The sequence below is a fragment of the Polypterus senegalus genome, chromosome 16, assembly GCF_016835505.1.
Source record: "Polypterus senegalus isolate Bchr_013 chromosome 16, ASM1683550v1, whole genome shotgun sequence".
NCBI classification, from domain to species: domain Eukaryota; kingdom Metazoa; phylum Chordata; class Cladistia; order Polypteriformes; family Polypteridae; genus Polypterus; species Polypterus senegalus.
In genome coordinates, this window is record NC_053169.1 from 4,125,772 (window position 1) to 4,197,610 (window position 71,839).

At 45.6% G+C, this 71,839-nt stretch overlaps 2 protein-coding genes and 1 long non-coding RNA gene across 3 annotated transcripts; 2 read left to right on the forward strand and 1 right to left on the reverse strand.

The window, feature by feature from the left end:
- Positions 1 to 16,093: 16,093 nt before the first annotated feature.
- Positions 16,094 to 25,057, reverse strand: LOC120516845 (myelin and lymphocyte protein-like). Its single transcript, XM_039738804.1, has 5 exons — positions 24,955 to 25,057; positions 20,973 to 21,085; positions 17,284 to 17,448; positions 16,690 to 16,842; positions 16,094 to 16,405 (listed from the first exon to the last, which is right to left on the reverse strand). The coding sequence occupies exons 2-5, from the start codon at positions 21,060 to 21,062 to the stop codon at positions 16,331 to 16,333; spliced, it is 483 nt and encodes a 160-aa protein (XP_039594738.1). The 5' UTR covers positions 21,063 to 21,085; positions 24,955 to 25,057; the 3' UTR covers positions 16,094 to 16,330.
- Positions 25,058 to 25,745: 688 nt separating this feature from the next.
- On the forward strand, positions 25,746 to 32,426 carry LOC120516314. The gene is made up of 3 exons (XR_005630827.1): positions 25,746 to 26,077; positions 30,496 to 30,582; positions 32,387 to 32,426. It is a non-coding gene; the product is annotated as an uncharacterized LOC120516314 (long non-coding RNA).
- Positions 32,427 to 35,135: 2,709 nt separating this feature from the next.
- Positions 35,136 to 36,610, forward strand: LOC120516340 (myelin and lymphocyte protein-like). The gene is made up of 3 exons (XM_039737944.1): positions 35,136 to 35,280; positions 35,621 to 35,773; positions 36,385 to 36,610. Exons 1-3 carry the CDS (start codon positions 35,170 to 35,172, stop codon positions 36,448 to 36,450), a joined length of 330 nt encoding a protein of 109 aa, XP_039593878.1. The 5' UTR covers positions 35,136 to 35,169; the 3' UTR covers positions 36,451 to 36,610.
- The last annotated feature ends 35,229 nt before the right edge of the window (positions 36,611 to 71,839 follow it).

Genomic DNA, 71,839 nt, shown 5'->3' on the forward strand with positions numbered 1-71,839 from the left:
TTTGATGCCCACCCCTCTCTCTGAATGTCCACATAAGTTCGTCGGCTCCCCTCGGCCGTTGTGTCCCTTTTATTATTCCTCATAGCCTGTCAGTAAAACGCGACCCCCGTTCCTCCATGCTCCATGCTGGCTGTTCTCGCCATGTGCTGCTCCATCTTCTCTTTAAAAATTCCTTCCATTCATTTACTAATCATCGGTGGATTTGTTTTCGGTCCTTTTAGTTCCTCAGTATGGAGAAGCCAACATTTTCTTTGAATGGGCGAGGAGCCGAAATCTGCATTTACTAGATCCCTAGCTAATTGTTTTTAAATATAACGACCCATCTAAAGTGTCCAGGGACCCACAGAAGTTGAGAGAGGCTGGTCTGCTCTTCAGTCTGTCTGTTTGTCTGTCTGTCCATCCTTCTTGTCTGCCACGCAGTGCCACGGCGTCGGGGTGGGCGGCCCTGAATGACCCCCGCTGGACATTACAGCTTTGTCTGCCGTGTAGTGACAGGAGCAGACATCTCAAACTTGGCACATAACCCGGTTGGTACACATTAAAGTTACTTTACACATTCCTAGAGTGCTAGGCATGAAAGGCACTATATAGCACAGGGCATATATGTATATATATGTATACAGCACGAATCTCAAGACTCAAAGCAGATGCGCTGTCCTCACACTGAGCGCTGTTTTCTATGACATGGTGACTAAAAGGTTGTTTTTACATTTTATTTAAAGAGGTTTCTGGGTTTCCTGTGCCTTCAGTGCCACCTACTGTCAGCTTTGTTATCCTGGCGAGAATCGAAGTCAGGCACTTGTGGCCCAACCGCTAAGCGGGCTGCTCTCGAGTCCCAAAGCGCAAAGTGACGCGCGTCTGCTCGCGACATTCAGAAAAGGACCGCAAACATCAGAGGGTGTCACCTGTGCGGGCAGAGCGTCCGGGGGTCCGTAAGCTTCGTTTCTGTGCCACCAGAGGCTCTCTGGGCCGGCGGTTTGCATTCTCTGCGCTGGCGCCCACCACTGGCTGCAGGCTACAGGTTCTAATTGGCCTCGTTCGGCAGGCTGGCGTTTCTCCGTTAGAAATGGCACAAGTAAGAAAGCGAAGGCCGCACAAGGAGATTACTTTGTGATTTTTGTTTTGCTCATTTGCTTTGTAAGATTTTCATCCTCATCATCTTCACTTCATTCTGCTTTTCCAGCCGTTGTCATTTACTTCGTTATTCCCCACTGAGCGATTTAACGGTCCGCACATCAACCTTCGACTAATCAGGTGCCGGGACTCGTCGGGACTCTAAAAACAGGTGCAGCTACGGAGAAACGAACGAAAAGTGTGGGACGGGGAACGGGGACTGTCGAAGAGGTGCGAGAAGTACCGAAACTAAGCACTGACCGGGGAAAAAAGGCAAATTCACAAGATGTCACACGTGTGCGCATTGGGGCCGCGTAAAGGCTCAAGTCATGGGAATTTCCGGCTGGAACACAAGAGGGCGCTGTTGGCCAACACTTTATCTCTTCCTCCCTTTGCAGGCTGTTAGACTGGCGGCTTTACAACTCACTTCTGGTGTCCACCTGCCTGGCACAGGAATAATAAATCCATCCATCCATTATCCAACCCGCTATATCCTAACTACAGGGTCACGGGGGTCTGCTGGAGCCAATCCCAGCCAACACAGGGCACAAGGCAGGAAACAAACCCCGGGCAGGGTGCCAGTCCACCACAGGGCACACACACACACTAAGGACAATTTAGAATCGCCAATCCACCTGACCTGCATGTCTTTACACTGTGGGAGGAAACCCACGCAGACACGGGGAGAACATGCAAACTCCACACAGGGGTAACCCGGGAAGGGAACCCGGGTCTCCTAACTGCGAGGCAGCAGCGCTAACCACTGCACCACCGTGCCACCCATAATAAATATTAATAATAATAATAAAATCTTGACCTTTATATAGCGCTCTTCTCACTGCGCTTTACACAGACAGTGGGGAGCCACTTCAAGAAGCACTCATGTGCAGCCATTTCTGCACCCTTGAGCCTTTAGGTGGTGAAGAGGAGAGCGACGGTTAGCCAGCTAGAGACAGGGGATGATTAGGGGCCAGGATGAGCCAACCACGCAGAGCATAGAGACACGCCACACGCTTTACAACAGAGATTATTTACGACCTCGATTGAAGTCCTAGTGTCCCCGTCACTGCACTGGAGCGTTACGATTCACACACAGAGCCCTGGGTAAGCGCCCCCTGCTGGCCTTGCCAAGACCTCCTCCAGCAGAAACCCCAGCCTCTCCAAGATGGTCTCCCGTCCAAGTACTTGCTGGGCCCAAAGCTGCTTAGCTTCAGCTGGACGACCCGTTTTGAAGGGCAGGAGGTTACAGAAAAGTTTAAATGTAAATGTTAAACTGCGCCGATTTTCTGAATGCAGAATAAGAGAAGACAAAGAACAAGAGCAGCTGATTTGATGAGAGCAATGAGTCAAAAGAGAAAGTGGGTGACAAAAGCCTGCAGCCACAGGTGGGCGCCAGCGCTGACTTAGGGAACTGCTTGCTCTGCTGCCCTCTTCAGGTGAGGTTAGGGACACAGCAGAAGGGGGCCTAAAGTAACCATTTCCAGGGGACTCCTGTAATTTTACTTTCCTGTCCAGTGAGTTTAGAGACATTTACTGCCAGAAGACCCCCAGCATCAGGTGGTCTGCCTTGGATCTTGAGCAGTTCCTTGTCACCTCCACACTTTGCTGTTGACGTCGCTCTGTTGCAGGCTCATCTTTGTCTCGTCTGCCCACAAGACCTTTAAAAGAATTCTGCTGGCTCTTTGAAGTCCTTTGTCACAAACTGTCATCTGGCCGTCCTGTTTTTGTGGCCTCTCTATTTGTGTTCATGACGTCTTCTGCCGATAGTCGCCTTTGACACACACACACGTCAGCCCCCTGCCGACTGCTTCTGATCGGTCACACAGGCGTTTAGGTCTTCTGCTATCCCATAGTGAGGATTCGTCTGTCATCAGCAGTGGAGCTCCTCGGCCCAAACATCATGGAGGGCACCGTCTGTTTAGGGGTTTAAGTGCATTTGTTCTTGAACTTTATACATTTGTATATAAAACTTCTATTTAGCATTTTAGACCTGAGTGGTGGTCTGGGCTCTCCCTGTCTAGTGTCTCGGGGTATTCAGTGGGGCTGTGCCTTGCCTGCCATGTCATTGTCACTATCTGTGAAGCCTCATTGGCTGAGGTGCCACCTTAGGGGTCCGGTCAGTTTGCAGCACACGGTTACTGAGTCCCCCTCGTTGAACCGTCACCTTATCGTGGTGGAGGGGTTTGCGTGTCCCAATGATCCTAGGAGCTATGTTGTCCAGGGCTTTATGTCCCTGGTAGGGCCACCCAAGGCAAACTGGTCCTAGGTGAGGGATGAGACAAAGAGGTTCAACAAACCTCCAATGAAGAATAAAACTTGGACGACGCTTTCCCTTGCCCGACGCTGGTCACCGGGGCCCCCCTCTGGAGCCAGGCCTGGAGGTGGGGCTCGATGGCGAGCGCCTGGTGGCCGGGCCTGCACCCATGGGCTCGGCCGGGCACAGCCCGAAGAGGTAACGTGGGTCCTCCTCCCCATGGGCTCACCACCTATGGAGGGGCCAAGGAGGCTGGGTGCAGTGTGAGTTGGGTGGTGGCCGAAGGCGGGGACCTTGGCGGTCTGATCCTCGGCTACAGAAACTGGCTCTTGGGACGTGGAATGTCACCTCTCTGAAGGGAAGGAGCCTGAGCTGGTGCGCGAGGTCGAGAGGTTCCGGCTAGATATAGTCGGACTCACCTCGACGCACAGCTTGGACTCTGGAACCAATCTCCTTGAGAGGAGCTGGACTCTCTACCACTCTGGAGTTGCCCCCGGTGAGAGGCGCCGAGCAGGTGTGGGCATACTTATTGCCCCCACTGGAGCCTGTGCATTGGGGTTTACCCCGTGGACAGAGGGTGGCCTCCTCCGTGGGGAAGGGTCCTGACTGTTGTTTGTGCGTATGCGCCAACAGCAGTTTGGAGTATCCACCCTTTTGGAGTCTCTGAGGGTTGCTAGAGGGCATACCTTCTGGGATTCCCTCGCTTTGCTGGGAGACTTCAATGCTCACGGGCAATGACAGTGAGACCTGGAAGGGCGTGATTGGGAGGAATGGCCCCGATCTGAACCCGAGCGGTGTTTTGTTATTGGACTTCTGTGCTCGCCACGGATTGTCCATAACGAACACCATGTTCAAGCATAAGGGTGTTCATATGTGCACTTGGCACCAGGACACCCTAGGCCTCAGGTCGATGATCGACTTTGTGGTCGTGTCGCCGGACTTGAGCCATATGTCTTGGACACTCGGGTGAAGAGAGGGGCGGAGCTGTCAACTGATCACCACCTGGTGGTGAGTTGGCTTCGATGGTGGGGGAAGATGCCGGTCAGACCTGGTAGGCCCAAACGTGTTGTGAGGGTCTGCTGGGAACGGCTGGCAGAGTCCCCTGTCAGAAGTAGCTTCAACTCCCACCTCCGCAGAACTTCAACCACGCCCCGAGGGAGGTGGGGACATTGAGTCCAATGGGCCATGTTCCGTGCTCTATTGTTGAGGCGGCTGACCGGAGCTGTGGCCGCAAGGTGGTCGGTGCCTGTCGTGGCGGCAATCCCCAACCCGCTGGTGGACACCGCGTGAGGGATGCCAAGCTGAAGAAGGAGTCCTATAGGACTTTTTGTCCTGTGGGTCTCTGGAGGCAGCTGATAGGTACCGCAGGCCAAGCGAACGCTGCTTCGGTTGTTGCTGAGGCAAAACTCGGGCATGGGAGGAGTTTGAGAGGCCATGGAGAACGACTTTCGACGGCTTCGAGGAGATTCTGGTCCACCGTCCGCGCCTCAGGAGGGGAAGCAGTGCAGTGTCAACACCGTGATATGGTGGGGATGGTGCGCTGCTGACCTCACTGACGCTAGGGTCGGTGGGAGGAGTACTTCAAGACCTCCTCAATCCCACTAACATGCCTTCCACGAGGAAGCAGAGCCTGGGGACTCTGAGGTGGGCTCTCCCATCTCTGGGACTGAAGTCACCGAGGTGGTCAAAAAACTCCTTGGTGGCAGGGCCCCGGGTGGATGAGATACCGAGTTCCTTAAGGCTCTGGATGTTGTAGGACTGTCTTGGTTGACACGCCTCTGCAACATCGCATGGACATCGGGACAGTGCCTCTGGATTGGCAGACGGGGTGGTGGTCCCCTCTTTAAAAGGGGACCGGAGGGTGTGTTCCAACTATAGAGGGATCACACCTCAGCCTCCCTGGAAAAGTCTATTCGGGGTTCTGGAGAGGAGGGTCCGCCGGATAGTCAACCTCGGATTCAGGAGGAACAGTGTGGTTTTCGCCCTGGTCGCGAACAGTGGACCAGCTCTTCACCCTTAGCAGAGTCCTGAGGGTGCATGGGAGTTTGCCCGACCGGTCTACATGTGTTTTGTGGACTTGGAAAAGGCATTCGACCGTGTCCCTCGGGAATCCTGTGGGGTGCTCCGGGAGTATGGGGTACCGGACCCCTGATAAGAGCTGTTCGGTCTCTGTACAACCGTGTCAGAGCTTGGTCCGCATTGCCGCAGTAAGTCGAGCCCGCTTCCAGTGAGAGTTGGACTCCGCCAGGGCTGCCCTTTGTCACCATTCTGTTCATAACTTTTATGGACAGAATTTCTAGGCGCAGCCAGGGTGTTGAAGGGGTCCGTTTGGTGGACTCAGGATTGGGTCACTGCTTTTGCAGATGATGTTGTCCTGTTTGCTTCATCAGGCCGTGATCTTCAGCTCTCTGGATCGGTTCGCAGCTGAGTGTGAAGCGGCTGGGATGAGAATCAGCACCTCCAAATCCGAGAGCATGGTCCTCAGCCGAAAAGGGTGGAGTGCCCACTCAGGGTTGGGGGGGAGATCCTGCCCCAAGTGGAGGAGTTCAAGTATCTCGGGGTCTTGTTCACGAGTGAGGGAAGAATGGAGCGTGAGATCGACAGGCGGATCGGTGCGGCATCCGCAGTGATGGGCTCTGCATCGGTCTGTCGTGGTGAAAAGGAGCTGAGCCGTAAGGCAAAGCTCTCAATTTACCAGTCGATCTACGTCCTACCCTCACCTATGGTCATGAGCTATGGGTAGTGACCGAAAGAACGAGATCGCGAATACAAGCGCTGAAATGAGTTTCCTCCGCAGGGTGTCTGGGCTTTCCATTAAAGATAGGGTGAGAAGCTCAGAGTAGAGCCGCTGCTGCTCCGCATCGAGAGGAGTCAGATGAGGTGGCTCGGGCATCTGATCAGGATGCCTCCTGGACGCCTCCCTGGTGAGGTGTTCCGGCACGCCCAACCGGGAGGAGGCCCCGGGGAAGACCCAGGACACGCTGGAGGGACTATGTCTCCCGGCTGGCCTGGGAACGCCTTTGGGATTCTCCCGAAGAGCTGGAAGAAGTGGCCGGGAGAGGGAAGTCTGGGCCTCTCTGCTTAAGCTGCTGCCCCCGCGACCCGACCTCGGATAAGCGAAAGAGGATGGATGGATGGATGGATGGATGGTTACTGAGTCTGCAGAACTGGCTCAGAAGACCACCAGGGAGAGAAGCGACGAGTTTCCTCAGCTTTCTTAAAAGAATGTTCTCTGCTCAGATCTTTAGACAATGGAGGCTGAATTTGACTCCCATTTGAGGTCTTTTGAGCTAACGGGGCCAAAATGTTTGGAAGACCCCACTGTGCTCACCACGATCACCTCTGCCTTGTTGATATCTAAGGGGAAATGGAAAGGTGGACTCTGACACGAGTCTCTTATCATCTCAACAGTTCCTTGTGCATCAATTCTGGTCGCCACCTCACCAGGTGGACTACTGCTGTCCTGCAGGCAAACTCATCATCACGACTGAATACTACATAAAAAAAGGGGAACGGACAGCAGCAGTTATATATATATATATGTGTGTGTATCCCCCATGACACAAGTGCTGAGATCCTTTACTCGGCACCTAATTGAAGCCCCTTTGGTAGACATTACAGCCCGGAAACTTCCTGGGATTGACAAGACAAGCTTCACTCACCTGGATTTGAGTTGTGCAGATCCTCTCGGGGTCCGTTGGGTAACATGGGGACCATCGGTGGACGTCTATTTTCAGGTCTCCCCAGAATTGTTCAATCAGACCTTCTGCCACTGAGGGGCTTTGCTGCTGTGACACCTGCTAATCCAATGTCAGCTCATGACCCTCGCCTGCCAGCCCCTTTTGTCTCAAACGGCCTGTTCCTCCAAGTCCGTTAGTCGAACAAATGCAACTGTGGGGAGTCCAAGGGGCCGCAGTGGATCATTGAAGATCTGAAGGCTCCAGTGGACCATCTGTGGCCAGCATTTTCAATGAGAGGTCCAGCGATACAGAGAGCCACGTGGCGTCTATATAGTGAGGAGCAAAGTCCACATCTTTGAGCCTTTCTTATTGGTCAAAGGAGCTCTAAGCCACACCCCCACTCTCATTTCATTGGTTGGAATTCACTTAGCATTTCATGAAGCTGTTAGCCGAGGGGTGCACAAGCTATATAGCGCCACACCTGTGACAGGTGAATTTGTCACGCTGTTGAGGACTTGTCAACCCCGAGTGCCAGTGTGTCGATATGCCAGGATCAATGAGAGCAGCAGGGATGACAAAGGCTTGCAGCTTAAAAGCTTCATTTATTAAAACTCCTAAATGTCATAAAACATCAGCACTAATTTGACACTTTGAAGAATTAGAGAATTCAAACCTGGGGTCAGACTGGCTTACCTCACCTGCCATAACATAACAGCAGAACAAAAAAATGAAAATCAACCAAAGCATTTCTCCATTGTTCAGTAACGTCTGCGTCTGTGAAAGGTCAGCTAGGATTACACGTGTCAATAATGCGATGAAGCAGAGGATCTAAAAGAGACAAAGACATTACTGTAGTTGTGTACTGCAAGATGCAGACTAAAGAGAAACCACTAGGGGGCTCTGTCTCCTGCTCGCTTCACTCGCCCACCCCTGGGTTTGGCTTTCAACAGTGGGGTGGGACCCCCTAGGGGGGCACGGAGTAACAAAAAGGGGGCACGAAGATGTGAAAAAAAGACACTAGAACAATAAATATAGAGTTAGATAAATGTCAAGAAAAGTTAAGTAGGTATAATCAAATATGCATCTACATTTCAAAAAACTGTTAGGGGGGGCGCGATTAAAACTGTTATGAAAACTCGGGGAGCAAAAACGTAAAGGTTGAGAAACGCTGGTTTACAATACAATACAATACAATTTATTGTTGTACAGCCCAAAATTACACAATGAGTGCCGCAATGGGCTTCAACAGGCCCGGCCTCTTGACAGCCCCCCAGCCTTGACTCTCTGAGAAGACAAGGAACAACTCCTAAAAAAAAAAACAGTGGGGAAAAAATGGAAGAAACCTCGGGAAAGGCAGTTCAAAGAGAGACCCCTTACCAGGTAGGGTGGGCGTGCAGTGGGTGTAAAAAGAAGGGGTCAATACAATACAATAGACAGAACAGAACAAATCCTCAATACAGTATAGAAATAAAAATGTTAGAAGTACAGAGCAGAATTTAACAGTAGATGATATCACATAATATGATTTGGATTTTTTTAGAGTCCTGGAGACCTCATCCATCAAGCTGCCTCCCCATTTGGCCATTGCACAGCTGAAACAGTGCTGGGCCAGCCAATCCGATGAAAGGACCCTCTTTCCCATGATTCCTGTGATCCTCCATCAGGGATGACTTTACCATAGGCAGGCAAACAACTTGGCAGGTGGGCGTGGCACCAATGGCACATTTGAGTACCGAAAGAGAAACAGAATAGGTGAGGGTTAGTATTCAAATTATAACTATCATGTTACTTATGTTTTAGTGCTAATGACAGTCTGTACAGTAAATCAGCAGCTCTAGTCAGGGTGTGCTAAACTGAAGTCGTGAGATTTAAAAGCTGAGACCGAAGGGGCATCTCTTACAGTAGCAGGCAGACCATTCCACAGTTTAGGGGCCCTGTAACTAAAAGCTCGACCTCCCACTGTTATTTTATTAATCCTTGGAATCCTAAGGACCGCATCTTGAGATCTTAATGTGCGCTCAGGTTTGTAAGTCATGATAAGTTCAGACAAGTAAGCCGGACCTTGGCCATTTAATGCTTTATATGTTAAAAGGAGGATTTTGAAATCTGCCCTAAACTTAACTGGGAGCCAGTGTAAGATTTAAGAACTGGGGTTATGTGTTCATATTTTCTTGTTCTTGTAATAATTCTTGCAGCGCATTTTGGATTAACTGGAGGCTGTATAAAGAACAGTTTGAACAGCCAGTGAACACCGCATTGCAGTAGTCAATCCTACTAGAGATAAATGCATGAATTAATTTCTCACAATCCTGTTTATTTAGAAAGCGCCTTAATTTCCTAACATTTTAAGATGGAAAAACATGTTTTGGACAACTTTGTAATATGCTTTAAATGACATGCTAGAGTCAAAGATAACTCCTAGATTGCGGGCTGATTCAGTAAAATTAATTGGGATTCCAACTGAGTTAAATGATGACAAAATATTGCTGTGATCAGCGTCATTCCCTCCAACAATTAACATCTCTGTTTTATCTGTATTTAAAGACAAGTAGTTCTCATTCATCCATTCCTTTAATTCACTAACACAACTAATTAAAGACAACATCGGAGAAACTTCATTTGATTTAAATGAAAGGTATAACTGGGTGTCATCTGCATACGAGTGAAAATTAACATTATGTTTCCTAATGAGAGATCCCAGTGGAAGCATGTAAAGTGAAAACAGTAAAGGTCCAGTACTGAGCCCTGCGGGACACCATATTGAACTTCTGTGTATAATGATGGAGTACTGTCAGCACATTTCTGTACATATTGGAATCGATTTGATAAATAAGAACTGAACCAAGCGAGCACGGGCCTGTAAGCCCAACATCGCTTTCTAGCCTGTGCAGTAAAATAGAATGGTCAATGGTGTCAAATGCTGCACTTAAGTCCAACAACATAATTACAGTGGAGTTTCCTTCATCAGAGGATATCAGAATGTCATTTACAACCCGTGTTAGTGCCGTTTCTGTACTATGACCAGTGCGGAAACCAGACTGGAATTTCTCAAATAAATTGTAATGCGTAAGGTGTGACTGAAGCTGACTGGCGACTACTTTTCTAGTATTTTAGAGAGAAATGGTAAATTTGAAATAGGCCTATAATTATTTAGTATGTGTGGGTCTAGGTCTGACTTTTTAAGTAAAGGTTTAATGACTGACACTTTTAGTGCATCAGGTACTGTGCCATGCAGTAATGAACTATTGATAACGGTTAGAATAGGCGCTGCAAGAACATCCATTGCACTTTTTACTAGTTTTGTTGGCACTGGATCTAGGGAACAAGTAGTGGGCTTCATTTTCGAAATTAAAGTTCAGACTTCCTGCTCAGTTACAGGATTAAAATGACTAAAGTGCTGAATGCAATGCGAGGCAGGGCCTGCTAAGCTAGTATTTGGTTTGTACTGTGATGCTGAGATCTGGGATCTTATATTTTTAATTTTCTCATTGAAGAAGTTCATAAAGTCTGTACTGCTAATATCTGTTGGTATTTTGCACTGTTGATCTGAATTCCCATTTGTTAATTTAGCCACTGTTCTAAACAGTACCCGAGGATTTTTATTATTGCTATCTATTAATGTAGAATAGTATTCTGAGCGAGCTTTAAAGAGGGCTTTTTTATATTTATTTACACTCTCTGTCCATGCAATTTGAAAGACATGTAGCTTTGTTGTTCTCCATCTGCGCTCCAGTTTTCGACACTCTAATTTAAGAGCTCGAGTGTTTTCATTAAACCAGGGAGAGTTTCTATGTGCTTTGATCACTTTTGTTTTAGGGGAGCCACTGTGTCCAGAGCATCTCTCAAGGTCACATTATAATGTGATGTTAGCTGATCTAAATGGTTTTCCACAATTACACTCGACTTACTCAAGGTATCTATAAATTTTGAAGCAGAATTACAATCTAGATGTCACACTGTCTTTGTTTTAATCTGTGAGTGCGTTGGCAGGGTCAGGACTAAATCAAATGTAATTAAGTAGTGATCGGAAATAACTTCATTTAATGGAGTAATATTTAAATTTTGAATTTCAACTTTGTAAGTTAGAATTAAATCTAATGTGTGGTTATGATTATGAGTATGAATTTAACTATACTAAATAAATAAAACATTTGCTAAAAGTGTCAGTTTCCACATCAATGTGTACGTTAAAATCCCCATCAGAACTACGTGATCATAATTTATAGCCAAATCAGACAGAAGGTTGCTAAATTCAGTCATGAACAATGAATATGGCCCTGGTGGTCTGTAGACTAGCACTATAATTGTGTTGGAATCTGTTTTAATATTTAAAATTAATGCCTCAAAGGATGTAAAGTTGCCTAAATTTTTGGATGTGATTTACATTTTGTTACAATGAATTATTCCAAGGCCTCCTCCTCGACCAGAATCTCTAGACTTATGAAGGAACGAGTATCCATCTGGTGACGCCTCAGCTAGGTGAACAGTGTCATATTTACTAAGCCAGGTTTCAGTGAGAAGACACAGATCAGATTTTGTACTTAATATGATATCATTTACCAAAACAGCTTTAGTGCCAAGAGAGCGAATGTTCAATAAACAGCATTTAAAACTGCATGGTTCTTTCTGAACTGCTGATATATTTTTTGTTTTAATTTGAAGTAAATTTCTATTACAGATGCCCCTGGTGGAGGGTCTGGTTTTATCCCTTGGTCTAATTATACACCTTATTTTTGGTTATCAATTAATTTAAGGTTTGTATCAAGACTAAATTTACTGGATGCCCCACAACAGGGATTATGGGTAACAGCTTCAGGATAGTAACAGGTGGGATAAACAACAAGATGACATGACTGCGGCCTGGATGGAGCTCTAATCAGTCAACCAGGCAGTTTTGCTGCCATATTTTGGGATAATACATAAGATCCCCTCCAGTTAGGATGAAGACCATCTCTTCTGAAAAATCCAGGCCTTTCCCAAAAATCATCCCAATTGTTCACAAACGCTATGCTTTTATTTGCACACCAGGTTTCTAGCCAGCAGTGAAGGAATGCAATCTGCTATAAATCACATCCCCTCTATACAATCTTGGTAAGGGACCAGATACAATTAAATTCCGACATTTTCTTTTAGCTTTGGTGCATAGAGAGATGAAGTTCCTCTTTAATACCTCAGATTGCTGTAAATAAATATCATTAGTGCCGACATGCAGCAATAAGGTAGATACTTCATCGTCGGCGACACGGTCCAATGCGGCCTCTATGTCAGAAATCTTGGCCCCTGCGAGGCACTTAACATTAACTGCTGGTTTAACATGGTTTGGAATTCTAACATTCCGCACTATGGAATTGACAATTATGAGCACTTTCTTATTCTCAGTTTACCGGATAAACAATTTAAAGAGATTGTTATTTTCATGGGAATTGTTACATATGCATTATTTTCACTTTTACTTTAACAAAAAAAAACAATACTTGTCGTTTATTTCGGACCCCAGGCGTGGTTACATCTCTTTCTCGCGGGACGTATAACGCTGCTGGCGTTGTGAAGGCTGAACGCAGGCTAAGGAGATGCGCTGGGATCGTAGTTTGTCGTTGTTTTAAGAGCTGGGAGCACATAAAGCGTCTCTGCCAAAAGCATTCCAACAACTGCTAAATTGGAGCCCAAATCACATCTAATGCCTTCATCCAAAGGCACTTTGCCAGATTACTTCAGTGAACTACGCCAATTTGGTTTTGGAGAAGATAAAAAAAGCCGGGAGAATGTTGATTGGCTCTTAGTGGCGCGCATGCTTGGAAGCGTCCTGTGTGGTACTGCGCGTCTTTGAAACCACAACACGTGCATTTCCAACACAGAGCTTTCAAAAACGGTAAGCACGAAGATTTTCTTGTTTTGTATAGCATGGAAACGTGATGTATGAGAAGTTAATTTATTTTGGAATTACTAAATGAATTCAATCGTTTAGTGTTTGTTTGGCGAAATTTGTGCGACGTAACACCGGCCTCTTTACCGCCGTGTGAACGGAGAGACCAGGCGCTTTAGTTATGATTGCTTTCCAATACGGGAGGAGTCCATACCCGTTTAAGAGCCCGTGTTGTTGTTCCGCTGTTAAAAAAAACAACCCATAGCGTTAATGTAATGACGAGTGACACAAAATGCGAAACGAGCTTTTTTTCGCCACGTGCTGAAATCACTCGCTCCACTTTTTTCTCTTCTCGCCTGTTTCAAGCTACTCTACTTAATTTTTTTTTAACATTTTCACAACCCTGGAATCATGTCGCGAGTACAGTGGCGTCGTATAATCGATCTGAAAACACTGAATCATTTTTAATTTGTAAATTCCTAACTTGCGCGAGGCCAATGCTGCCTGTGGCACACCAACAGAGTCACGCTGCAGACTGCAATACCGCACGGAACGAACGCCCTTCAGAGCACAACATCCAGTAGTACACACCCATGTAATGACGCAATTATCATACCGCCCTTTCACGTCACTCGTGTCACGCCCCCTGCGAGACGGTGTTGACGCGCTCGCTGCACAGTACGCTGTAGATGGTGGAGTTGTACAAATTATAACAGTTTTCTGTCTGGTCAAACATAAATGACTTCCAGTCTCATACTTATGCTATCAAATCATTCTAAGCTCTTTCATGATTCTAACACTTCGCCGATATAAAGTACAGTTTCTTTTTTTACTATTTTAAATGGTTGTTCATTACGTTTTCCCCTGAAGTGTTACATTATAGTAAAAGTAACAAATCTTATTACTATCCAGTGTTTCAAACGGAATGTGCCTCATGAAACTCTTTTCAATCTATAAATGTATTTCATATTCCCACTAGCAAATTATACACATGTGAAACAATAATAAGCTTCATTATTTTTAGAAGGTTTTCAAAAACAGCGCTACATATAAAGTTAGTTTTAAAACTGACAAGGAAACATTTTAGGAAACAGTCAGTTATTTATTGATTTGATCCATCAGCGTTTTCATTACTAAAAGCTGCATGTGTCACATACTGGATGTCACGTCCATATCGATTGAAAGGCATGTGACAGCCAGTAGATTTTACATTATTTTACATTTTTTAACAACTTTTCAGTTGAGACAATCGTGATTGTTCTTAAACCTTTTTTGTGCAACATTTTAGTTGATTGCAAAGACCCAACTTATACCAACATAGACTCAAACTGTCTTTGAGTCGTCGTCTTTGTAAAATTTTGTACAACTACTACTAATAATAAATAATAAATAGTGGATCAGTTAGTGTGCGTTCAGCAGGGACTTATCCCGAGGTGATCTCATCATTAAACATCCCGTATTTATTGTCTTGTGCATACTGTACAATGATATTGTTATTTACTGTACATGCCTCTCCAGAACAGCGAGAATGTCATAAAACACAACAAAGATATAGAATACAATTTACAGTAGAGCTACATGTTCAGGTATATTTCAGATATTTATACCTTGTCTTTTTCTTACAATGTTTCTTATTACGATTGGCTGTTCAGTAACTCTAACTAAACACTTTCTCTGAAGCCATACTTGGCGCCATTGGTTCTTTACTATTTGCCAGAAGGGAGGATTACAATTCAGTTGGATTCCTAGCAGACTATATGGGCACAGGATGATAATATTCTCAGGGATATGAAATCCATAGTACTCTCTACTATTCTCTGCTGTCTGTCTTTACGGGTTCTTCTGTGGTGCCAATCTGTGCCACCACCACCACCACCTCAACAGGGCACCATGCAGCCCCCTGCATTGATAGATTGAAGAAGGTGGCTCAGCTGCCCACAAGACCAACATCACCAAATACTATCATGATGAGGTCCGATTTATGAAGTAGAAGGTCCGAAGGGGGCTGGGTGGTCTGTTGGCCCCCTTTGAACCCCTGCAGATTTTGGTTTTCACTCTAACCTAACTGGAGTTTTTGTTTCTTCTGTCCTCAAGCCATCTCATCTTACCCTTTACTTTGTTCCTTACTCTGTAATATTATTGCCTAATCTTATTTGTTCTTGTCGTCTTGTGAAGCACTCTGAGCTCCACGACATGTGTGATAATCTGCTATAGAAACACATATTACTGATGTTAAAGCGGTCACTTGACTTGGCCTGCCCCTACAGGTTAAAGATTACAGTCCAAGTTAATAGGAGGGCATCAAGTCCACTCTCGTGTCACACACGTGCAAATAGGGGGATGTTGTGTGGACCAAGTAAAGGTAATTCCACGCCAGGCCAGGGTGCATTAAACCTTCTCCTGCTATCTCTACAGACCAGCCGCGGGAAAACCAGTCTGAATCAAGAACGTCACTTCCAGTTCCGGCGCCTTGAAGATTGTCACTTGCGGTCCCGGCTCCCAGGCTGATGTCAGAGAAGCATCACTTCCAGTTAACATACATCACTTCCTGTGTAACCATTTAAAGCCGCCATCTTTTTCAACCTTCAGCAGTTCTGTCTTGGACTCTCCACAATCAACTACTTTGTTGAATGAAACACCAAACCTTTGCAGCTAAGAATATTATATGGGTGGCTGCCCCAAACCTTTTACGTGTGTCGAGTCTCTTCCTTTTTACAGTAGTAATATTCATAAAGCGTACTATATAGCGCCTTTCTGCAGGCAGCAACACTTTATAAACACGACCCTCAAACTGCAGCCCAGGCAGACGAGGTACTGCAGCAGACGAAGGGAGCAACTTTTAGAACCCAAACTTTCAGCCACTAGGGGGCTGCTGCTAATCCAATGGCAGCTCTGCCTCACCAGGACCCTCGCCCGCCAGCCCCTTTAGTCTCAAACAGACGGCTCTTACAAAGATAAATGTGGAGATCCCAAAGGACAGCAGTGGACCACTGAAGATCTGAAGGCTCCAGTGGATCATCTGTGGCCAGCGTTTTCAATGGGAGGTCCAGCGTTACTGAGAGCCAAGTGGTGTCTATATAGCGCCACACCTGTGACAGGTGAATTTGTCACTCTGGTAAGGGCTTGTCAACCCCGAGTGCCAGGATGAATGAGAGGGGCACAGATGACAAAGGCCATGCGGCACTAAAGCTTCCTTTATTCAAACTCTTAAATGTAATAAAACATCAGAACTAATTTGACACTTTGAAGAATTAAAGAGAACTCAAAGCAGCGGTCAAACCGTCTCAACTAACACACCTCACTGGACAGCGTGCCAGTGCCTCTCAGGAGAGCCCAGCAGGGCAGGATCAGGTGAATGAAGATGGAAATTTAGAGGAAAGACAAACAAGAAAGCCCCACACAAGCTTCACTGAGTGGTCTTCATGCCTTCTTCAGTCGGAGGAATGACTTCACGGCGTGGATCAAATACAGGAGAGTTGCCATCACATAGCAGATCTAAAGGAGACACAGGAGTGAGAGTTGAAATGAATTCTGACTAAGCAGACGCCACTAGGGGGCTCTACTGCAGTCATGTCTGTCTGTTATATAGCGCCTTTCAAGTCAACTCACTGTGGAACTGATCTCAAGGGATATGGATACTGATATGGATCTCAACATCACAGAATGGTGTGCGCTCTAGCAAGGCGCTATAAACTGGACATTCACAAACAGAATCCTGACGCAGTCCCCACATTTCTATTAAGTAATTCACTCAACATGGACGCCAAGACTTCACTCACCCTTGCAGCAAAATACAAGTATTTATTGAGGTCAGGCTCAATGGAGGAATTGGAGGTGGAATTCCTTTTCGGATATCCCGCCATAGTCGCTGACAGGTGAAGCACAGTCACCACAAAGTACAGCAGAGTCGCCAACCAGTGGTACTGGAAATCCTGGAAGAAAGAACGAGACGCCTGAGTGTAGTAAAGTTCAGTGCAGGGGGTGTTAAGCCACACAGACATGGCCGGCCCCCCATCAAATTCAAAGTGGGACATCAGGATCGTCCAGTTCAAGAATGAAGAGCTTCACCAGTAAGACAGCCTGGCCCATTGACACACTTTATATCCATCCGTCCATCATCCAACCCGCTATATCCTAACTATGGGGTCACGGGGGTCCGCTGGAGCCAATCCCAGCCAACTCAGAGCGCAAGGCAGGAAACAAACCCCGAGCAGCCCACTGCAGCACACTTTATATGTCATAGAAAAGACAAGCAGAGCCCACCAAACCCGTGGACCCCCATACTTACAGCTGTAACAGCTCCTGGGTTTGCTACACTGACCAACGTCCACTCATTTTAATGGCGGTTGCAGCCACACCCCAGTCAGACTTACCAGGTTCAGGCAGAAGGACCCCTGATTTAAACCACAGAAGAAGACGAAGAGCCAAATGAGAGAGGAGATGAAGCAGAAAATGGACACCATCAAGAGCCATCCTTCTGGATTGAGATTAATCTCCTTTGTAGAGAGTAACAAGACCCAGACAAGACCACCGAATATCTGCAAATAAAGAAACAAACAATGAGAAATCAAGGACAAATCCCTGGAGTGACTCTACCTCACTGAGCCACGTCCATCATGGCCACACCAACTTCTTTGAAGACTACAAGTAGGCTGACAATGCCCACTCACTAGCTGGATATCCATGTGGGTGAGATGTGGAATGAAGACCCCTAAATGGACCAACAGAACCTGAGCAATCCAAAGCTGACAGAACACTAAGCCCCATGGACTGGAGTTCAGTTCTATTAGAGGAAATCACAATGTCTACAGAACTTTAAACCTCTGGTTGATCTTTGGACAACTTTAGGACAGAGTGGTCTGCTCGGCCAAACTTGCACACATTTTGTAAACTGAGCAGCCACCATTAGGGCATCAGATCTCCTGCAGGTCAACTGGCCATAAAACTCATTCATCGAGGCCTAAAGGTGAAGGTGTTGCAAAGGCAGGACCAGAGTTTGTGACCCACATGGGCTCTGGGCACACAGGTGGCTCTCTGACAGTCCAGACAGACAAGTTAGGACTTGGCACTGACTCTGCTGGCAAGGGTGTCCATTACAGTGCAAGGCCTAAACGACTGGGCCACAACACGTCATTACAATACAGTTTGAGACTAACGGCCATAACTGCGTTCTGCTACACTCCAGAAGTGAACTACAGTCAGTCACATTTAGTTTTAGTGCCAATCACCTGAGAGCCCACATGTCACTCACCTACGGGTCACATTCAGTCCACCCCAAACAGTGACATCACTCAGTACACCCAAAGGTTTCAAAGTCCAGCAGACGTTTGTAGACCCTGCACCTCCCACCGTGAAGGACAGCAGTATCTATCTATCTATCTATTTATTATATAGCGCCTTTCACTCTATTATATAGTGCCTTTCACATCTATCTATCTATCTATTATATAGCGCCTTTCACATCTATCTATCTATCTGTCTATCTATCTATCTATTCAGGCCATTTTAAACCCATGCCATGTTTTACCAGGCTAAGGCAGCTTTAAATTTAGTACCAGTGACCCTTTAATAAGGTGAAACCTCAGGTCTGTTGTGTCTCACAACAGGGCAATGAACTCCAGTGCCAGTCTTGAGACCACATTAATGTCATCCCGCCATATTTAAAATATGGAAGAAGCTCATTAGGCGCCTGGAGTCCTTGAGGGTGTCCTATAAAAAGGGGCCAGTTGGCAGGAGGAGGAAGGACAAAGCTTGAGAGGAAGACTGGCTGAGAGAAGGGACTGTGGCGGTGCTTTGTGTAATGTGTTGTGTTGTGAGGAGCCCAGATAAGTGACTGTGAAGAAAAGTGTGGGGTTAGGGTTAGGGTTAGGGTGGCTGTACACACCCGGGCATCACAGTAGGTATGCATGTGTGTATGTATGTGGGCACTACATATATCTGTACCTCCATTTTGGTATAAATATATACATATGGGCATTAGAAAAGGTGAGTGAACCCTTTGGAAATGGCCGCGTTTACACATCATAAATGTTGGTCTGATTCTCATCTAACTAATAACACAGCTTCTTGTTCTCGTCCACACTGAAGACATCATTCAGACATTCAGTGTAGGCGGGAAAAAGTCTGTGCACCCCTCGGCTAATGACATCAACAAAAGCTAATTGGAGTCCAACCAATGGAAGGAGACTGGAGGTGTGGCTTAGAGCTCCTTTGACCAATAAGTAAGACTGAGACATGTGGAGTTTGCTCCTCACACAAGGCCTCTGCTGAATAAGGCGTAGCTGGGAGGGAAAGAGACGTCAGATGGAGAATTCTTGATTTGCGCGAAGCCAGAAAGGGGCCCGAAAGTCAGGCTGGATGAAGCTCTGATCTGGCCAATTGTGACATATGAACGTGAACAATGGACCCTCAAACAGGCAGACACAAAGAACACAGAGGCTTTCAATTGTGGAGCTACAGACGGATGCTCTGAGATTCATAGAAAGAACACGACGCTAACAGATGGGTTCTCAAGCAGGAACGACTTCATAAAGTGAGAAAGTTCAAAGTTGGCTACTTTGGGCACATTACAAGGAAAGCTGGCTGTATGGAGAAAGACATCATTAAGGAAGAGCAGAAGAGGGCAACAGAGGAGAAGATGGGCCGAGGATATTTCTGACTGTACCAGGATGAGAATGAACGACGTAGTCCAGGCAACAAAATACCAAGAGGCACGGAGACAGAGCCCACTCGCTGCCAACCCTTACGCAGAAGGACAGCATTGAACAACAACAACAGCAGAAAAGGGACACAAAAGTCACTGTGAAGACTGCAGATGTTCATCAGATGTTCATCAGTCCACAGCTGGACAAATGGTGTATAAATGAAGACAATTTAGAAAAGCAGCTGCACTCCATAGAGGTGGGTGTCCAGTTTGATGACTCGATACGCATGAATGAGGAAAAGAAGAACCCTGGGCTTAATATGAAGGAATCAGTGGAGCAGGTGAACATCTCTGCTCAGGAGTCCACCACACACCAATCATTCAACAGGCACAGAGTCCATGGCAGGACACTACAGAGGAAGCCATCATGGCCACCCTGGATGTCACAAGCTTGAAGCACATCTAGGGACACCTCACTGATGCAACACAACCACTTTCACATGTCAGTCACGTCAGAAGTTCTGACAGTCCAGTTGTGCTTTGAGCTGTAGACCTCATGATTTTATATGGCACCTGTTCGTGCGGACATCCATTCACATTTACTTTACGGGTATGGCGATTTTCTCAGGGTTCAGTCAGTGCTTATATAGCGTCTTTCACAGCGCCAATAGGATGTTAGGTTACATAGCATGAGGTGTGGAGGTGAAGTCCTGGAGGTCTTACTTCAGTTATATGGCACACTAGTGAGGCCTCACCTGCAGTGCTGACTTCAGGTTTGGTCTCCAGACTTCTAAAAAGACACATCAGCACTCGAGAAAGTCCAGAGAAGATCAACCAGGCTGATTCAGGACTGAGGGCTGAGCGATGAGGAGAGGCTGAAGGAGTTGCGCCTTTTCAACTTCAGCAAATGGAGGTTAAGAGGTGACATGACTCAAGTGTTAAAACAAGGAAAGGAATTAGTAGAGTCCATCACGGCTGTCACTTTAAAATGAATTTGACCACAAAAACACGAGGACACAGTCGGAAACTTGCTAAGGGCGGATGTCACACTCGTTAGAAAGTTTATCTTCAACCAAAGAGACGCATGGAATTCATGGCCAGGTAGTGAGGTGAAGAGCAGCACTTGAGGGGCCTTCGAATCGTGACTTGATGTCACTGAAGACAATCGACTGGTGAACACGATGGCAGCTCTGCTTGGGCTGATCGCCCCGTTCTCGTCACAGTTGTGCTAACGTTCTTTAAAATCACAACACAACTTCTGCCAGTGCAGCTCGAGCGGGCAGAGTGACTTCCACAGGGTTACGTACTGTTGGGACTTGAACAGATGGACTTGGGCTTTACAGTTCAAAGGCTGATCCACTAGGGGGCCACACCACCCACTGCTCTAAGGTTCCCACCGCTGGCACTGGCAATACTTACAAGTTCTGGAATCATCAGGATATCCGGCATGGACTCCAGTACCTGACACCCTGTGGGCAAACCACTGGCAGACTTGGACGTCTTCACCATTGTGTCTCTTTGAAAGTGATGGCCTGGAAATAAAGAGATAAGAGCAACTTAAAGAAATAGCAAATGGAAGTCACGTGATCAGACAAACCGGTGAATGAAACAATTCAACAAGAAAGGGACGGACGTGTCAATAAAAGGGGCGACGCCTGTGTGACACTCAGTGACACGCAGAGCACACAAGTCGCTCACTTTGAATAAAAATAACATTCCATACAAATAAGTCAAGTTTTATAGGACTGGGATCAAAACAAATCAACCGCACCCATGAGAAGGAGAGCTGGGCCAGCATTGCAAACCTTTAAAAATAAGTAAATAGAGAAATGAATAAATAATTCAAGATAAATAGAGTAAGAAAAGAACAAAAGAGGGGAGACAATTCAAATGCTTATTCTACAAAGTTATCGATGACTTTGTGACAAAGTTCTGCACAGATCGTCTAAGTGAGAATTTGATTTCTTCCAGTTTCAAATAGTGTTCAGTATGACGTCAGCTACTCACTAAATTCAAAGAGCAGAGTTAGGGCTCCTCCACTTGAGCAAGACAAGTCTACGTGCCAATCGTGAAGTCCCGGCCATGCCAGTTTGTGTGTCCCCCTCTGTGAGCTGTTAGTGCATTAGGAGGGTTTGGGACCCCAAGGCTGTCTGAGAGACATTTCAAGATTTTGGTCCAGAATGATGTTAATGTGGCGCAGGCCCAGTGAGGCTGGAGCTCGATTGCAGCGTTCGCAGGTTGGCTCTTGGCCTGGAAACAAGTTGGACAATTTCAAACGAGAGAGATGCGCTCGATATCTAATGTAAAGTCGAGTGATTGTATGCTTTGTGTGTGTGGAGCTCGAGTGAATTCTGTGCATCACTGCCTTCCACTCCGTCTCTGAGATGTTGATCCTGTTCCCACTGTACTCTGGGATCTTTGAAAAGGAGGAACTTTAAAAAGTTTTATATATTAGAGAAATGCTGTCTGAGTCCTCAGGGCTGATTCATATTATAGAGGTGGGTGGGACGAGAGGGAAATCAGGCAGGTTCTGTTTAGCAAAGCTTCGAATTTGAAGGAAGTGAAAGAAAGGTGTGGCTGGAAAGTTCCGTTTGGAGTGTCATTGTTGGCAGGATGTGAAGACGTCGTCTATGAGCAGATCTCCGAGTGATTTAATCTCAAAACTGAGTACGTCTGAGAAGGTGGCAACAGGTGGTTCTCATATCGAGGTGCCACACATAGAAGCTTCTCTGTCTTTAAATACTTCCTACATTGGAGTGAAGCACCATTGGGTTGTTGGTATATCGGCGATAACTTGAACTTATTGGGGTACAAAGCGAGGAATATAAAGAAGTGCTGCAGGATTTGATTTGTACTGCAGACCAGGCCTGTGTGTGGTCATCTCTTTGAGTCCATGTCCAGGTTTTTATAGTTTGTATGTTCGCCACCCAGTCATCAAACTCAAAGTTAGGCAGAGCCATGCCACCTTCAGCCGTAGGTCTTTGTAGGGTCGCCCTTTGGATACGTGGATGTTTTGAATTCCAAGTAAATGAGGTCAAGGTTCAATCGAATTTCTTAACAAATGATCTATTGGTGTATATTGGAATGTTTGGAAATAGAAAAAGAAGTTTAGGGAGGACATCCATCTTAACGACGGTAATTCTTCCAGCTAAAGTGAGGTGAAGAGATGACATCTGTGCCAGTCTCGCTTGACGTTAACTTGTGATGTTGACCCCTCGGTATTTCAACTGATCTGCGATGATAAAAGGGAAGGAGTCCAATCTAATATTGAGTGCTGGAGCGTTCACTGGAAGAGCAGACTTTTAGTCAAATGAATTCTGAGACCCGAAATCTTTTGAAATTCTGTTAGTGCTGTTAGGACCGCAGGCTCAGTATTTTGTGCTCTGATATCTACAGGACCAACACTCAGTACTTTAATGGCTGCTCTGTGATGGGCTGGGCTTCTTGATGAACCTCCGCTTGACCAACGACCTGTGTATTCTCAGGAGAGTTTTTTGCATATCAAACTGGGTCCATAGGCTTTGGGAAGGCCTCATGCAGCCAAAAGAGAACGTTGAATGTTTGGAAGGCCACCGTGTCTGATGGAGTTCAACTCAGTAAGGGCGCACACAAAAAGGCGACCTCAATTGAGCGAGGCGAATAAAGGCGTTCGGAGATAATGGAGTTCAAATGGCTCTGGAATATGTGAAGGTGCAGATCTACTCGTAGTCGAAGGCGACACATTCAGAAAGGAGAAAACTATCAACGGGAAACACACCTGGAAAAGCACTGAATATAGGATTGGAAAACGGATGTTTTAATATTCTTGCTTTCGCCTTTCTAGACGTTCAATCTTTGCCTTTATCTAATACATTTTCTGTAATAATTTTGCTGCGTGCGCCTTTTATTCGCTGCGCCCAATTGAGGTCGCCCTTTTGAAGCTCGCCTTTATTTACGCGCCCTTATTGAAGGATACCCCGTGTCGGAAACAGCAGACTGAGAAACCCACAGCAAAAGTCTCATTGGGGTTTCACAAATATCTTATCACTTGAACTTCCACCCATCGGCTTCCTCTGGGCCAGTCCCAGCAAGCATTGGGCTCAAGTGTCTTCATCTAGTCATGTTTTTTATGGAATCTGTGGCAGGTCAAAAATAAAACGTTTCGTCTGGAAGCTTCATGTCGAAGGTTCCCCCAAGGAATCGCTCTGAAGAACACCTTTATTTCCAAGAGTTGTAAAAGAATGAGAAGAAAAGTGAACGAGAATCATGAATGAGACACGCGAAACTCGCACATGCGCTGTTACCGCCGAGAGGCTGACGGCACCACGCATGCGCCTGGGCCCTCCCGCTGCTGCTCCACTCGATCGATTCCATGACATTCACTTGCTCGGCTGACTCTGATATCCAAAGCGACTTGAGATACAATCGGCCGCATATGAAGCCCTGGCAGGTGAAGTGACTTGCTCGGGGTCTGAAAGCCACAGCCTTAGGGTTTCAACTGCAAAGTCTTCACCAGTACGTCCTGACTGAAAAGAGTCGTTCGAAATGACAGAATCGTTGGCTAATCGGCCATCGCCACTCGAGTCGGGGAGGGAGCGAGAAACGAACGGGAGTGAAATGGCGACAAGGGTGAAAGTGACGACAATTACTCGGCGGGTTTTGGGACCGAAAGAAAACGCACAGCCGGGTATTCGGGCGATCAACAAGGCCACGACAATGGAGAAGTAGAAAGAAGAAAACATTTGATTGATATAGTGCCTTTCCCAAGCGCCCAGTAGTCAGAAATGTCACTCGTTATTGCGAAGTTATTTTTCTTACCTTCATACAAGTCGAAACACTGTTCGATTTTAATTTTCTTTTTAATTTAAGAATGCTTAGAAGAATATACTTTTTTAATATCTCTACAACCCACAGCGTCCTCCTTGTTACACGGCACCGTGAGAACTTTTCCAGTCCGACGAGCAGTTTGTGCTTCACCGATCGGTTTGAAGAGAAGTGCGAATGAAACGCCGCGTTTAGGAAACACGGAATAAAGAGCGCGAGTGAAATCCATAAAGTAGGAGAACTCGAACACAAAACGACAATTTGTATCCGTATATTACTTACCTCTTAGGGCGGCACGGTGGCTCAGTGGGTAGCGCTGTTGTCTCACAGTAAGGAGACCCGTCTGGGTTCACTTCCCGGGTCCTCCCTGCGCGGAGTTTGCATGTTCACCCCGTGTCTGCGTGGGTTTCCTCCCACAGTCCAAAGTCATGCAGGTTAGATGCCTTAGCGGTCCTAAAATTATCCCTAGTCTGTGGGTGTGTGTGCCCTGCGGTGGGCTGCCGCCATGCCCGGGGTTTGTTCCTGCCTTGCCGCCTGGCTGGGACTGGCTCCAGCAGGCCCCTGTGACCCTGTGTTAGGGTAACGACCGACTACTTACCTCTTGACTGTCGGGAAAAGATGTCGAGATGAGGTGTTAAATCAGAATGGAGAGAAAAGAGCGGAAGATCGCAGGCAATACAACACTGACCAGTCCTGTGAAACGGCAAACGAAACGAAAAAGGAAAAAGAAAATCTCACGTTAGTCGTGTCGCATAAACCACATCATAACTCGAGGGGGACCCAAGCCTGGACTACATTGAGCCTATTATGAGGGGTCGGCAAGTCAAGCAAAACCGAATTTGTAGTCGAACTGAGAGTTTCACTGAATTCGCCTGTTGTGTTTCGTGGGCAGCCATCGATCCGCTGACTCGGGTGGACTTCAGTTTATATAAAGGCGCTTTTGCCCCTGTATGCTTTACTTTCATCTCATCCGCCGTCTTTTAGCTGTGCGGACGCGCAAACTACAATTCCCGTCATGCAGCAGTGCGCTGGGACAAATGAGCAGGCGCCTCGGGGTAAAGACGACAGCAGCAGAAGCGGGGCGTCGTGTAAAATCGCAAACTTTGGGTTTTCTTCTCCACTAATTTGGTTTGCAATTTCACTTCCTCGCTGGTTCACATCTCAGTTGTGCGTTTTTTGGAGTGCATGACGCAGTGGGTTCACATTTTGGGTCCTCCTGGCGTGGAGTTTGCATGTTCTCCCGGTCGCGAAGTGGGGTCGCTCAGGTTTCCTCCCACTGTTCAAATGCATGCAGGTTTGGTGACAAGGCGACACTAAACTGGCCCGTGTGTGTGTAGCTAAGAGGCAGCAGATGAGACGAAAACTCGGCATACGAGGACAGAAGCGTTTTTATCAAAGCTAAAGTCCACCTGAGTCAGCGGCACGATGACTGCTCATGAAACACAACAGGATTTTTCAGGATTTGGTTTATTGTAAAGAGGAACTCCTTGTTTGACTACAAATTCACTGTTGCCTGACTTGCTGACCCCTCATAATAGACTCAAAGTGGTCCGGGCTCGAGTCCCCCTTAGGCCACCATGTGGATTATGCGACATCGACTAACGTGAGATTTTCTTTTTCCTTTTTCATTTCGTTCGCCATTACACAGGACTGCTCACCGTTGGTTTCTCTCCGATCTGAATTCAAACATGACCCTAACATCTTGTCCCGACAGTCACGGGGTAAGTTACGCATATAGAAAACGCCGTTTTTTGTTGGGAATTTTCCTGTTTTAAGGATTTTGTCCACGACCTTCATTCCGTGTTTCTTAAAAGCGTCGCTTCATCCGCAGGCTTCTCTTCAAACCGATCAACGAAGCACAAACTGCTCACCGGACCGGAGAACTTCTCATGATGTCGTGGAACAAGCAGGATGCCGTGGATTTAGAGCAGGGGTCTCCAACACACACAAAGGGGTAATGAATCCTACATAAATGTGAAAACTTGATTGGTCACATTAGGGGTGGGCGATCTTTCTAAAACTCCTATCACGTTCCTTTTAACACAAAATCCGATCCACAATATGAATTGTAATCTGTCTTTTCAATGTGACATACACTTAAGAGAATATCTGGACTCAAACTCCTCAAGACCTGAGTGACACTTTATTTTAAATATCAGACAAAGTTGAATTCAATTGTTCTCTCGTTCGCTAGCTAAGCGGAGTTAAAGACCACGCCCCGAAGCTGGCGAGTGAGTGACAGTGACATGTGACAAAGTGACTACGTCATATCTGTGTATTGGGAATTGCATTGTTTGGTTTTGATGGCATTCACATTTTAATTTAATAGTGTGAGATCTACTAGAAAATGCAGACAGACAGACAGACAGACATACAAAATGTACTTGAAGGTGAACTCAATATTTTTTGTGATGTTTTAATGCAAAATGTGAGTTGTGGACACCGACATTCTGTAAAAGTTCAGGCAAAACGAGCGTATTCAGTGTGTTTGGCTTGAAATAAACGATGAGAATAAACGTTAGAAAACACGAGGAGCTCTCGGCCAGTTTCACTTTGTAAAAGTAGCTCTCGGGAAAAAAGGTTGGAGACCCCTGAGACATATTAAAAATAGAACAATTTAATCTTCTTAATCTTAAATTAAAAATGTAAAAAAATGAGCAGTTCTCGATGTATATGAGAGTATGAAAAAGATATCCGCGATACCCAGTGACATTTCTGACTACTGAATGTTTGGGAAAGGCGCTATATAAATGAAATGTCCTCTTATTACTACCTCTGCATTGGTGTGGCCATGTATTTCTCACGGCTCTGCTGTTTCTTTCGCCCAATAATGGCTGTGACTTTGCACCCTTGTCACTCGAGTGATGGGAGATTCGCCAACGATTCTATCATTTTGAACGACTCTTTTATGTCACTCCAGACCTGCCTGGGCTCCAGTTGAAAAAAGCCTAAAGAAATCTGATCAATTTATTTTAAATTTCAAACGTTGACCTGATAAGAAAGGATTCAGCCGAACACGTACATGTGAATGAATCGATTCGGAGAGAGTGCTCAGGCGCATGCGTCATGGTGGCCGCCGCGCGTATTTCGATGTTTAATGCGCATGTGCGCGTTTGGTCGTTCACTTCTCTTCATTCCTTTTACTTGGAGGACTAAATTGTAACCGGCGAACGGGAACGCAGTCATTGATCATATTCTCATTGTGCATATAATACAGTAACAACTCATTTATAGCTGAATGACTTAATGAATTGTTTTGTACAAATCGTCTTTGGACTTATTTTAACCAGAATATCGATCAATCCATCCAGGAAGCTGGAGCCTATCCCATCAAGCAACAGGCGCAAGGCAGGAACAGCACCTAATGTTGAACTGTAATGTCCCGTTGCACAACTAAGCACATTCGGATCACAAACCTGAACTTTATAAGACTCGTCTTGTCATTAATTTTAGTGCCCACTTTGTGGCTCATTGAATCCTCAGCACACATCATTCAGAGAATCTTCCGTTACCTGAGAACGAGTCTGTTTGTTCTCTTGTGATCCTCAGTATTACCGTCTTTATTTTAATTGTGCGTTTTCACCAAATCTTCAAGATTTCGAGTTTGACGAGGCTGAAACACAAAATGAATTGCTAGTATTTTTAAAATGTAACTTAATAAATATGAAGCATGCATTATAATTAAATACATCATAATTATTTCAGAATTCAGGTGGTTGGGGGATCCCAACACAACTTGTTTTTTATTTCTGATGAATAACATGACTCAAGAATCAAATGAGTAAAACAAATCAAAATGCCCACCAGTGCATACGCCTTTGTTGCCCTTTCATCTCTTTGCTCTGAGCCACATGGTGCCACCTCTGCTAAACCTCATTGGCTGCATGGAGCCCAGTGAGTGCCACCCACAGTTTCTCTCCGCATCTTTAACTTGCCAGTTTGCCAATGTCTGCCTTCTTGAAATCAAAGGTGCCAGGGTGGCTCTTCAGAGTGACGCCATCTGGACCCACTTTTGCTTCCAAACAGAGCCATTTGCTTGAAGGTCCCAGAAAGAAGCTTTAGTTTAGATGTGTATATAAGAAGTGCCATAAGTAACTATGAGTAGATGATGTGCCATGGGTGCCAGCATATACTCAGATGGGTGAAGATCAGGGTTATTGGGTCGGTTGTTACCTGCTGGCTCGTCTACGACACATTGAAGATTTCATTCTGTTCACATATTGGGGGCCATTGAAGAACCCATCACAGAATGAAATGGCTCTGTGTCAAGCAGAGGTGCCACACGCAACCCAAGTGCCATTACAGAACCATTACGCTGCCTAGTGCCAAGAGCCAATGCGGCCTCGGTCACTTCCAGTAAAGACGTGTCACCACCACACAGCCAGGACAGTGCAATGCACTCCAATGATACTGGGAGAAGCAAACTGTGGTTACTGGAGCTGTCATGGAGAAGACAGTGAAGGGGAATGCTGGACCAGTTATGCTGAAATGTGGCACACATATTGGACTAATCAGGATAGAAGTGAGGATGTAGAGGTGATTGGATCACTAGGGTCAGGTGACCATAATATAATACAATTCTCATTGTCTTGTAAGAGTGTGGACGCAAAGACTAAAACTGATAAGCTTAACTGTGGATCAGAAGTAGCGAAGTCAAAGGAGGATGGACTGGGATGAGTGTGGAGACAGTGGAGGAGCACTGGGACAGGTGTAGAAATGTTTGACATGATGTAATGCAGGACAGGCACAGACCTACATTTGGAATTAATAGGAAACTTAAAAAACGACACAGGGGGTTAATAAAGAGTTAAAAAAGAAGGAAAAAACAGACGAATAAGGAGAATAAAAGTAATAAGTCCGCTGTGAATTGTAAGGTGTATGAGGGCCGCCATTGACAAAGACAGTTGGAGAGGAACAGAGCAGAGAAGGCGACCGACGGCCGACCCTAAGAGATTCTTTCAGTATTTGAGTAGTTAATGAAGAGTCAAGGAGGACGTCAAGTGCATCAGAATCACTGAAGAGCTTTCTAAAATACAGACAGTGAAATAGCAGCTGCTCTAAACTGACATTGAACTGAGGACTTCACAAGTAAGGAAGAGGATAAACACGACAACTAAAGAGGTGCTGAGGGATTTAGAAATTGTGAGAGAGAAGAGCTGCTGAGATGAAAATGGCTGAAATGCAACAAATCACCAGGCCAGATACGATTTACCACAGAGAGCTACTGAGGCGAGCGAGTGCAGATATAAAGCACCTTGACACATATTAGGAGGTCACTGCACACCGGGGACATTCTGAAGAACTGGGAAATGGCCGACATGATCACATTATATATAAAGGGTGAGTGAGCGGGCACATCCAAGTAACTATGGGCTTCCTCCTGCCGTCCATAGCCATGGCGCTGAGGTGAACTTGTGACACTAAACTGGCCCTGGTGTGTGTGTGTGTGTGTGTGTCTGTCCTCTTCAGGGGTTGTTCCTGCCTAGCGCCCTGTTCTCGGTGGGATAGCCTTCAGCCCCCTCTGTGACCCTGGTCTGGATTAGGCAGGTTTGAAAATGACATGAGGTGACAAATCCACTCCCCCTGTGATGTACTCTCAGAGTGACACATCCACCCGCCGTCCATAACGGTCACTCGCTCTCATGAAGTGTGCCTGTGGCTCGTGTCATTCTCTAAACATTGGTCAGACCTGAATTGCTCTGCAAGTCCCATTTCATGACCTCCTTGAGCACACAAGGAACTCGTCACAGTTTTTGAAATGTCTTTAGAGTGAAGGTAATGTCACCTGGCATTTGCAAATTGTCACGGTATGTGAGTGTGTGTCGGTGACGGCGGTCCGGTCCAGGCCTGTGTCCACCCTTTGCCCAGTCCTGGTGGTTTGACCTTTGACACCCCTGCCATCCTGAAATGGGTTGAGAAGATTCTAGAAGCGACCTACTGACCTCACTCCACGGGGGGCTGCAGTTCCTGCATAGCCCCTTGAACACACCTGAAGTTATGCCATGAGGACACTTTCAGACTTGTTTTCTGCCCACCATTTTGCACATTCCTCTCTCGTATTTCCGTTCTCGTATTCTTTTGCACATTTTGTTTCATGACATTTCAAACTTCTCTTCTTCATTCCTTGTTTTTATCCAAGGAAACTCCTGAAAACCTCGTTCTGGAAGGTCCGGCGGTGGCTGATGGCGACAGGGACTCGGAAGACGGGACATCATCTGCTGTGAAAGTGAGTCTGGTCCTAAACGGTAGCATTGACGTTGCAGATCAAGTGGAATAAAATGACTTCTGGTTTGGGTTTGTTTTCAGCTCAGCCCCTGGGCTCCTTCTTTTCAGTTATTCTTGAGACCCCAACTAGCGCTGTTAAGTTATGGTTGACGTGAGTGAAATGTGTGACCACAAGCGCCTTTACTGTCACTCTGTGTGTCCCCCGACTTGTAAAATCCCAGCTGGCCTCTGCACCAGGGGTCTTCTTGAAGTCCTCAGCTCATGACCAGCTTATTGGTGTCCTGACTCGTGACATGAATGGGCAGTGAGACACACTTTGCCTCTTGCTTCGTCCCTGTGCCCGCTCACACATGCCACCCAGCTCTGTCTTACTCTGCACCCCCATATGCCACACTATCGCAGGCTCCGTGAGGGTCCGCATGTGAAGCCCACACGTCAGGGTTAATGAGCTGCAGCCGCTGGGAAGCGTAATCCAAGTGCTCTCTGAGTGCTGCTCCCGAATACATCCATACAGAAATAAGGAAATGAATGTTGTGCAGAAAGAGCACATGAGCATCTAGTCTGGGATGTCAGAAGGAAGCAATGAAAGACCCCCAGAGGTGTTTCTGAGCACACCGTGGTGGAATGAGGCTGCTGGTCAAAGTAGTAAGAGGCAGCGCCTCCTGGAGGGGATGGAGGGAACTTGTCAGGTTGGCCCTATCGTGGAGCAGGCTTTCCCGATAGGTTTGTCACGCCATTTTGAACTCCAGTTGCTTCCCTGGAGACCACACCATGCAACAACACACTGGCTACTCTGGACTGGTAGAACATCTGCAGCTTGCTGGACTCAACAGAAGAGTGGAGTGAAGCCCACTCTGCTCCGGCCACTCTTATGTGTTGTCAGACCAGTGCAGTTTGCTGCTACTTGAAGCTCTGCCACCACCTGCATGTCCTTCACTAGATGGTGACGGGTCTCAGAGGTTCCTTGACATGTCATCAACAACTCTTCAGTCTTGCTGATGTTGATCTGCAGGTGACTTTCCCTGCACCACAAGATGAAGTCCTCCACCAGTCTCTGGTATTCTGACTTGTCTCCTTTACTAATGCAGGCTGTGATGGAGGAGACATTTGAGAATTTCCGTAGATGGCATGTGCTGGTCTTCTACTGCACGTCCATAAGTCCATTGTGCAGAAGGTGATCAGAAAGAGTGACATTACATTCTGAGGACGGCATCTAACACACCTCCATGTGCCTGGTAGGCAAACTGTAGAGAAGCCAGATGTCCTGAAACCAGGGTTCCAAGGTTTTTGAGGACCAGCCTCACTAAGGTCTTCAAGATGGATGAATTAAAAGTGACAGGCCTGAAGTCCATGAGACCACTGGAATGCCCCTTTCTTTGTCACTGGATCACACATGATGTTGTCCGCAGCTGGTGGACCTTCTACAAGATGGACAAGCAGATGTCCACGTCCTCCTGAGTGGCCGTTGGGCCCTTTCAGAAATCGTAAATGCAGCTCAAGTGAGGATGAAGCTTTGTGGTCAAATAAGAAAGTGTTAAGAGAGGGGGCCTCGAACATGACGGGTTACAGTGGACCATATTTGTTTATTTGGTTGGACTTTCATTGGACTCCCAAGTGTCTCTTACAAGCGTGGTGACAGTGTGAGTGACTTGTCTACTCCGTGTGCCACTGTGTATTGCGCATGACACGTCTCTCCCTTCCATGTTGAATTATTTCATTCGCCAGCTTGTCTGATCACATGACTTCCATTTTCTGTTTCTTTATTTTTAGTTAATAGCAAGTTGCTCCTGTCTCTTTATTTTCAGGTCCATAACTTTCAGAGTGACACCACGGTGAAGATTCCCATGCCTGTCAGTGGTTCGTCCTCAGGGTGTCAGGTACTGAAGTCCTTCCCGGATATCCTGCTGATTCCAGTTCTTGTAAGTATTGCCATGGCATGCGGTGGGAACTTTATAGCAGTGGGCAGTGTGGCCCCCTAGTGGATGAAACTTTGAACTGTAAAGCCCAAGTCTGTTTGTTCCAGCAGAGTGAAACTGCAGCCTGCAACACCAAGGACATGAGTCACGTGACAGCCATCGCGTGTCCATAGAGTCTACATGCAGACACCGCGGGGGGCTTCCAGAGCTTTAGCCCCTGATCTGTGTGAGCATCACCTCCACCCCATCTCATGACCTCTAGTTTCCAGACCTGATCTTGAAGATGGCAGACCCCCTACTTGCTGTTCCATTCTCTGATATGCATGGGTGTCCGATGTTGAGGTCAAAGGGTTAAAGGGGGCATTCATGTGAGGGCTAAAGCTAGCGATGTCCCTGGCTGCAGACCTCCAGAGGTCTGCTGCACTGAGAAGGTTGTCACCCTCAGGCCCAATTACACTGTGGTTAAGATTAGGGTTGTGTGAGGGTAACGTGACTCAAATAACGACGACTGATGTCAGATGGTGTTTTGTGACTGACATGCTGGGCGCCCCATGACTCACATCACAGGCATTGTGGGCTGCAGTTAGAGTGAGTGGGACAGAATAACTGGTAATGGAGTAGAGTGACCGGCAGACATAATATTAGCCAGGATGATGCAAATGGCGGGAGAGTACTTGCTATCTGCTTTGAACACGACCTTGTCATGACCAGCACCATCTTCCAGCAGAAAACTAAATACAAGATGTCATGGATGCACTGGCACCTGATCGATTACGTTATAGTGAGAAACGCAATGACATCAAAGAAGTTCTTATCACCTGTGCTGTGAGAGGTGCAGAATGCTGGACAGATCACCATATGATCGTGACCAAGACACACATGAAAGTGTGCCCACCCTTGGGCCCAATGGGAGGTGAGCAGATTGCATTCATCTGGAAAACATTGTTGTGAGAAACAAGTTGTGAAACACTCTGGTTGAGAAACTAGGGAACGTGGAGTCTTCCTTGAACACCATGGACCAGAAGTGGACTTCCATCAGCTGAGATCTCAATGAGTCAGCAACCCCAACCATCAGCTATAAGAGTAAGAGCCACCAAGACTGGTTTGATGACAACTCCAGAGACTGACAAGAAAAGCAGGGACGACACCTCTGTACAAGAACTCAAGGTCTGGGCTGATGAAAACACCCCACAACAATGGAGGGCTGACAGTATTGTCACTCTTTATAAGAACAAGGGTGACAGGGCCATCAGGAGCAAGAGGAGGATATGTCACTCACTGTCCTGCTTCAGAGGCTCATCAGTGTGGGTTTAGGAAGACCAGGAGGATGGCTGGTGTGACTTTCACAGCCCAACAGCTTCAGGAAAAGTGCCAGGAACAGCAGGAGGACCTACAGATGACCTGTGCAGACCACTCCAAAGACGTCAGCACTGTCCAGAGAGAACTTCTGTGGGGCGTCCTCCTCTGGGCTGTTAACATCCTCTGCCATTTTGATGACAGAATGACTGCTTGGGTCACCCTAAGAGGACAATATCCCTGCCCTTTCCCTATACAGATGGTGGTCCAACAGGGCTGTGTGGTCGCTCCTCTGCTCTTTAATATCTTCTTATGTGTCACCCAGCCTCTTCACAAACAGAATGAGGACAACAGCGATGTGGCAGAGGACTTGTGGCTAGGTGGTCTCCTCTTCAGTTTAGGAGGTTTCCAAGATTGAGGGTCTTTGAGCTGCTGTATGCTGATGATGGCTCTCTCGTTTCTCAGACCCCACAAGACCCCCAGTCTGTCCATTTTGCAGCAGGGAGAGCCCACAGCAGGCTGGGATTGACCGTCACCTTGTTGGCCCTTCATGTTTTCTTATTAAACAACACTGAAGTCTTTATCTTTGTTTTCTTTCTTCTTTTTCACACTCGGCCTTCAGTTTACAAACCTCGCGTTTGGACGTCTTTTTATCGTTTTTTTACTTGTGACTTCCTTTAAATCCGTTATACTTACGTTATTTGTTGTTGTTCGATGTGATTTTCAGGCCAGGTTGTGTTTTCAACTTTGTGAACGGCCTCAGTGAGCAAATCTAAAGATTGAGAATGAGTTGGTGACATTTGACCTCACTTATCAAACATCTGATGTGACACACGAACACCGCGACACTCACAGCTCACCGAAAAAGACACAATCAGCATAGCCATGGTGGCGCTCTTGTCACGTGGGCTCTGCTGCTGTCCCTCACTACGTACAGCTGTGGTGCTGTGGTGACATCTTACACATTACGTACATAAAGCAACCAAATGAATCCTAGCAACCAGAACTCATGTGGCCTGCCATGCTATAAAAAAATGGATTGTCCATTGACATCACTGCTTGGCCCTCCTGAGCCTCGGTGGCTCTCGGCCAGTGCCCCTTGTGCCCTTCCTGCCCCTGCTATTCACCATCTCCACCCTCGGCCCACCTACTATACCAGTTAATGAGTGGGGGTCATCACTTGTGTCTGCTCTTGTAGTCCTCAAACTGGTTGATGTGGCCATGATGGATTTGGCTCGGTTGTCTTAGAGGTTGAGCCACTTTGTGGATGGAGAACTTCTGGATTTGTCCCACAATTCCCATTGTTGGTCTCTTTTTTGCAGATTTTTGATGGACTCATCTGTCTTCTCTTAGTGTCTGCAAAGGGATTTTATCTCATGCTTCAAGGATGGGTCTTGTTTGTCTCCATCTGTTGCTTTATCGTCAGTTCAGTTCTGCTCCTCGTCTTCTGCCTGGGTCGAAAAATGAAGTCCTTCTGGCGTAAACTGGTAAGTCTGACTGGGGTGTGACTGCTCCTGCCAGTATGGCTGGGTAGGATGGGACTGGTAGATGTGTAACAAACCCAGGAGCAGCTACAGCTGTAAATATGGGGGTCCACAGGTTTGATGGGTTCTGATGGTCTCATCGATGACCTGAAAATATGTGTGTGAGTGAGCCAGGCTGGCCTAAAATGTGATTTGGCTTACGGGTGATGCTGTTAATGCTTGAACTGGACAGTCCTGATATCCCACTTTGGATCTGTTTGGGGGTTCATTGGCCATGTCGGTGTGCTGGGATGGAGGAGGAGGTCACTGAACTACAGTTGATCATCTCACTCTTTTCTTTCAGGGTTTGTTGTACCACTGCTTGGCGTCTCCATTGTATGCAGTGGCACTAATACTACAAATAATTGCAACTTGTGGTGAAAATGAGAGAATAAATTCTTCCTCCAATCCCAACATGGAGTCCAACTTCAAGTTATACTTGGATACTGCTGCACTGGTGAGTGAGGGTCTTGGCCTGCATGTTGAGTGAATGTTTCAATGGAAATTTTGTGGACAACTTCTGGATGTGGGTTCTGAGTGTCCATTTTATAGTGCCATGCCACCCTGCACACCATCCTCCATTGTTGAGATCCATAACTGGTGGTTCAGTTGAGTCCCACTGGGAATCAGACTTGGTTGGGAGTTAGATGGAGATCTTTGTTAGCAGTCCTGTTCTTCATCACTAGGCCACACTTGGTCTTCATCACTCGACCACACTACACAAGTAGAACTCTGATCCTGGACTTTTACTGAAGTGAGTGAGCGGCCAACCTGCCGCTAGCAAGTGTGCTTGTGCTGCTGACTGGTGGAAATGATACCAGTCTGGGTGATTATACCCCCTATGTCAGAGTTGTGCTGGCACTGCCAGTCTTGGCTTAGTGATGAGGGTGCTGGACTGCAATTAGCTAAGATGTGAATTCAATCCCATGCTGACTGAGGCTCGTATGACCTTAAAGGCGCTATATACTGGGTTGACACCACTGCAGCAGAGCCCCCTTGTGGTTTCTGCTTAGTCATCTTCTTGCAGTACACAACTAACGTCAACTCTCACTGCTTTGTCTCTTTCAGATCTTTTGCTTAATCAAAGTTTTTCTACATTTCATCTACTGTGTCACTTTAGTGGCTGGCATTTGACTGAAGAATCAAGAAATTCCTTGTTTGATGTTTTTTGACTTTTGATTTCTCTGAAATCTTCTGCTGGAGTATTTATGGCACGTGGGGTGAGATAGTTTGGCCCCGTGTTTGAGTTCTCTTTAAAGTGTCAAATTGGTGCTGATGTTTTATTACATGTAAGAGTTTTAATAAAAGGAGCGTTTGTGCTGCAAGGCCTCAGTCATCCCTGCTGCTCTCATTGATCCTGGCTTATCGACACACTGGCACTCGGGGTTGACAAGTTCTCAGTAAAGTGACAAATTCACCCGTCACAGGTGTGCCACTATATAGACACCACTTGGCTCTCAGTGACGCCGAACCTCTCATTGAACGCTGGCCACAGATGATCCACGGGGGCCTTCAGATCTTCAGTGTTGCACTGTTGTGCTTTGGGCTTCCCACATTTGTATTTGTGCCACTGATGCGAGACACACACAACTGTGCCACACAAAGTTATTTAAGGAAAACTTAGCAGTCGCAAACATCAAATGCTTTGATTTCGAAGCTCATTTACTTCCATTGTCAAAAATAACGAGCAATTAGTTTTGTCGCTTCTTCTTCTTCTGTTTCATGGAGTTTCCTCGCTTGGTACAATGGCGGGTAATTTAAGAGGAAACTCTATAAGGTGGAACCTCAAAGCAGTAGTAACAACGAACTGACCCTTCAACTGTTGTGCTGAAGAATTAGCGATTTTAACAACTAGTCCTAGTAAGAATCCTACCACAAATCACCGCACCGACTCGGGTTTGAATCCCGCTCGCAGCACATTGCTGAATGGACGAAAATATCTCTAAAATAAATCAAACAAACTTGGTTGTTAACCAAAGGTGCTTTAAATCCTGCATTGCAGATGTTGTTGTTTATTTGATTAAATCAAACCCTCTAATGAATAATTGATTTGTCAAGGAGCACGTGGACAGTAAGCGTAGTTGAACATCACACTTACTGTCACAAACTGCCTGCCTGCCTGCCTGCCCCTTCTATTGAATCAGGATTACAACAAATAATAATGCATTTCACTGACTTATACAGTATAGCGCCTTTACCGAGCTCTCAGATGGCTGCACAGATAAATAGATAGATAGATACTTTATAAATTCACATACCCCAGCAGCAGTAAACTGATAAACAACAATTTTAAAGTAAAGAGTGATAACAATGACGGTATAACAGACAATAACTTTGTATAATGTTAACGTTTACCCTCAGAGTCGCATAGTGTGGGGTCTCCTCAGTCTGTCACTGAAGCTGCTCCTCTGTCTGGAGATGATCCTGTTCAGTGGATTCTCCATGATTGACAGGAGTCTGCTCAGCGCCCGTCGCTCTGCCATGGATGTCAGACTGTCCAGCTCCGTGCCCACAATAGACTCTGCCTTCCTCACCAGTTTGTCCCTCTTCTTTATGCTGCCTCCCCAGCACACCACCGTGTAGAAGAGGGCGCTCGCTACAACCGTCTGGTAGAACATCTGCAGCATCTTATTGTAGCTGTTGAAGGACGCCAGCCTTCTAATGAAGTATAGTCGGCTCTGTCCTCTCTTGCACAGACCATCAGTATTGGCAGTCCAGTCCAGTTTATCATCCAGCTGCACTCCCAGGTATTTATAGATCTGCACCCTCTGCACAGTCACATCTGATGATCACGGGGTCCATGAGGGGCCTGGTCCTCCTAAAATCCAACACCAGTTACTTGGTTTTGCTGGTGTTCAGGTGTAGGTGGTTTGAGTCGCACCATTTAACAAAGTCCTTGATTAGGACAGCAGCCACTCCATGGTCTTCATCACATGTGACGTTAGAGCGACAGGCCGGAAGTCATTCAGTTCACCAGGACGTGATACATTTGGGACTGGGGTGATGAAAGATGTTTTCCAAAGCCTTGGGACTCTCTCCTGTTCCAGGCTCAGGTTGAAGATGCTCTTTAGAGGACTTCCCAGCTCCAGTGCACAGGCCTTCAGCAGTCGTGGCGATACTCCATCTGGACCCGCTGCTTTGCTGGCACAAAGTCTCCTCAGCTCTCTGCTCACCTGCTCTGCTGTAATTGTGGGTGGGGATGTCTCCCCTATGGTGGTATCAGCAGAAGGATGGGTGGAGGGTGCTGTACTCCGAGGTGAGAGTGGGTTAGGGTGGTCAAACCTGTTAAAGAAGTTGTTCATCTGGTTTGCTCTCTCCACAACTCTTTCAATGGTGGCACCCCGCTGTGAGCTGCAGCCAGTGATGATCTTCATCCCATCCCGCACTTCCTTCATGCTGTTATTCTGCAACTTCTGCTCCAGCTTTCTCCTGTACTGCTCTTTTGCCTCCCTGAGCTGGACTCGGAGTCCCTTCTGCACGCGCTTGAGCTCATGCTGATCACCGCCTTTAAAAGCCCTTTTCTTCCTTGATGTCACTTGTAATCCATGGCTTGTTGTTAGCATAGCAGCGTACTGTTCTTACTGGAACTACAATGTCCATACAGAAGTTGATGTAGTCAGTAGTGCAGTCAACAACCTCCTCAATGTTCTCACTATGTGACCCAGCAGGATATCCCAGTCTGTAGTTCTAGTCTCTCAGGGCCTGCTCTGCCACAGGGGACCACTTCCTGAACAAGTGTGTGGTTGTAGGTCGCTCCTTCACTCTTGGATTGTAGTGACGCTGAAGCAGAACCAGGTTATGATCTGCAGGGGGGCGCTGTGTGCGTCTTTAACATCCCCGGGTGTTAACAATCCACATACTGGTTGAAGGCAGGTAATGTTTTGTCCAGCGTCACTTGATTAAAGTCTCCAGATATTAGCACAAGCGCCTCGGGGTGCCGCATTTGTAATTTAGCAACAGCAGAATGGATGATGTCACCCGCTATCGCCACGTCCGACGAGGAGGGATGTAAACAATAACAGCAATGACGTGTCCAAACTCTCTGGGACGCAGACTTATGGCCAACAGTTCAATGTCCCTGCAGCAAGTGGAGATCTTGACGTCTGCATGTCCTTGTAGTCACATAGAGAGCGAGTCCTCCTCCTTTCTGCTACCCGCAGGTATCAAGAGGGTACAATAAAAATGAAAGCACAATAAGAATGAATAGATAATCGTGCACAGCCTGATGTTTGTATGTATTTATAAAATTTGGGAAGCAATATATTCTAGCTGATGTTGGCATTTAATGAATCTGAAGAAGGTACAAATAAATATTGGGAAATACTGCAAAGGGAAACGTTGATATACTTAGCATAAGAAACAACGACATGTGATCTCGTAAACACTACAAGGCCACTGGCAGACACACCACGAGGTCCACCGACTCGAGAATCAAATCCTAAGCCTACAAGTTCAATGATTTTATGTCACGTTCTTTGTTTAAAACCTACATGTATGTGTTTGGTGTCATTCTTTTCAGAACTGATCGAAGTTTAATGTGATGTTGTTAGATTTTCAGATTCTTATTCCGTTTTTAAATTATAAACTAAAAGATGTCAAGAACTCACATCCCATGAGACGAGACTTTGTGCCAAGAGATTTAACCAGACCTGGGCCGGAAATCAAAGACAAAGAGTAGGACAGCCGCTGTAGAGGCTTTGAAATGTTTGAAGTGCCACACGAGATGAAGAGCAGATGGCACGGCAGCAGGAGCAGCAAACCAGCAGCTGATTGGGCAAAGAGAAGGTAAAAAAAAATCAAGTCGTATTTGTGTCCCATTGTGTCACCGTTTAAGAGGGGGTCTCGGAGGAGCAACCGCGTCTCCTTGAGCATCCTAAGGGTTCAGCCCCCCTCTTCACAATACATGTGGCAGAGATGCAAAGTGGCTGCCACGTAGCTCAGGCCAGGGGGGGTTGGTGATTTGGGGTGAACCCCCTAGTTATTAATATCTATATATTGTGGTCTATGGTCGGCTTGTCATCCCGGGCCAATACCTCCAGGCCGCCAGATGGAGCCCTCCCTGCAGCGTGGAGGTGCCCCGAAGACCAGCAGTGAATTATGGACAATGGAGTTGTCATCCACAGGGGCCGCTAGAGGGAGCTGCAGGGAGGAGCAAAGAATATTATTTGCCCTACGCCCTGGAATATGTCCGAGTCACATGGACAAGGGGAATGACGTGCTTCTGGGGTGAAAAAAAAAAAGAAGAGTTTTGATCTGACCCGGAAGTGCTAAGAAGTCACATGGACTGAAGGTTCAGAAGCACTTCTGGGTCACGAACTATAAAAGGACTGTGGCAGCTCCCAGACAGCGAGCTGAGCTTGGTGGAAGGGTGGCAACGCGTCTGGGAGTGGTGGAGAGTTTATTGTAGTATTTGAAATTGATTTAATGAGTATTGTGGAGAGGAGGGTGCTTTATGCACTGTGCTGTGTTAATAAAGTCAACATTTGGACTTTTATCTGGTGTCTGGCGTATTGGACAAGGGTTCAAGGGAGCGATAGTGCCCCCTATCTGTTACAATATACATATACATATATACAGTGGTCCCTCGCTATATTGTGCTTCGACTTCACTCCATCGCGGATTTTAAATGTAAGCATATCTAAATATATATCACGGATTTTCTGCTGGTTCGCGGATTTCTGCGGACAATGGGTCTTTTAATTTATGGTCCACGCTTCCTCAGTTTGTTTGCCCAGTTGATTTCATACAAGGGACGCTATTGGCGGATGGCTTAGAAGCTAGCCAATCAGAGCATGTATTACATATTAACTAAAACTCCTCAATGATATACGATATTCTCGTTTGCTTTTCTCTGTCTCTCTCACTCTCTCTGCGCCTGACGGAGGGGCTGTTTGCACAGAGGATACGGACGCTCCTCTAAAACATGCCGCTTTATCGCGGTGCTTCTCCATACTTAAAAGCCCAACAGCACGTATTGATTCTTTGATTGTTTGCTTTTCTGCTCGCTCTCTCTGACATTCTCTGCTCCTGACGGCGCTCCTTTGAAGAGAAGATATGTTTGCATTCTTTTAATTGTGAGAAAGAACTGCCATCTCTGTCTTGTCATGGAGCTCAGTTTAAACTTTTGACTAAAGGGTGTTATTTCATGTCTAGAGGTCTCTAATAATGTTAACAGTGTGGGAGAGTTTATAAGGGCTTAAAATATATAAAAATAACCACACAAACATATGGTTTCTACTTCGCGGAACAGGTGGCCTGCGAGGGCCTGGTGAACGCCTTGCCCAGCTCCCTCGCCCAGCAGGTCCGGCGCCATCCTTAGAAGGATATGCCAGGCCTCCTGGAAGTCCTGGAGCATCAGCTCGCGGTCTACCAAGCCAGGGGGTTGGAAAGGCACGCTAATGGGAACCGACAGGGACGGGCGGCCACCCCTGAGCCCTCTCGACACGCTGCTGAAGCACCACAGAGGCCTAAAGAAAAACCGGCCGCCCCGCACTGTTACAAGTGCGGTGAGACTGGCCATCTACTGCCGACCTGTCCCCTCAACACCCCCTCCGAGCCGATGGACTGCACCTGGGCCACCGCCGAAAGGTACTGTACTCCGTCGCACCCGCTGGCAAGTCCAAACACGGGAGTGGTGTTATTGAACGGGCACTCGGTGGTGGCTTTATTTGACTCCGGCAGCAACATTACTATTGTCGCTCGCCATTACGTATTACCGCGACAGTGGCTTACGCAGCACTTGCAAGTCACTTGTGTGCATGGGGAGACCAAGTCTTACCGTAGCGCCCACTGTTACATCACATGGAAGGGGCAAGTTTCCAACCTGACGGTCGCGGTGTTACCCGCTCCCCCCTATCCTGTAATATTGGGGCAAGACTGGTCGTACAGGAAAAGCTTCCGGGGCCTCACAAGGTCTGGCTATGAGGGGACGAGGCACCCTCCCCGCGGTCTCCACGCCATGCTCTTGGGCAAGCCAAAACGGCGCAGGCACACCGGAGGAAGTTTCTCAGGCGACGGACTCTGACCCGGAAGTATCCACCGGAGAAGGGACGAGCCAGGGAACACTTCCGCCAAACCGCTCACAAGACCCCCTGAGCAATTTGGACCATCAGTTTCGGTCCACGCCTGCCTCATTTAAAAGGGAGCAGTGGAATGACGATTCTCTGCGGTTTGCCCGGAATGCGATTGTTCTTCCAGGCAGCTCACAAGCTGACGGTTCCATGCCACGCGAGCCCTTCTTTGTACTGGAGAATCATCTGTTGTATCGGGTGGACACCAACGAGGGTGAGGTGCGGAAATTGTTGCTAGTGCCGCGTACCTTCCGGCGGGAGGTATGTGAACTAGCTCACGCTCACCTCCTAGGCGCCCACCTCGGGGCCGAGAAGACATTGGAGACAATCAAGCTCCGCTTTTACTGGCCCGGGATCAACGAGGAGGTCCGGCGCTTCTGTCAATCCTGTCTGGAGTGTCAGATTCGCCAGATTCCTAGGAGGGACCGCGCTCCTCTCGTCCCAATTCCCCTGATAGACATTCCATTTGACCGAATAGGGGTGGACTTAGTGGGACCCCTGGAACCCTCAAACCGTGGCCACAAGTACATATTGGTCATGGTAGATTATGCAACCCGATACCCAGGTTGCGGTTCCCCTGCGCTCCGCTAACACCAAAAGTATCGCACGGGAATTATTCAACCTATTTTCAAAAGCGGGTATCCCCAAAGAAGTCCTTACAGACCAGGGTACTCCCTTCACCTCAGATACGTTCAGGGAGGTTGCCAAATTACTGTGAATAAAGCACCTGAAGACGTCTGTCTACCACCCACAAACAGACGGGCTGGTAGAACGTTTTAACCAGACGCTTAAACAGACGCTCCACAAGGTGGTCAGCGCCAATGGCAGGAATTGGGACCAGCTCCTACCGCTCGTGCTTTTTGCCTACCGGGAAGTGCCCCAGGCCTCTATGGGCTTCTCCCCTTTTGAGTTATTGTACGGGCGACAACCCCGAGGACTTTTAGACATACTAAGAGAGGGCTGGGAGGCTGAGGCCCTTCCCTCCTCCAATATATTGGAGTATGTGGCGCAACTGCGTGACAGGCTCGCTAAAATCAGGCCACTCCTAAAGGACCACGTGACTCGTGCGCAGGCCCGGTGTTACAACCGCAACTCCGTCCTCCGGGAGTTCCACCCTGGGGACCGAGTGATGGTGCTCGTTCCTACCTCCCATTCAAAGCTGCTAGCTCACTGGCAGGGGCCATACGAGGTTAAGGAAAGAAAGGGGCTCATCGACTATTTAGTTAAACAACCTAATTGTCGACCGAGCGAGAGGATCTACCATGTCAATTGGTTAAAGCCTTGGAAGGACCGGGAAGAGTCTCCCGAGTCTCATAGATCCCTCCATCCCTCCATAGATCCAGCATGTCTGCCCTTAACCTCGGTGACGAACTGACACCCTTACAGCGGCGAGAGATAACCCAGGCTATCTACGCCATCCCTGAAGTAGTGAGTGAGTCACCGGGCCGGACCTCACTGATTGCGCACGATATAGTCACGGACCCCGGAGTAATCGTCCGGGAGAGGCCCTTTAGACTCCCGGAGGCAAAACACGCTGAAGTGGAACTGGAGGTGCAACGGATGTTGGATATGGACATTATCGAGGAAAGCCATAGCCCTTGATCCAGTCCTATCGTCCTCGTTTCCAAGCCGGACGGCTCCTGGAGGCTCTGCAACGACTTTAGACGTCTGAACCAGGTCTCCAAGTTCGATGCCTACCCGATGCCCCGCATTGACGACCTACTGGAGCGGCTGGGTGCGGCTCGATACTTGACTACCCTTGACATGACAAAAGGGTATTGGCAAATTCCCTTAGCGGCATCTGCAAAAGAGAAAAAGGCCTTTAGCACCCCTAGTGGACATTAGCATTACAAGGTCCTCCCATTTGGGCTGCACGGGGCCCCAGCGACCTTTCAGCGTCTGGTGGATAGAGTGCTGAAGCCCCACCAGTCCTACAGTGCCGCCTACCTGGATGACGTCGTCATCCATTCCGGCACCTGAGAGGAGCATCTATTGCAGGTCTCTGCTGTCCTCACAACACTAGCTAAAGCCGGCCTCTGCATAAACCCTCGCAAGTGTTTCTTTGGCGTAAAGGAGGCCAAGGATTTAGGCGTTGGGACGAGGACAGGTGAGACCCCAATGTTCCAAAATCAAAGACATCCTGGAATGGCCCCGTCCGAATACCAAGAGACAGGTGCAGGCTTTTTTGGGGTTGGTCGGGGTACTACCGCCGGTTCGTACCCCGCTTCTCCAAAAGGGCAGCCCCCTTTGACTAATTTAACAAAGAAGGGCGCTCCCCTACATATGGTATGGACCGACAAGGTGAAACACGCATTCAGTGATCTAAAAAAGGCCCTAACGTCGGCACCTGTATTAAGGACCCCTGATTTTGGGTTGCCTTTTATCCTCCAGACCGATGCGTCGGACACAGACCTGGGCGCCGTGTTGAGCCAAAGCGTCGATGGTGGCGAACACCCGGTGATGTACCTGAGCCGGAAACTGCTGGACCGAGAGGTCAGGTACGCGGCAGTGGAGAGGGAAGCCCTGGCCATTAAGTGGGCTGTGACTTATCTCCGGTATTACCTGTTGGGTCGTGAATTCACTCTGGTGACTGATCACGCTGCCCTTCAGTGGATGTCCCTCCACAAAGAGTCGAATCTGTGGGTCACCAGGTGGTTTCTGGACTTGCAGCCCTATAAGTTCACGGTCACTTATCGCCATGGCAGCCTTCAGGCCAATGCCGATGCCTTCTCTCGCATCCACGACCTCTCGGTTAGGTCCGCCCGATCTGGCGGTCTTGGGCTAAGGGGGGGGTCGTGTAACGCATGCGCGAGTAGGAGGCCGCGGATGGACCTTAAACCGCTTCGAAAGACGTTCGCTGGCAGGGAGTGGTGGGGAACTAACCTTACTCCTTTGTCTTCCAGGAAAAAAGACGCTCCACCATCATAACCGTCCCACAGTACGTCCACTTCTGCCCTTCCTCCGCCATCTTCCCTGACGTCAGCAGTCCCATCCACCCTCACGGTTCCTTCCCAGCATTCTTCCACTTCCGGCTCCTCCCCTATAAAATGGCCGCTGACGCCTCTGAAAGACGTCGCGCATATGAACTGTTTTGTTTATATTTTGACCAGTTACTTTCATTGTGGAGAGTGTGCAACATACGGGGCCGGAAAACCCCAAACCTTTTTGCTGTCTCCTTATCCGTCTATTACAACACACATTGTGGCACGCGGCTGGGGGTGGTACCCAGCCGGGACGCCCAAGAGGACCGGAGGAGCGATTACACCTCCTCCAGACCACAAGGGGGTGAACCAATGCCTGAGGAGCCCTGGCCCTCATCACTTCCGCCACACCCGGAAGTGCTGGGGGGAAGAAGACCAGAGACACGCAGAGTGCTTCCGGGTGTGCAGCCGGCACTTCCGCCACACTGGGGAGTGCCAGCGCAAGATTGTCGGGAGGCACCTGGAGCACATGTGGGTGGTTATAAAAGGTGCCGCCTCCCTCCATTCGATGGCTGGAGTCGGGTGGAAGAAGGACGAAGTCTTGGTGGAGAGGAGTGGTGGCGGACCTGAGAGACGGGCACTGTTGAGAAGGCCTGGACTTTGGGGGAGTTTTGCGGGGTTGTGTGCTTCACTGTAAATAATAGTATGTGTAATAAACGTGTGTTGGGTGAACCGTCGCTGTCCGCCTGTCTGTGTCCGGGCTGCTTTCTACAACATACATACTTTTTCTAACTTAGCAAGCAGTGGGTACAGGACAGGAACAATCCCTGGACAGGGTGCCAATCCACTTGCTGGGTATATCGTTCACAGTCTATCACACACAAGTTCCAATTTATTTAAATGTATTCATTAATTTACTCACACTGTGTAACCCAGCCACAGGGGATGCACAAACCAGTGTGTCTCTTCGTGCCAGTCCCAAGCCAGGATAAATGGGGAGGGTTACATCACGAAGGGCATCTGGTGTCAAATTTTGCCAAATCAATATGCGGACAGCAATACAAATTTCAATACCCGATCTGTCGAGCCCCGGGTTAACGACCGTCACCAGTACTGTAAGCTAACAGGGTGCTGGCGGAAATTGGGCTACTATTGGCCGAAGAAGGAGAAGAAGCCGGGGAGACGTGTCCGGAGACAGGAGGAGAGGAGGAAAGTAAAGAGAGTGGAACTGAGGGTAGGAACTGTGAATGTTGGCACTATGACTGGTAAGGGGAGAGAGTTAGCAGATATGATGGAGAGAAGGAAGGTCGATACATTGTGAGTGAAGAGACTAAATGGAGGGGGAGTAAGGCCAGGGGGATCAGAGGGGGATTCAAATTGTTCTATCATGGTGTGGATGGGAGGAGAAATGGAGTAGGAGTTACTCTGAAGGAACAGCACGTCAAGAGTGTCCTGGAGGTGAAAAGAGTGTCAGACAGAGTGATGATGATGAAGATGGACATTGGAGGTGTGATGATGAATGTTGTTAGTGCATATGCACCATAAGTTGGGTGTGCAATTAGTGAGAAATAAGATATCTGAAGTGAGTTGGATGAAGCGATGAACAGAAAGTGGTGGTTAGAGCGGATTTCAATGGACATGTTGGTGAAGGGAACAGAGGAGATGAGAAGGAGATGGGCAGGTATGGTATCAAGGAGAGGAATGAAGACGGTCAGAGGATAGTGGATTTTACCAAAAAGATGGACATGACTGTGGTGAATACACATTTTAAGAAGAGGAAGGAACACAGGGTGACGTACAAGAGTGGAGGAAGATGCACACAGGTAGATTACAGCCTATGCAGAAGAGATGATCTGAAGGAGACTGAAGACTGCAAAGTGGTGGCAGGAGAAAGTGTAGTTAAGCAGCATAGGATGGTGGTCTGTAGGATGACGTTGGAGATCAAGAAGAGGAAGAGAGTGAGGGCAGAGCCAAGGATCAATTGGTGGAAGTTGAAAAAGGAAGACTGCAAGGTGGAGTTTAGGGAGGAGGCGAGACTGGCACTGGGTGGCAGTGAAGAGTCACAAGACAGCTGGTCAGAGGAAGGAGGAACAGGAAACCCGGTGGTGGAATGGGGGAGTACAGGAGAGTATACAGAGGAAGAGGATGGTGAAGAAGAAGCAGGATAGTCTGAGAGATGCAGAAAGTAGACAAGGAGATAAGGCACAAGGTGAAGAGAGAGGTGGCGAAGGCTAAAGAAAAGGAGTAGGATGAGTTGTACGAGAGGTTGGACACTAAAGAGGTAGAAAAGGACCAGTGGGCTACAGAGAGGGGCCGAGCTGGGAAAGATGAGCAGCAGGTTAGGGTGATAAAGGATAAAGATGGAAACAAGTGAGGAAGAGTGTGATGAGAAGATGGAAAGAGGACTTTCCAGAACCAGAGTTCAACATTCCTGTTCTATCGTATGATGAGAACCGTCTGAGAATTAAAGGTGTAGGTCTATTTTATAATGTCAATGTTAATACACTGTGTGCACAATTAAAAAATAAAATGTAGTCTATCAGTTATTAAACAGTAAAACATTAACATTTTAAGAAGTAAAGCTACATTGAGCAGTACTGGAGTACATTTAACACAACAGGCAAGTGGCACTAACAGTAGATTAAATGTATTTGGATCATCTCTCGCTAGCAGATCCATGTTGAAAGGCGCTACACGACGGCTGTGGTATAGAAATGACATTTTCTATGTGATCGTCCAAATTTCTGCCTGACAACCTTGCACTACGTGCCTGTGATATAAGAGAAAAATAATTGTGATAAATGTGGACGCTACCATTCTGGGCTTTATGGGCAGAAGGTCCAAACAATTGCCAAGTCCAATACTTTACATGAAGAGGTCAGTACATCTTCTTAGATGTAAACTCTCCATCTTCTTAAAAGAATTCATCACCAAAGCAACCTTGAATGTTGAGGGGTTTCAGTGACCTGAACTCACCTTAAGGGACAGTAAATAGTCGTGCAGGGTAATCTACCAAGAGTGTCACGCTTCGATGGGGCCGATTACACTCATTTGCAGAGATTTTCACTCTCCCAGGAGCCAACGGGGCACTCGAAGTGTCACAAAGTGCGAGAAGAGAGGACGCCGCCCGAAACTGCGAGGCTCTCGACCCCACAGAGCAGCCCGCCATTCTGGGCCTCCCAGCGTCCACTTTGTTCTCACGCACATTGTTTGCAGCTCGCCGCAGTTAAAAAGTAGAAAGACTCAAAGCTGTTTTCTTCATCTCTTCTACTATCAAGTACTGCCAATAAAACATTCAGTTACAACGTGGCAGTTTCCGTGACAGTCACTTGGACGAATAAATAAAACTTCTGTGTCAGAACGCGTCTGGCGGTGGACAGCTCAGTGCTGGAGTCCAGATAGGAGGGCTGGGAGAGGGCGACGCGGGGCGCACTTGTATGGGATAGATCGGCGTGTTTGTGTTCACTTCTCTTCAATATCAGTAAAATAACTCACACAAATAAGAACAATTCGTAAAGACGATATCAAAATGGCGTCCACAAACCAAGTGACTCGTTCCTGTACTATAGTATGTTCTGTGGTCACACGTAATTTCCATTCCAAACGCAAAAAGAATTTTATATATATAGATTAGCACTGATGTGAACAATTTGGGAAATTAGTGTGAAAATAGATATAACAAAATGAAACATCCCAGTCATTAGTTTACCAGGTGTGTTACATTTCTACTGCAGTAATTCATTAAGAATTATTGGTCTTTATAAACCAGAAAGACTATCCTGGGGTCTTCTGTACGTACACACGGTTCAGCTATCATTTCAGTTCAAAGTGAACTCCCCCAAACAATGAATTCAAATCGAAAAAGGGTTTAAATTGGCAAAGATGAAGTCAAGAAAAGGAGTTTTCACTTTCAATGGTTTGTATTTTTATAAATTTACAGCACTTCAAAGGAGTTTTAAAGCTCATTCTGTAAAATGAAACTATGATTATACGATTCCCCAGCGTGTCTTATATTTGGACATTATTATATCTCACGTATTTAATAACTGTAATAAACTGCACCACGAATGTTTAAAAGAATCATTCAGAATAAAATGTGAACCTGAATGTGAATTTCAATCCGTCGAGACTACCAGGTGACAAACAAAATGTCACACGTGTGCTCGCATATCAAGGGCTGCTAAAACGACGATCATCAATACATTTAGGGGACTTTGTGCTGAAATGAAATGTGTTTTTTCTTACTTAAGGTTATTTATGTCCACAAACTGAGACTCGTGAAGAACATTTTTAGAAAGTTCCAAACTAACCTCCCGACTCGAAGAGGCCTTTACAGAATACGTGAAGGATTTGTGTCCTCGCATGCTATTTGACTTTCCGTTCACTTTTTTAAAGTCGTATCTTTTATCGTTTGCTGTCTTCAGTCACGTTTGACAGATTTTGAAATACTTTTTTGTCTTATCTTTCGAGGAATGTTCCCCCAAAGGATACAAGAGTGCCGTGTGCATTCAATTCATTGGGGTTCAGGGTGTGATCACGTGGCCGCTGGCCTGTCACTCCGTGTGTCCCTTCGGTGGCGGATGTTGCTGATTGATGTTTGAGTTTCGCATTTGCTGCTCTAACTTTCTACTTCCTTCCTCCTTTCTTTCACTCCACTTTGGAGTGGCCTAGTCAAAGTCCTGACCTGAATCCAATTGAGATGCTATGACCTGCATGACCTTAAAAAGGCGCTTCATGCTAGAAAACCCTCAAATAAAGCTGAATTACAACAATTCTGCAAAGATGAGTGGGCCAAAATTCCTCCAGAGCGCCGTAAAAGACTCATTGCAAGTTATCGCAAACGCTTGATTGCAGTTATTGCTGCTAAGGGTGGCCCAACCAGTTATTAGGTTCAGGGGGCAATTACTTTTTCACACAGGGCCATGTAGGTTTGGATTTTTTTTCCCCCTAAATAATCAAATCCATCATTTTAGAAACTGCATTTTGTGTTTACTTGTGTTATATTTGACTAATGGTTAAATGTGTTTGATGATCAGAAACATGCAAAAGAATAAGAAATCAGGAAGGGGGCAAATAGTTTTTCACACCACTGTACATAGCAGAAATGTAATCATAAGTTGAGATTCAACACAATTATATTTCATGCTTCTCGAAGAGAAATTAAAAGAAGATGTTTGTAATCTACTGCATTTGTGAAGTGTGAGGCTGGCTATCTAAACTATCACTGAGTGGACTTAGAAAATCACAATATTACACTCAAATATTCTGCTCAAAAAATGAAAGGAGCCCTTTGTAATGAGAGTACAGTGACACTTGGGGGCTGTTGATCTGCTCAGTGAGGTAGCAGGGGGGGCTTGGGCATCAGTTTCAGCTGCTTTGGTGTACTTGGGGGATCAACACTGAGACGACCCCCCAAAACAAGAATGAATGGGTTAACAGGTGGAGGAGGCCACTGACATTTTTCCCTCCTCATCTGTTTTGTCACTCATTTTGTATTTGGCTGTGGTCAGTGTCACTACTGGTAGCATAAGGCCATAACTGGACACTACAGGGTTGGCACTGGTAGTCCAACTTCTCCAGGATGGCACATCAATACATGGCATTGCCAGAAGGTTTGCTGTGTCTGCCAGCACAGTCTCAAGGGCATGGAGGAGATTCCAGGAGACAGACAGGCAGTTCCTCTAGGAGAGCTGGACAGGGCCAGAGAAGGTCATTAACCCATCAGCAGGACCGGAGGACCAGGAGGAGCACAGTGGCAGAGCCTACAAAATGACCTCCAGCAGGCTGGCCAGCCACTGGTGTGAATGTCTCTGACCAAACATTCAGAAACAGACTTCATGAAGGAGGGCACGAGGGCCTGACATCTTCTAGTGGGCCCCATGGACAGTGATTGGCATTTGCCTGAGAATACCAGAATTGGCAGGTCCACCACTGGTGGGCACCCTGTGGTTTTCACAGATGAGAGCAGGTTCACCCTGAGCACATGTGACAGACATGAAAGGGTCTGGAGAAGCCATGAAGAACGTTATGTTGCCTGTGACATCGTTTAGCGTGACCGGTTTGGTGGGGGTCAGTGATGGTCTGAGGTGGGAGGCATATCCATGGGGGGACACACAGACCTCTACAGGCTAGACAACGGTGGGCACCTTGACTGCCATTAGATATCAGGATGAAATCCTTGGACCCGCTGTCAGACACTATGTAGCTTATGTCATGTCCAGGGCAACCCTTGTGCCTTAATTTATAATATAATAATTAAGTTTTCTGAATTTTATAATAACATAATCTTCTATCACAGCTCCGGCTGATTCAAAACTCAACTGCCAGAGTCCTGACACAGACTGGCAACAGCGGGCACATCACCCCATCCTGCTGCACCTTCACTGCTCCCCGTGTCTCACAGGACTGAATATCAAATTCTGTTACTGACCTGCTCACCAAGGTCCTCTCATTCTGTGCCCCTCACTAACTGGCACTCTGTGGGTGACAGCAGGGCCTTCAGCTCTATAAGGCGCCCTGACTGACCTCCCAAAATTAATGACATCATTTGTTTTTAACTCATTCGTTTAGGAATTCATTAAACAGACCTTTGATCTGAGCTGTGGACCCCGCTACATCACACAGGGACTTAGCTCAGGGTGCCAGCATTATTTCAGGAGGGACTTTCAGTGCCCCCTCTCTGGTGCCAGACTCAGTCACCAGAGTCACGCTTGATGGAGTTGCAGAGGACAAAGTAAAGAGCCGAAGAGCAGGCAGAGGACGGCAGCGTCACACTGGGCAGAGGACCACATAGCAGAGGCAGGAGGGGTCCGGTGATATTATCATAACGAGAACTAGAACTATTGTTTTTCATTTTACAAGAACGAAAACTGAAATTAAGGCAAACGGAGAAACTAAAACTAAACAAAAATAAAAATTAGTCATTTGTGAACAAACTAAAACGAGAACGGAAATTGAGTAAAAGCAACAAAACAGCCATAGCATTTTCGTTAAGTTAGGAGTTGTGAAGGTCATTTGGCGTTAGAGGGGTCTACAGCTGCATGTCGTCAGCACATCAGTGACAAGGACCACCACATTTACAAAGGACGTCACCGGGGGGAGCACAGAGAGAGAGAAAGCCAAAGACCACGGACTGACCGCTGGGGTCCACCAAGCTTTACTTCACGAAATTCAGAGATCGGGCTGGTGTGACTTTCGCGCTGAGTGTGATAAATCAGAGTGACGCCATGGAAGTGTCGTCCCCAATGTGCTTCTCCAAGCGCGGTGTGGACTTGTGCATCAAGTATATCAGGTAGACGCTCGTTCAGCACAGACTTGGCATTGTCATCGACATGGAGATAATCTGACGTGTTGGAGGCCCAGGACGTGGGCTGGGAGTACAGAGAGAGACCTCAAAAACGCAGAAATGATCAGAGAGACTGGGAGCCGTAAAAGTGACGAGACATCGGCGTCCATTCCCTTGGTGAAGATCACATCCAGTGTGTTTCGCGGCTGTGACTTCCTTCATCCTTCGTCGACCGACCGCAGCACTAAGGTTTGTAAATTCCATCACTTTAGAATCTGAACAGTCACTTATAGACAAGTTAAAGTCACCCAGTTAAACGACTTGGTCACACTTGGTCACATGTGACAAGAGCAATCGACAAGAACTCAAAACACTCTGCCATGAAATTGGAGGTCTCCGTATAAATAGGTAGCTGCAGATCACGTTGTTGAGGTCTGATAACCAGAGCTACGTATTCAGAACTTGAGAAGCCTCCAGAGGTCGGTGCTGGTGACCCAGTTAGAGAAGGTCGCTGCAATTCCAGACGATTTCTCACCGTGTCCTGCAGAAAAGGAGAAGCCACAATGTGGAGGAGAAGCTTCAATAAGTGTAGCTGATGCAGTGGACGAGAGCCAACGGGCAGTAAGAAGAGAGGATGGAGACCACAGTGAGAAATCAAAGCGCTGATAGAAAGTCTTACTAGCGAGTGAGCTGCCGTGCAACAGGGTGGGCTTCAGAACAGACGTGGAGGACGCGGAGGGTGCCAAGCTGAGCTTCTTCAAGGTGATTTGCACTTCATTTTGTGGAGTTACCAGGCTGGCAGGTTTTGTAAAATTACATTATAATGTTTATTTGCTGCAGACAAATTCTACAGGCTTGACGTGCAACTAAAACGCGCAGATCCTCCTCCGTGGGGTGCACTTGGACCGGAGATCAAAGCAGTTTGACACAGGACTGGAGAAGCTGAAAAGTGCGTTCAAATCCTGTGTGAAGATGTCAGACCTCCGGTCGCGCGTGTCGTTACACATCCCGCAGATTCACACTCGTGGAGTAAACTGTGAAGGTGACAAAGGACATCAGAGAGATGACGGATAACAGCAGACCTTCTGACGGCACTGACATTTGAATCCCCCCAATCAGTGGAACTGGTGGGAGACGCCGAGGCGCAGCTTTGTGGAAGGTGAGGCCATCAGAAGCAGCACAGGGGACGGGGCCTCCGAGTAGTCGTGAAGGTCAGCCGGCGGTCCCGTGCAGTGACTTGAGCGGCCGCCCGGCAGGAGGAGATGTTCTTCGAGAGTCTGATCACCAGCTGAAAACCGCCAGGTTTGGTCTGAAGATGACAGTGACGGTCAGAGTGTCTGCCGCCCCGCTTACCTCTGGGGGCCATTGTCTACGGAAGTCACGTGTGGAACCGCTCGTCAGCTTCGGTCAGCCCACCAGGAGCAGGAGGGTCCAGGGCCGGATTAAGGTGGGTGCTATCGATGCTGCAGCATTCCTGAAACAGGCCCAGATGAAAACAGGTGAGAATTTTCCAGAAGCTGAACAGTTTTTCCTTTGCTATATTAACCTCAAAATAATTCTTAGAATGAAATTTGGAGTCCAACTTTCGGACGCCTAGACACAGCGTTACTTATTATACAGTTGCTATTGTTCTTTGCGCTGTTACGTAACTATAACGTCGTTGTGTTTATTGTTAACCGAAGATTTTAAGTTAATGCTATCAATTTTACGTTAAACAGTTTACTTAGTAATTTAGCTGCGTTTTTTGCAATATCTTGGGAATTCTTGCCACTTTATTATTGTTCAGTAAGTACCACGTAGTAAATTTTTCACCTTGAAAGTTAGTTGTACAGTAAAAATCGATGGCTATTTAATGGCGAGAAAAAAATGGGCCTTTTTTCCGCTGCAGCATCGGCCCAATTTCGTCTTAATCCGGTCCTGGGAGGGTCGTCAGGCACAGGGTGGTGGGGTCCACGGCAGCGAGGGGGTCAGAGGCATTGACAGCAGCACTGGCCACCGCCATCATAGAATCAAGAAGGACCTCATCCTGTCTGAGCCACTGCAGCAGACGTCTCCGACTTTCTAGCTCAGCAATTTGTCCCGACAAACGGGCAGAACTACTGCAGCTATTTGGGGAGCAGCGTGGAGACATGGAAGTAGTAAAAATATAAAAAGTCATTGTTTAAAATACCGTGACAATGTCGCAGTTCTGTTTAGTGCGAGTCCTCTCAAGTCCTTCACACCACATACAGAACATTCAGCGTCACCATTCTGTCACTTGTCCGTCTGGACGTCATCTGCCGTCCATAAAGCAGTTCTGACATTTCAGCCAATAAAATGAAAAGCCGCAAGGGCAGAGAAGGCCAGCAGCTCATTGTGACATCAGAGCGCATGCATTGCCAGGATTGTACTTTCATTGTGTGCCACTCAGTGCCAGCGCAACTCCTACGTTAACAAACTCTGCCCACCAAGAAGGTGGTACACACACACAGTAGAAGGAAAATACACACGTGATGATATCCTGAACGTTTGATATATTAGTATCACTTGGCTGACATCTTTATTCAAATTGACTTACTGTGTCTAACGTACAATTGGCTCCATTTCTGTTTTATTGTCCCCTTTGCAGCAGTGGCAGGTGGAGTGTCCTGCTCGTGGTCACAGTGTCAGTGTCTGCCACGGTCATGTGGATTGTCCTTTTTTACCCGTGTTGAAGTCACAGGTCTTGCTGGTGTTTCCTGTTATGTGTGCAGTGGCTGCTCTTGTCATTATGGCCAGTTATGATGGGACTGGTCTTCATATTCAAATGGGTGGACGTTGGGCAGAATAAGAAGCCCATCAGCTGTTACAGCTGTAAATATGGGGGTCAACATGTTTGATGGATTTGGATTCTCTACACCTTGACCTGTAAAGTGCTCACTGCACACGAGTGATGCAGCTTGCTGGTGACCTCTTAACACTCCTGAGCTCCCACTTTGGTGGGGTGCCATGTCAGTCTGGGTCACCAGCACCCTTGTAGAGATGGAGGAGCTCACCGAACTTTGCTACAGTCGGACATCTCCGTCTCTCTTTCAGCATGTGCTGTCCCTGGGGATGGCACCTCTGCTCTACCCTACCTCATGATGGTTTGAGTGAATCCAGTATAGAATTCCAGCAGCACTCCCTACAAGAAGCCTGACTGAAAGGCATAAAAGTGTGGAGTGAGCTCTTAACTCTCCATGTTGAATTCTTCAGTAGAAATGTGTGAACGACTACAGAATCCTAGTTTTGAAAGCTCATTTTATAGCGCCTTGCTACAGTACACACTGCCCTAAGAGGGTCCTGGAGATCCAAAAGTGACAATATGACAGTGCTGGTCCGCTCCACATGCCCATCAGCTTAATTGGGAGCCTTTTGAATCCGCCACCTTTGATAACGTAACCAAATGGGCCGTGACAAGCGAGGACACATACACAGTCAACAGGGGACAGCTGTAGAGGGGAGCACGACGTGTTTATTTAAACTCAAAACCACGTGTGTTCAGAACAGCACAGTAAAAAAATAAATAATGCATAAAAAACAGTGTCCAGGTGGAATTTGAAATTCAGGAAATAATTCCTTAAAAAAAAAAGTTTAAATCACGAGACCTTTTCCTGCTTCAACACAATGAGCCCCAATGCTGCCCTCCGCTTCCCCCGACTGACAGGCTCCATTCCCTGCACACGTCAAGCTGTTGAACCCCCATGTCCGAGGGTCTCTCTGTTCCCCTCATCCCCATCTATTCTCCCTTTCCTTCTTTCACCCCCCCTCCTCTAACATGTGCTCCACGTTAACACCACCACAGCTCCAGCGCAGATTAGGGTGCCGGGCGACCCTTCAAGTGTGTATGACATGGAAATCCGTCTGCTTCCACATCACGTGCTGCACCCCCAAGAAAGTGCCAGGGCCGCTCATTTCTTACCACAGGCGACTGAGTCCCCGTGAAGACCCGACTCGGTTAGCAATGCAATGGAGACCCTTGTGTTACATCACTCGGCCACACTTTCTCAGCTGATCCCCAAACCTGGCCCTTTATCTGAAGTTAGCAGCAGCACACTTGCTTGTGGGCAGCGCGTGTACAAACTGGCAGAAATGGCGATGCACTGAAGCCACAACCACTCTTGCCCTAGTGGTGAGAGGTGGACTGGATGGAACAAGGATTTGAATTCAATCCCACACTGGCTGAACCTCTCGTGACTTGAAGGTGCTATATACCAGATCCCAAGCCATGACCAACCTTCACCAGGGAGTGGGGTGCTGGTAGTCACTGAACTTGTGAAGATGTGCTGTCCTGTGGGATGGCGGCTGTGCTCCAATGTCTACAAGCTGCTTGGCATTAAAGAACGGGAAGGTATCTCTACAGTGGTAGAGACCAAGATGTCAATTCAATCCCACACCAACTCGCCTTTCCCCAAACTTGGAAGACGGTGGCTCTTGGCGATAACTGGAGTGTTACAGAATAAAGTTATTAAAATAGAATGTGAACATAAATATCAAAAGGTGCTATGGTAAGAGTTTCATGGCAAAATGACCTGCAGCCACCTTGGCAGGTTCTCACTTTACAACACTTGCACATTTGACAGAGCAGGAAAATTCTGTACTGGAACTCGGGCGCGACTCAGCCTGCCAAAATTAAATGTAAGAGAATGCAAGGGATTTCTGTTTCACCCACTGAGGGACATGAAATACATGAGGGAAAAAAAAAAAAAAAAACAAAAAACCACACACCATTGATGTCAATCAGTTCACCATCACCCGGTCCGTCTCAGGTGCTGCCAGACATCAATTCAGAATGTGGAGAGGGTCCCACCTTTTCCTTGCCATTCTCTGCAGGAGGGTCTCCGGCCTTTACACATCTGTCACAGTAATCAACTGCACATTTTAATTAAACAAATTCAATTTATTAACAAAGGATTACAGAAACACAATTACATGTACAGTGACACAGAAGATGCAACACCAGACCAACAGTTCAAGACATTAGACTGGCTGTTTTGGCTCTGCAGAGTTCAAATTGATCTTGGGAGACTAAGTTTAACAACATAAAGTCAAAAAGAACAAAGTCCATTGTGTTGACAGCTCTTCCTGTATTGGAGCAAATTCTGCCTTTTCTATGTGATCCTCCGTTCATAGTGTGATGCTGCCTTCCTCTGCAACTTCATAAAGAACAACCGTGACCAGGTCCAGCACAACAGAGGGCACTTGAAATGGAAATTTCAGTTTTGGCACACTGGGCTCATTCCCTGGCACAGAGCTGGTCTTGGCAGGGTGGATCTTACCATTCATTCACAGTGTCCAGCTCCAAGAATACATACATTTATAGGCGCTTTTCTAAACACTCAAGGACACCAAAACAGATAGAACACACATTATAAAAACTAAAAATCAGACAGAGCAATTGTAATCAAAGAGAAAAAGTCATCTTAAACAAATAGGTTTTAAGTTTACATTTGAAAAGTGAAAATGATTCAATATTTCTAAGCTCAGATGGTAGCGAGTTCCAGAGCCGAGGACACATGCCACTCTACTACACAATGTTGCTTTGTTTACAAAATACCCGAAAAGGAGGAGGAGGAAACCTTAAAACTAAATCCAGCACCTGAATGCCAGGTACGTTAACCAAGAAAGCACACCTAAAAAACAGCTCCATTGTTAGGAGTTTTAACAATTCTCTAAATCCAGTTCATACTTGGAATATTCCCACCCCCCTTCTTAAATTGCCAATAATTACAAATACTAAAGAACACGGTAGTATTGTCCTAGCAGTGAGGGCGTTGACCTGCACTAACTAAAAGGTGAATTCAATCCCACGCTGACTAAACCTTAGGAGATTTAAATGCACTACATAACTGGCCGACATCACGGTGGCAAAGCCTCTTAGTAAGTACTATTTGGTCAGACATTTCAACACTCACTGCTTTATCTTCTTCAGACATTCAGTGGCTGGCTAATGGTAGTCTATATGGTGTATGACAGGTTTACAACCAGCGTTTCCTCCTCTGCAAAAGTGCCACAGATTGAACAGAACGTGGAAATACATCCGGTCAAGTATGGCAATTAAGACTCACAAATATACAATGGTAACTTGACAAAACACAGCTGAAATTAGATTAGTTTAACTCTGACAAACCTGTTTTGTATTATTGTACACAGTTTAGTTCACAATACAGAGTGCCTTTCACATTGGTCTATATGGTGCACATGGTGTTCAAGGACATGCATCTTTATGTGCAATCCCCCCCACCAAACCCCCCGTCTTTACCCAATCAGCACATACTTTCTAAAGTTGTGTTAAAAAAAAAAAGTTCAGGGAGTCCGATGTGCAAGGCGCCTCTACTTGAAACTCCTGGGCAGAGTTGTCAGTAAGTTTTGTTTTTTTTTAAAATCAGAAAATAAAAGAAATGACAAAGATGAAAAAGCAAGACTAAATGTACTGGAAGCACCTGTACCTATAAATAGACGAGTCCCACTGTACATCTGCGCATTTTCGGGAGAGTCGACAACATGATTGAGAAACTTTCACTTGGTTTTACATTCCTAGAGACATTAACCAAAGGAGCCGTTTCTTCCGGAAATTTTAACTAAATCGATGGCTTTGACTGGGGAGATTGTGTTCTACGTGGAAGGTCATTTTCAACTTGCGTTTGAGGAGCCTCGTGTCACCAGTCACCGATTTTTGGGTGTGCTACAATCCTGCAACTACAGTGTGCTGAAATTTATGAATGTGCATGGGAAAAAAAAATATATCAGATATCACAGTAATACTTGGCAGACTTGCTCTTTAGCTTGGCTTCTGAAGCTGCTCCTTTGAAGCTTTTTCATGACATGCTAAGTATAATAGGATTTTTAAATGTTTTGTAGCTCAAAGATATACTTAAGTGTTTATGTTTGCTTTATCTAACTGCACACACCTAGTCGGTTCTCTTAATATGAGCAAAAAGTAAGCTTTTGAAAGTTTTTTGGTGCTTGGATGTCAGCGACAACGAGAAGTTCCAACAAAGAGGAAACTTATTTGGTCCATGGAAATGCAGCACATGCATTAAAAAAAAACCACTATGGAGAGTCTGAGTCCGTTTCTGGCAGCCTCCTAATTTTAATGAGTATTGAAGCAGTCCAACTTGAAAGAAAGCTACTGTTGACACTAGTGCCTACATTAACTTGCATAATTAGTCTCGCTATCCTGACGACCTATTATTTTAGGATTTTAGAGAAGTCTCACTGGCGTTTATAGGTTAAGTCTTACAGGGGTGTAGCTGCTCTTGAATTATGATGGGACTGTTCTTTACATTAAAACAATTGGGTGTATATACATACATGAGCCAGGCATGCAAATAATCTCACCTGGCTTGTTGGTGAAGTTGTTAATGTTTGAACCAAATGATCCCAATGTCTCACTTTGAATTTGTTATGATGCTGGCAATGTCTGTATGGGTCAGCACTACCCTGAGGAGATGACTAAACTTTACTACAGTTGGATGTCTCACTTTTAGGATATGGTGAACCAATGGGTGATGGCTGCACTGTACATATTGGTATTTGTCCTGCAACCAACAATGGCAATTTTTACAAAGTAGAGTGTAAGCAACACAAATGAGGATGACATGCATTCGGAGGCGAGCGAGCTCTTGGCGTCCATGTGGGCTGAATGTTTCAAAAGAAATGTCTGAAGTATTTCTGGAGCTAGTTTCACAATGTCCATTTTAGAGTGTCTTGCTACAGTGTATACCAGTCTACATTGTTGAGATCCATAACAGGTGGTTCAGTTGAGCCCTATCTGCATGGGGATTGGACTCCATTAGGAATTAAATGAGATTTGTTTCCAGGCCTGTGCTTCATCACAACCCAAGGATAACCGATTCTGGCCTTGTACTGAAGTGAGTAGCCAATGTGCCAGTAGCAAGTACGCTGTTGCTGCTTACTGGGGAAAATGGTGTCAGACTGGGTTACCAGTGATGCTTTGAAGCTGCCCCCGATGTAAGTGTTCAAAAGTGTCTGAACTCAGTTGTGCTGGCACTGCCATCTTGGCCTACTGGTTAGGGTGTTGGGACTAAAATCAACTAAGATGTGAATTTAGTCTCACACTGACTGAACCTTGCATGTGTTTAAAGGCGCTATATAACAGGATGATACCACGGCACAGAGCCTCAGAGTGAGCATATGGCAGTAAAGAACTCATTTCAACTTTCACTTCTTTCTCTCCTTTAGACATTATGTGGTGGACTAATTCTCCTGCACATCTCTCATGTCATCTTCTCAACAATTCGATGGGTGATCAGTAGAAAATCAGATGTAACATGCAATAGAGGAATAGTGAAAATAATTAAAATAAAGGGGACACCTGTGAATACAGTGGACCCCGCAACAAGTACATCTGTGGTGATCCCGGAAACAAAGAGGGAGAAGAGGAAGACAGAGTGAAGAAGCTAATTAGAGCGGACTAGAAATCAAAAACATTTAGGAAAATAGTTTTTTTTTTTCTTTTGACACTTTAATTGTATTGTAAATGAAATGTTCAGTATTGATTGATATTGGCATTCAGATTCGGTCTCTGGCCAATTTCTATCACCTTTAAATGAATTTTAAAAGGAATATACCATGTTGTCATCTCGGGAGCAGATCCGAGCAGAAGACCGTTCCTTACCATCACTGTACATGTGCAGCCGAGTGGCCAATCCGGCTTCTGCAAGTGCAGCTGGGCACGCGCAGACCTTTCAATGAGTGTACAAGTGTCTGGACAAAACTACATGGCTGCTATCTGTAGGTTTGTTAGTGTGCAGGAATGTATAAAAGTTAGTGCAGATTGCACATACTAGTAATCAGAAGCGTATAAACATAGGACAAATCGTATCTAGGTTTAATGCTGGGCTAGATAGCTTATTTGTATGTATGAAGCCATGCTGTATGAATGTTTGCTTAGAACAAGACTTTTTATATTTAAAATTTAAGCATATGCCAGTTAGTACAAAATATTTTATATTTTAGTGAAGGAAGCATCCTGTTAAGAATGGCAAAAAGACTGTCAACAACGACAAACACAACAAAGTCTGCTGTTTATGAGCACTTTACATTATCAAGTGACGGGAAACATTGTTTGCCAATGTATTCAAAATGATGATAATGGTGAAAAACAATGTGATGCAAAAATTAGCAGTTTCAGTGGGCCTGATAAAAATGCACCTACAAGATCATCAAATTTGAAAAGACACTTACAGCGTTTTCATCCCAAAGTATTAGAAGCTGTGAACGAGAAAGATAGCAATGAAAACACTGCATCTAGTTCTGTGCCAAAAAACGTTCAGAAATCTACTGGAACCCAATCACAAATAAGAAAATTCTTCATATCTGACAAAGTTACCATAACAATGACACCAGAAAAATTCAAAACCCACATTATTGAAATGGTAGTAAAGAATAGTCTACCACTATCCTTTTCTCAGCCAGCCTTTTTAGGCCTAAATGGAGAAATGGCTAAAAAACTTGGTGTTTCTCTGGAAAGAGAAAATATAAGGAAACTTATAATTGAGGAGGCCAAATGTAAAAAAGAAGAACTACGGAAAGTTCTGAAAGGACATTTTCTCTTCATTAAAATGGATGCATGCACACGTCACAGGGTCAATTATTTTGGTATTAATGTGAGATTTGTGGATGAAAACAAAACAATAATAACACAGACCTTGGGATTAAAGGACACCCAGGCACATCACTCAAGTGACTATCTTCAGAAGTTAGTGGAGGGTGTTCTAGAAGATTTTGAAATTAAAAAGGAACAGATTCTTTGTTTTGTGACAGATAATGCTTCTAATATGTTGAGCACAATTGAGAAGATGAAGAAAGTGGCACAGAGTTATTAGAGTGGATAACATTGTTGAAGAAGCATTGAAGCTTGCTACTATTCAGCATACGAGATGTGCTGTTCATACTCTGCAGCTTGCTATAAGGGATGGACTAAAAGATCGCCATGCAGCTACACTGATTGGGAAATTAAGGCAAGTAGCTATTTCAACAAGGAGGATGCCCTAATTCACTGCAAAATGTTCTTATCACTTACTTCCATAATCAGCACTTTCCTAATTTGTTAGTTTGTATCTTTAATACAACAGAATATTCTACAGCACTGCTCTTTGGTTAACAGGCATAATAAACGTTGGAACGTTTCTGCAGTGTCATAAAAACACATTTTGCCTCTGAGCAAGTTTAGTTTCACTCTTGAACCTGAAATCCCAGATTTGCTGCTGTTCTATTTAGGCTTCATCATAGTTAACAGGGGGTTTTCCTTTCTCCTCAAGCATAAAGGAGAAATACTATTAAAAATCAAATTACATTTATAACCGCTTTATACACAAGTTTGCTTAAGCAGACTACATGGCAAATTCTCAGGAAATAACCAAGTAATCCAAAAACATTCACTGCATCTAACTTTCTTGGAAAGCCCAGTGCTACAGCCCTGCTAAGCCCTTACTGAAATCTGACCAGAAGTAGTAGTCACCAATAATGAGACTAAAACTTGCATTTTCCTTTCTATCTGAAGACAAAATACTTCCCAATTGGTGGAGTAGTAGATGTCAGGTCTCACACTGACTGAACCTTGCATGTGTTTAAAGGCGCTATATAACAGGATGACACCTCTGCTGCAGAGACTCCTAGTGGCTACTACTTAGTCAGCAACTAGCAGTAAAGAACTAATTTCAACTTTACTTTTCTTTCCTTTAGACATTATACGGTGGACTAATTCTCCTGCACATCTCTCATGCCATCTTCTCAACAATTCGATGGGTGATCAGTAGAAAATCAGATGTAAATGTAACATGCAATAGAGGAATAGTGAGAATAATTAAAATAAAGGGGACACCTGTGAATACAGTGGACCCCGCAACAAGTACATCTGTGGTGATCCCAGAAACAAAGAGGGAGAAGAGGAAGACAGAGTGAAGAAGCTAATTAGAGCGGACTAGAAATCAAAAACATTTAGGAAAATAGATGAAATGTTCAGTATTGATTGATAAAGTTGAATTCAAAATTAAAAAAAAAAAAAAATCCCTTTCCTTTTTACAATTATTGAAGTGTTCATTATGAAAAACATCTATTTTTTTCCCCCCCAGTTTCATTGTATGGTAAATGGCATGCTGAGTATTGATTAAGTTCAATTCAAAATTTAAAAACAATCTTTCTCTTTAACGATTATTAAAGTGTTCAATCAGTATTGGCATTCAGATTCGGTCTCTGGCTAATTTCTACCACCTTTAAATGAATTTTAAAAGGAATATACCATGTTGTCATCTCGGGAGCAGACCCGAGCAGAAGAACGTTCCTTACCATCACTGTACATGTGCAGCCGAGTGGCCAATCCGGCTTCTGCAAGGGCAGCTGGGCAGGCGGATACAATTTTGGGTACCTGGAGTCGGAGTCTGCAAAAAGTTAACCGACTCCGACTAAATTTAAATGGAAATTTAAAAAGTTAAAATGTCCCAATTCACCAACAGTCATAATGAACTACTTCTCTGCTGTAAGAATAAAGCCCAATGCATGCAGTGCATAATGTTACTACAAAATGAACATGTCAAGTAACCATGAAGCATGCTTTTCATTGACTGTATGCGTCACTATATGGGATGTAATGCACAGGTAAGGTGCGGCACCGCTTTCCATTGTGTCGTGTTCCACTGTTGCAGGGAACTGTGAACCTAGCCTACAGCCCCCCCATACATTTACAGATGCACTGCAGATTTTTCAGCCGTTCAACGAGTCAGAACACGTCAAACGCCTGAAAAATCATCTGGTGTGTTCTCAGCTCCGTCGGCTCCCATTCGCTATGCGCTAGTGAAGGGGGCCAAAGGAGCCGAGAACACAGATCTCCCTACCTGTCTCCAGCAGAGGCTCGTCCTGCTGATCAGCTGGCCGGTGAGTGAAACAATGCACTAAACTTCCAGCTGGCTGACAGAGGAGACAGCCACTGCAGCAGACAGAGGCATCACGTTACTTTGGATGGGGGAGTTGGTCGAGATTTTCGGCAAGCTGGATCTGCCCGTCCATGTGGACACCCACAATCTGCGGCCACCAATCAATTGCCGCGATTGTACACACACATCGGTCGGTGGCAAAATCGGCCACGGATCGCTGCGTATTCGGGGGCCTTAACTCTCGCTGATAATTAGGTAAATGTTTTTTGCAGGACTAGAGACACTTGTATAAGTAAAGGGAATAACTTTAAACCTGACTATGGGATTCAAACACGATTCATGATTTCTCTTGAAGTGCCCCTCCCCCCTGCCTTCCACTGCCCTATCTTCACAAGATAACACTAAGGAAAAAGCAGCAGCTTCTGCCTCTCTCTGCTGTAAGAGCTTAGAACTTGGTGGAACAGCTTCTTGCATTTGCATTCAACTGTAAGTGCTCATATTTATTTTAAAACTGCATGGCTCCATGTCTGTATGAGGGAAGGCTGTGTACAAGTGTCTGGACAAAACTACATGGCTGCTATCTGTAGGTTTGTTAGTGTGCAGGAATGTATAAAAGTTAGTGCAGATTGCACATACTAGTAATCAGAAGCGTATAAACATAGGACAAATCGTATCTAGGTTTAATGCTGTGCTAGATAGCTTATTTGTATGTATGAAGCCATGCTGTATGAATGTTTGCTTAGAACAAGACTTTTTATATTTAAAATTGAAGCATATGCCAGTTAGTATAAAATATTTTATATTTTAGTGAAGGAGGCATCCTGTTAAGAAAGGCAAAAAGACTGTCAACAACGACAAACACAACAAAGTCTGCTGTTTATGAGCACTTTGCATTATCAAGTGATGGGAAACATTGTGTGCCAATGTATTCAAAATGATGATAATGGTGAAAAACAATGTGATGCAAAAATTAGCAGTTTCAGTGGGCCTGATAAAAATGCACCTATAAGATCATCAAATTTGAAAAGACACTTACAGCGTTTTTTATCCCAAAGTATTGGAAGCTGTGAATGAGAAAGATAGCAATGAAAACACTGCATCTAGTTCTGTGCCAAAAAACGTTCAGAAATCTACTGGAACCCAATCACAAATAAGAACATTCTTCATATCTGACAAAGTTACCATAACAATGACACCAGAAAAATTTAAAACCAACATTATTGAAATGGTAGTAAAGAATAGTCTACCACTATCCTTTTCTCAGCCAGCCTTTTTAGGCCTAAAATGGAGAAATGGCTAAAAAACTTGGTGTTTCTCTGGAAAGAGAAAATATAAGGAAACTTATAATTGAGGAGGCCAAATGTAAAAAAGAAGAACTACGAAAAGTTCTGAAAGGACATTTTCTCTTCATTAAAATGGATGCATGCACACGTCAAAGGGTCAATTATTTTGGTATTAATGTGAGATTTGTGGATGAAAACAACAAAACAATAATAACACAGACCTTGGGATTAAAGGACACCCAGGCACATCACTCAAGTGACCATCTTCAGAAGTTAGTGGAGGGTGTTCTAGAAGATTTTGAAATTAAAAAGGAACAGATTTTGTGACAGATAATGCTTCTAATATGTTGAGCACAATTGAGAAGATGAACAAAGATGAAGAAAGTGGCACAGAGTTATTAGAGTTAGAGGAAGACTGCTCTGAAAGTATTGGAAAAAATGAATACTGACATTGTGGATAACATTGTTGAAGAAGCATTGAAGCTTGCTATTATTCAGCATATGAGATGTGCTGTTCATACTCTGCAGCTTGCTATAAGGGATGGACTAAAAGATCGCCATGCAGCTACATTGATTGGGAAATTAAGGCAAGTAGCTATTTCAGCCAGGGCACCAAAAACTGATGCAATTTTGAAGAGACGTGCAGGAAAAGGAGCCATTTTGGATCAGACAACACGCTGGGGAAGCGTTTGCTTGAACTTAAGACTTCCTAGAAGAATTGTATAATGAGAATGTTGCTTTAACTGAAAGCCAGTGGGCACAAATAAAAGAGCTGGAAAACCTTCTTTCACACCCCTTTACCGTCACCAAGAGGTTGCAATGTGACAAATCTAACCCCCGGTAAATTCTTCTTGGAATGGAAGAGCCTGATGTATCGCCTGAACAAAAGTGGAGGGTTAATAGCTGATGGCATTGCATTTTCAATGATGAAAAGAGAGAGTCTTTTGCTGGACAATAAAATCTTGTTAGCAGCTATTTATGTCGACCCAATGAGCCGAATTTTGTTGAACAGTGACCAGACTGCTACAGCGAAAAAGGCACTCTACGATTTAGCAGTTCGCATGAGGGGATTACTACCTGAAATACAGGAGGAAGTTCAAAGCACTAGTGGTAACTCAGGATCATCCTCTTCAAATGAAGAGTTAGACTTTGATTCCTTCTTGGACAAAATGGAAGGAGAAGGAAAGCGACGTCGCATAAGCAATAAAGAACCAGTCAATGTCCAAATAAAGAAATTCAGGCAGGAGTTTTTTTTTTTTAAAACTAAAGGAAGTTGAAAAGTATGATCGCTCATCAAAACTTAGTGTTGAAGAAGCCATCCTTGTGTATCCAGAGATCATTGGTGATGTGGCTAGAATTGTAGCGGCAATGCCACCCACCCAAGTCAGTGTTGAAAGATTATTTTCAGCTCTGAAAATAATCAAATCAGATTTAAGAGCCTCAGAGGATATGGCTGAAGCAATTCTGTTTCTTAGAACTCTACACTGATTTTAGATTGCATTTAAAGGGAACCCGAGGTCAGAGGAATATGGAGGCTGCCATATTTATTTCCTTTAACTATAACTGTATTCCAAGTTTAATATAGGTTTTCCAGATATTGTTTTTAGTTCACATAGTTAAGCTTTTTTTTGTTTTAAAAGTTAAAACTACCAAAGAATGTGGTTTGTATTTTTGAACCAATACATTTCCTGTTCCTGATTTTTATGCCTGCCATTACTATCCAGACACACTTTTTTTTTTTTTTAAAAACTAAACAAAACCTTGTTTTCATTGTGTTTGTCTTTAATCTGGCATTATAGTAGAGAGTTGGCTTCCTAGCCAGTAGTTCTGTGGTGAAATGACATGTATGTTGCTTTCCTTCAATGGATGTAGAAAATACATTAGCATAGTATATACATACAGAGGAGTCGGAAGATTTAGAAACTGAGGAGTCAGAGCATTTATCTACCGACTCCACAGCCCTGGCTTTGCGAATTGTTCCCACGGCGCGAGGGAGAATGCAAACAGAGGGCAATCAGCGCACCAGTATGTCACTCCTCCCAATGCTTTAAGTCAGTGTGTAGCCCTCTGCGAGTCACAAAAACATGGCAGACGTTTTCTCAATGTGGTCAGACTACGGACTTTGCGTTTAAACTGCGTACATAACTCTCCACTCATCACCCCGCCACCGCAGTGCATGTGAATTGTTGTCCTCACACAGACCCCGACAGAATTAACACGCAAAGGGGCATTAACCTGGTCGTGGCACACACAGTGCGCCCAGTCCGAGTGCAGGCAGGCAGGGTTAAGAACGAACATCTGTCTCACGCTGACTGAACCTTGCATGTGTTTAAAGGCACTATATAACAGGATGACACCACTGAAGCAGAGACTCCTAGTGGCTACTACTTAGTCAGCAACTAGCAGTAAAGAACTAATTTCAACTCTTACTTCTTTCCCTCCTTTAGACATTGTGCAGTGGCTTAATGCTCCTGCACATCTCTCATGCCATCGTCGCAAGTATTCGACAGGCGAGAACTGAAAGAAAAAAAAAACCGAAGATGTGAAGGTTAACATGTAAAATTAAAATAGAGGACACCTGTGAATACAGTTCTCAGGAACAACTACAACGGTCCTAGCAAGAAGAGGGATAAAAAGGAACATGAAAATGAAGATAAATGATACTTGTTGATCCACCAAGTGCTCCAGGTTCAAATCTCTAGCCTGGTAGAGATTGCATTCCCCCAAATCAAAGACATAGTAGACTGTTCAATTCCAAATTGGCCCTGCAATGGACCTAAACCTTGTGCTGGATACTGCTGGGCTCAGCCCCAGGAGCCAAGAAGAGTTACTGGATTGTACTGGGAACGTAGTCCAATATGTTGACTAGCTCTCTCTGGATAGTACCAGTTTAGCCAATAGCTGGCCAAGTTCACATTTAATTGTCCCATGATGCAGTCACTCTTCAGATGGGATGTCCCCTGAAGTGGTTAGCGATCACTACCCACAGATAAGTGTGCTTAGAGTTGGGTATCGGGTGGCATCTGTGAAGTCTAAAGCCTGTATTTAAAATTAAAAAAAAATAAAGTTCAGAATGTATTCATATTTTTAAACCATTTAAATACAAAGAAGAAACTTTGAATCTTTTGAAAACGTTGAGACATCTGGATTGGAAACTGGACTTTATGCAAGCATTTGTCAGTGTTATATAGTCTGTGGTATGCGATATTCCTGCTTTTGTAACATGGTTATTTGGCATCTGTGCAATAATGACTAAAAGCAGTGATCAGATTTGTAACATTTAACTTTAAAAGCAAAGATTCTGCAATAGTCCTTTACCTTACTCAGGATGTAGGTAGGAGGCCTTGAACTTTCTGTGCACCAAATCACCTTAATCCATCCTCCAGAGTTTCTTCAGATTCCTCATTTTCAGCCAATGCATTCAATGGCGATATCTTTGGGTGGAGTAATGGCAGAAGCAACTGACTGAACCATAAAGCTGAAACTTTTGCTTCCACCGCTTTAAAAATTCTCAAGTAGGAGTCCATAGCTGTTAAGTAAAACATAGCACAGTGTAAAACAGGCTTGCAGCTACAAAACCATCAGAATTTTATGGGTGCAAGTATGAAACACCAAGGGCCCGGGCTTCAGCACATTACATAGTGACAAAACAGCAGGGACTCTGAATGGTTGCATGTTTTAGCATTCATGGTGTCCTGCTGCCTCAGTCTTTCCTGTGCCATTCTGTGCTTACATTTGTGACAAAGTCAAGAAAAGCCTAAAAGCAACATTTATAAAACAAGGAGGATGCCCTAATTCACTGCAAAATGTTCTTATCACTTACTTCCATAATCAGCACTTTCCTAATTTGTTAGTTTGTATCTTTAATACAACAGAATATTCTACAGCACTGCTCTTTGGTTAACAGGCATAATAAACATTGGAACGTTTCTGCAGTGTCATAAAAACACATTTTGCCTCTGAGCAAGTTTAGTTTCACTCTTGAACCTGAAATCCCAGATTTGCTGCTGTTCTATTTAGGCTTCATCATAGTTAACAGGGGGTTTTCCTTTCTCCTCAAGCATAAAGGAGAAATACTATTAAAAATCAAATTACATTTATAACCGCTTTATACACAAGTTTGCTTAAGCAGACTACATGGCAAATTCTCAGGAAATAACCAAGTAATCCAAAAACATTCACTGCATCTAACTTTCTTGGAAAGCCCAGTGCTACAGCCCTGCTAAGCCCTTACTGAAATCTGACCAGAAGTAGTAGTCACCAATAATGATACTAAAACTTGCATTTTCCTTTCTATCAGAAGACAAAATACTTCCCAATTGGTGGAGGAGTAGATGTCAGCTCCACCACTACAAGACTTTTGAGGTGCATGTATACCAAGACGGTGTCATACAGATTTGTTGTAAAGAATATGGGCAGAAGAAATCCTTTCTATACACCTGGTTAATCAAACCAGTGATGGGTGATCAACGCTGCCCTTTCCAGTGCAGTAATAAACACTCATCGATCAATAAAAACTACACTGAAACAGCAATTCAGTGAACTTGCTCCATCATAAAGCATACTTTAGGTCTACCATTCTACAAAAGAGGATTAGTTGTAGCAGGAGGAAAAAAGAATACTACCTTCAAAATAGCAGATGAATATAGCTTAAAAGTATGAATATTTTCATGATAACTATGTTTATAGAACCAAAGGAACGGTCCGATACATTTGGTACCCTACATGTTCCGTTACATACCAAACGTTTACAACAAATAGGCAGTAATGGGCATTAGTTAAATGCGATATCAGAAGAAAAGTCGACTTCCCGTGCATGTCATGCTGCACTGGTCAAAGACTAATACATTCACTGTAATACAGTAATTAACAAAGAGGGAAGTTGAAGCGGACTCAAATACAGTACAACGTTTTGGACTTTCTACCTATACCACCTGTGTGCGATTTGTTACTTGTATGTAGCCAGGTTTCCCAAGGAGTTTTTGCGAAAAAATATTTAGCGCTTCAAATTTTAGCTGATGGAAATGCTAATTATCGATAAAATGTTGTACATGTCGACATATTTTTCCGTTTAACTTTAGAGCATAAATTCCATATCGATAGTTCAGATGTCGCAAAAACTACATTGGAAACATTTTTTGTCGGAAAAAAAGGGCTTTAACGCAAATAAATGTGTCACGGGATACATTTTCATCACGTGCAATCAAAAAGAGAATAGCGGAGCGGTTCGCATGGTCTGATGGAGAGTCTTGTTATTTCTTGTGATGAGCCAATGCAGTAGCGGATAGGCTGGGTCTCCTGCTACTAAAAGGGGTACCTGAACTCCCTCCACAACAACTGTAGCCTTGGGTTGGGGTCTCTCAGGATGTCTAAATAATACAAAAACCGCAAAGGTAATTTACTGTGCCAGTCAAAATATTTAATAAACCGTGTTTCATTATCTAAACATTTTTTTCTTATTATTAAATGGCAAAAGTTTTAGCATATATGAGAAATTCTCTCATTAATATTAACTTTAGTTTTTTTTATTAAACATCGTTATTTTGTGTTAATTCAAATTTCAGTTTTAATTAAAAACCTTAAGGGAAGCAGGTTACAGTACTAATTCAGTTGTCATCGCACTGAGAAGGGACGTTGAAAGGTAGGCTCACCTGTACAGATCCGATGCTGCAAACACAGCTGCATCGTGGGCACTTCCAGGAGTGCCAACGCAAATGTCTCGTTTCATGCACCGGTCATCAACAAGGGCCTGGAGAACAATAGATGGCCACCCTTTGCGATTAATGTAATCGCGGTAGCCTTCCGTCGGGGGGAAGAATAGGCACATGCGTGCCATCCAGCGCACCGTAAATCTGTGGCACAAGATGCACCAAGGAATTGCGGTATGTAATTTCATTGGCCTCCGCTACAGTCGGAAGTCTGATATAACGCCGCATTCATTTTTCTTTAATTGCGGTGCACACAGCATATACACATCGATGGACGGTAGTTTTACCAACCCCGAAAGTTTCTCCAACTACTCTATACTCGGCGCAGGTTGCCAGCTTGTAAAGGGCGATGGCAATCCGCT

What these genes read in the sequence shown, in the direction of transcription:
- LOC120516340 (XM_039737944.1), top strand. Translation starts at nt 35,170, where the DNA reads ATGCTTCAAGGATGGGTCTTGTTTGTCTCCATCTGTTGCTTTATCGTC. An exon ending in AGTCCTTCTGGCGTAAACTG is followed by an intron (nt 35,281 to 35,620) that starts GTAAGTCTGACT and finishes CTTTTCTTTCAG; the next exon opens with GGTTTGTTGTACCACTGCTT. An exon ending in ACTTGGATACTGCTGCACTG is followed by an intron (nt 35,774 to 36,384) that starts GTGAGTGAGGGT and finishes TGTCTCTTTCAG; the next exon opens with ATCTTTTGCTTAATCAAAGT.
- LOC120516845 (XM_039738804.1), bottom strand. Translation starts at nt 21,062, where the DNA reads ATGGTGAAGACGTCCAAGTCTGCCAGTGGTTTGCCCACAGGGTGTCAG. An exon ending in GGTCCTTCTGCCTGAACCTG is followed by an intron (nt 16,843 to 17,283) that starts GTAAGTCTGACT and finishes TCTTTCTTCCAG; the next exon opens with GATTTCCAGTACCACTGGTT. An exon ending in ACTTGTATTTTGCTGCAAGG is followed by an intron (nt 16,406 to 16,689) that starts GTGAGTGAAGTC and finishes TGTCTCCTTTAG; the next exon opens with ATCTGCTATGTGATGGCAAC.